This window comes from Anneissia japonica, unplaced genomic scaffold (genome assembly GCF_011630105.1).
Source record: "Anneissia japonica isolate Jap-2015-1 unplaced genomic scaffold, ASM1163010v1 scaffold288091_len1417266_cov198, whole genome shotgun sequence".
NCBI lineage: Eukaryota > Metazoa > Echinodermata > Crinoidea > Comatulida > Comatulidae > Anneissia > Anneissia japonica.
In genome coordinates, this window is record NW_022684833.1 from 978876 (window position 1) to 1041947 (window position 63072).

At 34.6% G+C, this 63072-nt stretch overlaps 1 protein-coding gene across 2 annotated transcripts; it reads left to right on the forward strand.

Moving 5' to 3' along the window:
• Positions 1-5084: 5084 nt before the first annotated feature.
• Positions 5085-60396, forward strand: LOC117107836 (hemicentin-1-like). Of its 2 annotated transcripts, XM_033249628.1 has the most exons (65): positions 5085-5314; positions 5796-5918; positions 7147-7318; positions 8409-8621; positions 8994-9251; positions 11243-11387; positions 13873-13994; positions 14319-14594; positions 15379-15648; positions 15972-16241; positions 16491-16673; positions 17161-17256; positions 18277-18555; positions 19002-19274; positions 19559-19834; positions 20098-20370; positions 20618-20908; positions 21355-21630; positions 21734-22012; positions 22364-22636; positions 22924-23202; positions 23467-23739; positions 23866-24141; positions 24280-24573; positions 24936-25211; positions 25391-25663; positions 27553-27825; positions 28664-28948; positions 29332-29607; positions 30318-30596; positions 31502-31777; positions 32065-32352; positions 32827-33126; positions 33276-33557; positions 34739-34886; positions 35178-35302; positions 35640-35918; positions 36289-36555; positions 36870-37057; positions 37345-37426; positions 37796-37927; positions 38483-38614; positions 38733-38923; positions 39575-39656; positions 40187-40483; positions 42357-42542; positions 43120-43290; positions 43661-43825; positions 44192-44362; positions 45021-45188; positions 45501-45671; positions 46034-46177; positions 46532-46669; positions 46857-47210; positions 47745-47804; positions 49759-49881; positions 50035-50169; positions 51200-51322; positions 53040-53162; positions 53992-54114; positions 54512-54778; positions 55324-55452; positions 56369-56483; positions 57495-57681; positions 58284-60396. In XM_033249628.1, the coding sequence occupies exons 1-65, from the start codon at positions 5177-5179 to the stop codon at positions 58467-58469; spliced, it is 13578 nt and encodes a 4525-aa protein (XP_033105519.1). In that variant the 5' UTR covers positions 5085-5176; the 3' UTR covers positions 58470-60396. The 2 variants fall into 2 exon arrangements, with proteins under 2 accessions (XP_033105519.1, XP_033105528.1); XM_033249637.1 differs by lacking the exon at positions 42357-42542.
• Positions 60397-63072: the final 2676 nt, after the last annotated feature.

Below are 63072 nucleotides of genomic sequence, written 5' to 3' on the forward strand. Positions count from 1 at the left end.
TCATTTGTAAAACAAATTAATTCTATGTTTCATTTCAATTCTGACAAACTAAAACTGAATTGAAACTGAATTGAATTAAAAGTTCCATCTGTGTTTTGAATTTTGAGTGTTTGGTAATTGGCACAGATCTGACAGGTGAGAGACCTGTTGCCATGGATATATCCCTGCAGTGTTGTGATTGGATGTGACACTTTACAGTTTATTTGGATCTGGCTCTTAAATGTCATTGCTTTTCAGGCAGTTCAGTGGACAGTACTGCTTTCTATATTGACATCAGCCAATGATAATAGAATTTGATCACTGTACAAGTCACTTCTGCTTAATTCCAATTTATCCATTAATGTATTCTCGGCTGTTTATATGCAACTTTTTATCACTTGTTAATAGTTTAAGCTCATCTGTTCAATCTAATACAGTAGAGCAGGATGTTCAAGAAAGAAATGTTTGATTCACACACAGGGTCCCTATATTAGTGCGAGTCTCCCGGAAAAAACACAAACAAATTTAGAATATATGCCTGTTTTCTCTACTCTATTTTATCAATTGTCTCCCGGAAGTCAGTGCCAGTAGGTATCACCACACACAGCGCATTGAAATTAGATTGTGTTAATATACGGGAAGATTATTTAACCAGATTTCTCAGAAGGGGCTTCTTCGAACTTGAGGTATCCCTGCAAGTCAAAGGCCTAGTGGGAAAGACGGGGTGCCGCAACTTAGCTACAGCCATAATATCAGCGCTGGTTCAAACAGCACGGTCGCATATGGTTTTGGTGGTGGGACAAGTCTTCTTAGATAATGACTATAAACCATAGGTCCAGTGTACGTGATTGGCTCAATTTTAATTTTTTTTAATTTTAAAAACTCAGTACATCTTTCGAGACGAGTAGGGGGTTACCCCGATGTACTTGTCCATACAGCTGCTGTTACCCTGTGGCTATGGACTATTAATTCCTTGTAAGATGTACCTTCATAAACGAAACACAAAAACTTTACAAAGGATGCAAATAAAACAGACATTCCAACCGAAATCACTGTCATATCTTATGTGGTACAATTAAAAGTGAATTAAATTTTTGAAATTATTTAATGGGTTTTTCTCTTAAAGAGATGAAATCGATGTTACAGTATATAAACTTATGTCATATACTACACAAGAGTAAATCAACCCAGCACAAATAATAAACTAAGAAAGTATAGAGTACTACAGTGTTACGTCACCATACCACAGGATACTATTCCGTCAACTGGACGCTATTTTCTTCACTGACAAACCATTGATCCCAATTCCTAGCGTAATTATTAAAATGTTGTATCTTACTTTTTCTTTGTAAATCTTAATTGATGATTAAATGTATGTTCGATAACTAATATAATGCAAGCTTTTGTGTTTTTTTAGTACATTTTGATGGTAAAATATTAGATTTTAAAATGCCTATTCCAGAAAGCCTATGAAGTCATTCAGGCATAATGAACGGTAACCAACGTCCGTTGACAACAGAGATCGCCACCTGACGTCGTGACGACACGACTGTGGTACTCTATAGTAACAAGAATTAATGTCAAAAAAGAAAAGGGAAATTATAGAATGGTTAGTAATCGCTCCCAAGGTAATCATTAAACAAAGAGGTAAAAAAATGTAAGAATGTAAAGCACTGACATAATGTATTCAGTTGTTAGACTGTAGGTCCTATCCGGATTTAATAATTCTGTCTGGCTTTAAGTGTTGTTACTCATTCCCTAATGATTAGGCCTATATTTAGATCTTTTGTGATATCTTGATAATTTTAGCTTTTATAGATCAGGGCTCACAAACCTAGACAGTTAAGGAAGGATGAGATACATCTTAGTATTACAAAAATTCCAGAGGCTAGAGCGGTTTTGAGTCGGTAGCCATGGACTTTGTGAACTTGTCTCGATTGACCACGAACTGTCACATATGGTGGTTAACAACATTCATCCCCTCCACCTTATGATGGTCAAATGCACAATGAGGTGGAGTGATAACTCTAAGATGTACCTTCAAGGGCAAAGCCATTCTTAGGGGGGTCTGATAATTTCGGACTGTGGCCTGTTGAGGTTAGAGGGAAGCCTGGCAAGTTCCCAATTTTGGAAGCATTTTATGCTGTTGTGAGCTGTTTAAAACATAAGTCCTATCAATAGACAAACATTTTCCAGTCTGACAAGTCTGGTTGTCATGGATGATGCTTATGTAGTCTGATCAGGAACTTCAGCAGTTTTTCCCTTCAGCTGGTTGCAGACACAGACCTTCATTCCTAATTTGTCATTTTTGGATTATAATACAAAATTTAATCATAAAATTGCTTTTTCCTGGTCTGCATTTTTTCTCCAAGTGAAATTAAATCATTTTAAAATTATTTCGACATTAGCGAGCTATATTAATTTCCATTTTATTTTTGATGTTTAATAAAGTTTTACATTGATTTTGACCTTGGCATAAATACACTGGCATTGAGTCCTCCCATGCCAGCTTTCCTTGATTTTCAAAGTAAAATAAATGCCTGCCCATCCTCGTACCTCCTTTAGATGAATTGGTTTGGACTGCACCATGGCCCTGAAATGTATCTTGACATTTGATCATTGACTACGCACTAAAGGAAACAACTGGTCTTTATGTTCCTATCGTCCACTTCCATTTACTGGACGGCAAGCGGTATGATGGCAGTCTATGTGCTTTGGTCACAGCTACTAATAAAGCTTTTAATAATGTGTCATGTCCTCTTTCACTTCATGTTTTAATACAAATTTACACCATGTGCTGTTCTGTTGGAAGTGATTCAATCGAAATGGACAAAGCTTACTTATTTTTCAGTTGTACCATATATCTATGTTTTTTTTAAATATATACTTTGTGTTCCAATGTATCTGAAAATCTGGAAACATGCCCAAAATTTCACGAAATATGGTTATGCATCCTTGGTCATAAGTTCCCTTTCCGTTCTAATTTTTTTTCCCTGTATGTGCTCAGCCATGTTGTAGGACATTTCAATAATCATTCACAGTAATTACAAGGGGAAAAAAATCCCAGAAATATTCTGAAGTCATATTAATTTAAATATTTCATTTTTAACAATAAATCATATTTTACAAACTTTTACGCCAATTGATGGGGCTTCTTCACCAACTCATTGAGGTCCCATCGATTGAGGGGAAAGTTCAATTAAATTATATTTATTATTTATATAGTCATAAAAGTGCTACCAACACACATATTTTCATATTAATACAACTATTCAATAATTTTATTTTATTTGTTTGTGCTTTTAAGTTCATCTGGGGACAAAGTCTGTTGAAACCAGCACTGGGTCACAGACAGGATTACTGTACTTTCAGAAGTGAAAGTTGGAAACTATAAAGTTTACAACTTTTATAAGAAAAACAATTAAGCCTAGCACTACTTGTGTTGTGTTTTTTGCATATTATATAGACAATTAAATATGAAAATGACAGAAATATCAACAACAGAAAATGTAGACAGCCCTAGTTTTGTATAGTATTATGTAATTAATAATTCCATATTTCAGTGGTCCTACTTTCGTGTGCCATTCCGCAATTATTAATTTCATGGATCACATTTACACGCTATCTACAAGGGGGCAACGAGTAATTCACATGTGTGTCATTTCCCCTGCCTCTGTATTAATCATCGTTAGGGTTGTAGATGATATCCTCATGCGATATTTATCGGCTGTCCCATCTGGAAAGCGCAGATATCTCTTGACTACCCTAGTAGTCATCCTGACCATTTTAGCAACAGGATACTGTTAGGTACTTGCAAGTTCATGTGTCGAGCCTACAATAGCATGCTGAAGGAGCATAGAACGTCACAAGAGTGCAGACACATAAAGTATTGTGACAATTCACATGCTGTCACATCAATGGTGAAAGATATACTGTCTGTGGTGCAGTGACGTATCTAAAACAGATTAGCACCCACTGTCTCATCCCCCCACACCCCTCCCCCGAAAAAATTGAAATAATCAAATAATAATAAAGATAATGATAAAGATAATGAAAGTATAATGATAATGATAGTGAATATTAACACAATAAATAAAATAGAATATGTAATAGGTAGTTTACTTTCTTGCGTAGCATTCAAATAATATCAAAGCTCTTTTTCAATATGCATCTTTAACACATTTTGAGTAGCTGCAATATGTTAGCTCATTCAACCATAAAAAAATTTTAAGATGTTGATTATTTTCTAAAGACCCAAGCTGACCGTAGAATATCTGCCATGTCTGCAATGTATGATCAGTCTGACTTTGATGCAAAATATAGGAGCTGTATCTTTCTAACAGATAGATACAATAGACTCCGAGAAAAACACATGATTTCTTTGATCAGATATTCTGATCATTATAGGCCTACTATCCAAATAAAATCTGATCAAATATTTGTTTCATCTGATAGTGATGCCCTAGCATTACCCTTTCAACTTTTTATAGCCTTGCATGTCGATTATCTACAGATGTTTTTGAATGTCATCCTGGGCACAAGAAATGATGATACTGTACCAGGGCTGTTTGTACTGGATTTTTTTACCAAAATAAATCTAAGCTTTGTTGTATTCTTTATTTTTATAGTTGAGCGCCTCATGATTGTCAGGCAATTATTACTCTCATTAAGGAAATTTAATAAAATATTATCCAAACAGGTCTTATGATACTATCCACACCCCACCTATCCTCTTTGTGCCATGAGGCACATAAGGCCATAACATAATCTCTCCATTTATCCCAGTCTTTTGCTGTTTCCTTTGCTGCTTTCCCAGATCTCCACCCCATTGCTGTCCTCTGCTGCTCCAATGTTTTCCTCCATGTTGTCTTTGGTCTTCCTCTTTTCCTTTTTCCTTTAGGTTATTATGATACTATTGTTGGAGAACAAATCTATGTTAGTAGGTTTATTCAAGTAAATAGACTTCACAAATATTCTTGTAATTTATAGGATCTGGGTAATATATATCACAATTTCACAATTTTTTTTTTGTATAATCATTTCTTTCCATACCCAAGAAAAATCAGATTAAAAATAAATGATAAACATTTATGCTTATTCCACAGAGATTGGCCCAGTGTCCATCACTAATGATCCAAAGGTGTTCCAAGAAAACTTACACAACTTGTATGTACAGGGAGGAGCTGATTGTCCTGAGATGAGCGTTGGTGCGATTCTTACAGCCCTCAATATCAGTTTACCTGGATCGTTTATCTATGTGTTTACAGATGCTAGGGCAAAAGATTATTATCTCACAGATCAGGTTTTGCGTCTCATTCAAGAGAAGGAGAGTCAGGTGAGATTTATACTGTACCCATTATTTACCACTCATTCAAGAACATAGGATACACTATTCATAAGCTGATTTTCATTGTGAATGTAGACTTTAGTGGTGGCTTTACCGGCTTGGGTCAGGTGTGAAACAGCTTGGAGGTGCGAAAATTGAGAATAGTAAACTTAATGGTCATATTTAGTATTTTAACCCACTTAGTGGAACTAATTTGCCATCCCTCTGCCCCAAGCCTATACCCATACTATAAAAATTTACAGATGGAGAGTCCAAGAAGTCCAACAGGGGTCAGAAGCAGGGGGTTGCCTAGGGCTTCAGTCAGGATTCAAGAATAATCCTCATTTTCAATAAGCTCTTCCCCGAAAATCTAGGTTTTAATGAGCACATGAAGTGCTGTACATAATATATCTTATAAGATGCAATATTAAAATATATTTTGTAGATTTTGTGTTCTAATAGTACTAATTTTACTACACTTTTTTTTCAGGTTGTATTTGTACTTACTGGTGACTGTGGAAACACAACTCATGAGGGCTTCAAATCTTATGAAAAGATTGCAGCAACAAGTTCCGGCCAACTTTTTAAATTGAACAAATCTGATGTAGATGAGGTGTGTATCCAGGTGTTTTATTATTAGCATAATACTTGTATACTTGCATAAGGCAGATCAGTGTGTATACTGGTGGCTATGTTTATATCCAAATTTCATGAATAACATACAGTAGAACAGATTAACTAATAGTACCTGTGTGTATCCTCCGTGTTTTATATCTGTCAAATAATTTGTAAGCCTACCAGTGATTAGTTTTCCCATGGAGGAAGGAAATTTAGATTTCTAATTTCTAAATTTCCTTCCTCCATGGTTTTCCATACATGCTAGTCATAATGTTATTTTGGTGATTATTTAACGTCTGTGTTGCACGCTTTTGAGATTAGTAAGTAGCTTATTCAGACTACTTGATTGTTTGTAACAGATTACAAACTTTTAAGCAAGAACCTTTATTAAGACAGAGGGGTATACAAATTTTACATTGTGTAATAATGGAAGAAAACATTTCAGTTAGAATCAAGATAGAACTAGAAAGGTTTGACAAGAATGAAATTAATTATTTTTCCTGTTCTAATTATGTTCAACCTCTACTGCAGGACAAGTTTTTGCAAATTAGTCGGTGCCAAGGACTTTAAAAATTCCTTAATAGTTAAAGTTAGTAGAAAGGATGTCTTGGTATTAAGTTTCTTAATTAATTTGCAATTTTAATTTCAAAGTGTTATTCATTAATTACTATAAGGTTGAAATTTATTCATTTAGTATGTTGATAATTGACAGCTATTTAAGAAAAAAACTTTGATACCCTTACATATATATAGTTTATACAATCGACAGCTAGCTCTCCCCGGTATGCTCATTCCATGTGAATATTTTTATTGTTATTTTTCATTTTTTAGAAGTCTCCTAAACATCACCTAACTCTGTGTGATTTTTTTTGGGTTGTCCTTTCTAAGTATTTTTTAATAACTTAAGTTAGAAAAGTAGATATTAAGAATATGAATAATTCTAATTTTATGTGATAGAAATTCAGTTATATGATGTGTGTTAAGATTTTGATGCATTTTAATTTATGTGAGAACTTCTTTACGACTAATATGTTTTATTTTTATATTATGTGTAATACTTTTTGCATACAAGGCAAATTAAGTTTGTTTGCCATTGGTTGTATATAATAACCATATATCATATCTTATCTTATCTTTAGTACAATAGATTTCAAAATAATATTATATATTTCACCATAATTGGCTGAAGTTTGATTAAAAGAATACCTTATTTAAATTTGTAGGTGCTAACCTTTGTCAAAGTGACGTTACAAGCGAGAAAGGTGAACTTGCTTTCAGCTGATTTTGAAACTGAAGGGGTCAAATATATTAGGATTCCGATTGACACTGAATTACAACAGATCACGGTTTCAGTGAGCGGTGTGAACCCACGTATTACTATCAGAGATCCATCAGGTAATGTGGGTACAGGGGTTCCAAGTCTTCCATGAGTCAATATCCCAGAAATTTGCATTGTCTCCCGCACTCTCATGAGCAAGTGAGAACCTCCTGGAAAGTAACCCATCTCACACAAATGACTTTACTAGTGTATTTTCAGTTGCTTACCTGATATTGGCTGGCCATGAGTATCACCACGCACAGCAAAAAGTACAGTTAGATGTGTTAAGAAACCAAATCTCACAGAAGTGACTTCTCCCAAATTGGGACTCCTGTAGGAACATTGTTTAATGTCATGTATCAGATTAATTCTGGGGCATTCTTATACTTAAATGTTTCCACTGAATATAAGTGTGCAATAAATTAGGCCTCAAGTGTGGACTTGATTATGCCAAGGCCTCTCTGCATTTGTACCCTGGTCATTGGACCAAATACCTATGGAATACATACACAACTCCCTGGAGAGTTCCAGATATTGAAGCTTGTTGAAGTATATTTAAGCACTTAAACCTATTACACAATAGTACAGCAGTTCTCAAACTTTTTGGCTGATGACCTAATCAAACGTCGCGACCCACTTCCTAGGACATTGAAAATGGGTCATAATGGGTTGTTAGCTGGTATATCAAAATTGAAATATGGTAATTAGAATGCCTTCACTTTACTCCAGCAAATTTAAGCATGATGAAAAATTCAATCTCGCAACCCTCTAATTTATTTATCAAACACAATTTTGGGTTATGGCCCATAGTTTGAGAACCGCCGATATTACCTATTTCCTAGCTAATGATATTATGTTATAAAAGCATATTTAAAACATATGGTATAAGAACATTATAATAACATTACAGTTTGGTGTAGAAAACTTTTTTTGTAGAACCGTAAATACGTATTTACTGTAGAACATAATTTTACAACTAAATAACATTTAAATGTTGCCACAACCGTTGTGTCAATGTTATATTCTGGCATAAATAACCACAACATTTGTAAACGTTATAAAAACGTTTTGTGTTTGCTGAATTGAATTGAATTGAAATTGAATTGAATTGAATACTATACATTTTTATTAAATCTAACATCTAAACTATCATATTTTTTTAAACAGGAAAACTTACTGATGGAAAAGAACTTCTGCGTCTAGAAAATGGTTATGTCGTATCGCTAGAGAATCCACGGCATGGTATTTGGCAGCTTATAATAGGAGCAGACTCACAGTATGAACTTAGGGTGACAGGGCTGAGCTCTCTGGATTTTGGTTATGGATTTTCAAAAGAGCCTGCTTATAGCATTGACGGCACACAACGCAGACCTATCAGAGGTAAGTATCAAGAAGGCCTTTCTTTATTTAAAATATATGAAGAGTCACTTGCAAGGAACTGGTGAATTCCAGATTTAAAATAACTTACTTCATATGAAATCATAAAGGACATCTGTCCATCATTGATTGGAAAATGTCTCTAGTTGACTTACTGTTACTTGAGAATTTTGCTTTGAGGAGTTGAAACAAAAAGTAATTAAAAGAAAACTGAAATTGCTTGCAGTTTGTACTTAGAGGCTAAATCAAGATAGTTGCATTTAAAACATATGTTATTAATCTAAAATGAAAAATAGTATAATATAATTAAGATATGTTTCTTATTAAATCTCCCACTTTTGGCACATGTTTTATTCATATTTCCCCCCTTCACAGGAATTCCCAACTATCTCTTGATTGAGTCCAAGAAGCTCTTCCCACCTGGTGTGATCACAAAGATGGAGTTCCTATCACTTAGTGGAGAAGTGATATCCGAATATCCTCTTGAGTACAATCCCGACAACCCACTGTTCTACAATGTGTCATCGGTAACAACACCGGATGAGTACTTTTACATCAGAGTGTCTGGTGTTGACAGGCGGAATTTTGATTTCCAACGTACAACAAAGACAGCAATTAGCCTGTTAATACCAGGTAAACATCAATGATCACCCTCTGGGGCCGTTTACACTCCATTCAATTTTGTTTAGAATTGTTGAACTCTTGTTTTAGAATTGTTTCAGACAGGTCATTGCCATAGTAAAATAATCTGTTGAAGGGCCTTCGCGTTATATGTTTTTCTGTCAGTCAAACAATAACAAAAATCACATATATATTGTTATTATTTTGTGTACTCTTAGAAATCTATCCAGTGCATTACAATTTGTTTTGCCATTTGTTTTTAAAGTATTTATTTAACAACCACAGATATAATACAATTTGTAAATAAAAAGGAAAAATCATCAGCCACATAGGTTTTAATTTAACGGCTGATAGCTGCAAGATAAAAATGCTTCAAAAATTTAGGGCCCCTCCACGCACCTTCTTAGCATTGATAGGTAATTGTAGTTACCACATAATGGTAAAACTTGCATAATCATAAAATAAAATAAGTTATTTGTTTGTATCTCAACTCAGACACAAAACAAAAATAAAATACTGTAATACAATATTTAAATTTTAGACATTTTTTGAATAAATTTTCTTATCAAAAAGACAAAGGACGTTCAAAAGACTATCGTTCAAGATTTACTTGATTTGATTGATCTGAAGCTTTCTTGTGTATGCCAAGGAAGTTTGCCGTGCACGCAAAGCTTGCGGGCAAAACTAAATCTTGAAGGTTTCCTAGAAGCACTGTACACTGGTGCTTATTTCCTTAATAGGCCTATTATGTTGTTGTACAGTACAGCTACTGAACTTAGTTGAAATTTATCTATAATTGTGTCTTCCTTGTAGACATGCTGACTGTTGTAACAAAAACCACTCTTGTACATTGTTGATTGCTATAAGCGGTCTTTAGACGGTCTTAACGCTTAACCGGTTTTAACTGTGGCGTCACTACTGGGCTATGATTATAGACCATTGCTTTACCCGGTCCAACCGGTTAGTCATCTTAAATTGTATAGCCCACTTGGAGGAGGCTTAAAACGGTCTTAAATCATTTTCATCAGGGCCTAGTTCGTCAAAGACTAAAATTCGAACAATGAATATCCGCAAGCTTCTCAGCGTCTGTAAAAACTGGTCTATGTTTATTTGTGTTCATTTGAATAAATATGCATGTTTTGAGCAAGCGTAACAGCGTCCTCAATTTCATGTTACCAGAGAGTGCTTGTTAGTGTTTCAATACTCAAACCGGTCTAAGTGAAGACTGTTTTATAGCAATGGTCTTAGCAGAGTGACTTTAGTGAGACTGTCTAAGTGATAAAGCTGGATTTATTCGAAGAGTTAAGACTATCAGTTTAGACGGTTTTATAGCAATCCGCCCCAGGAGAATCAGTTTAAGACTCAAAAAATAATTATTAGATTGTCAATCTCAGAATCAGAGAATCTGTTTTTGCTTTCATTAACTTGTCAAGCCACTCAACATCATTCTTTATATTTATGTACTGTATCTTGTTGTAGATGTAAAGTTTGTTTTTTAATTCAATCCAGTAATTGTAAAGAAAACAGATACGTGTTTATAGATGACAAGTTAAATTGATCAGGTAATGCAGGTGGATAAAGAAGAAATACTTGGACTTAATGTGTAAAATAAAGGGATATGATGTTAAAACAGAAAAGAGCAGAGAATTTCTAAAAAGCAATCAGAAATAACTAATTTTTAAACATGTAAAATAAAAACTCTCAACTTGAAAATAGAAATTAGTGTATTTAAGAATTTTTTATCCCTAATGTTACCCCAGAAATGATAAAAAGTATTATAATCATTATTAGAGGTGTTTTGATCATTTTGATTATTGTTATAATTAAAATAAACCTTTTTTAAATATCTTTAATTTCTATGCATAGATATCTAGATAATAATTCTCATGGTCCTCCAAGTGAGCAAGTTAATTTTAAAATTATTTTTTTGTGAATTTCAGTAAATCTAATTCCGTCATTTATTATGTGAGTTTCTGATATTTCATTTTTTTTTCTATTGATAGATCCCCCAGTAGTGTACATGTCACCACATTCTCCCGGTTACTATGACACCGATTCCTACTTGAAATGTTTTGTCACAAGTCTGGTACCCATCGAAGTCTATTTCAAAAGAAATGGCGCCCCCATCGGAGAGGTTATGTTCTTCAAGTAAGTTACCTTTAATATACATATTGCTTTCATTGTTTATCAATATAAATATATATGTTTCAGTACTTAGTGGTGTAAAGTATTTTCTTTTCTTAAATATTTAATTGAAAAACCTACTTAAATTTTAAAAAAATAAGCAATTCAAATATTGAATTTTATTTTTCAATTGATCTAGCTTATTTTTTTTTTCTTTAGTTTGGTCTATTTATTCTATATTGCATTTTTGCTAAACAAATGCATTGCTTTTTAATGCCTAATGCCCAAGCCTCATATCTGTTTACTATGTAGAATACATTCTCATTATTTAATGTTAAGCTTTGTTTGCTTATCTTTACCATTTTACTGACACTTTAACAAGCCCACTCTGAACTTTAGTAACACATCTTTAAGGACTGCTGGCTGCCTACCAATAAAAATAAACGAAATAGTGAAATGTCTACAAGTTTAAGGGGTGAAATTAGTTTGTTTAGAATGTCATGCTGCTGTAAAAATATTGTATCAACATGAATCCCTTTAAAGTACCAAATTTGAGACTGTGTGCATGACATGTGGTATGACTTATTGGTTGTTATGAAAATCGCAAATTCTCCCTTAAGGGCAGAAAATTTGTTAATACCTGAAAACTAACGTGTAGGAATCTCTGAATTCAAGATTCACGATTGAATTTTAATTGGTCAATTTAAGTAAAGTTGTTTAATTGTTCGAGTGAACAAGTCACATAATGATAGACAAAAAAAGATAATAATAGTAATAATAAAATAATAGTTGGATTTGTAGAGCGCATCATGCGAAAAAGCCTCTATGCGCTTGGTGATTGAGCTCTTTGAGATAAACCAGATATACCTTGCATAGTTTGTTAATATCTGAAAAATAATGTTCACAATTAACTTTAATTGATCATTTTTGAAATTTGTTAAAATTAGATAAAGTTGTTTAAATTGTAGTAAAAATGTTAATCACATTTAATTTTAGTTTATATCTTTAGTATATGTAGGTTACAATTTTTACAAAAAGTTATAGCAAAGGGTATCATTGGTTTAGCAATTGGAAGGCAAAAGTATCTTAACTACCAAGCTACATCTCCATTGCCACTTAACAAAGGTAGACTTAAGTCCTAGTTTAGCAAACAGTTTTAATTCGTATAAACAAAGTTACATTTGTACCAGTCGGATTACTCATGATATTGGTACCTAGATAGCGAATGGAATAAGGTCAGCAGACGACGCAGGTTTTGTTGTGCTTTCTGCTATTATTACACCGGCAGCCATGGCTTGTGTCTCAAGTCCAGTAGTCAATCCACCAGGGAGCACAGATACATGCATCTCCTCAGGGAATTAGTTGAGTATGCCGGTCAGCTCCAGCGACCTCCGAGCGTCTCTGACGTGTTTTCCAAGTTAATCTATCACATCCTAGAGTGTGCGATTTCAATTTAGTTACTCACCAGTCTTTAGGGCCTTGGGGATAGCTGTTGAGGAATTTGTGTCAGAAAATTAAAGTATTTATATACAATGTTTGAAAGTTGAAACAATATATCTTTATTATTATTTTTTTATTGTTCTTTTAATTAATTGCTTATGTATAGATTTCAGATTTTTACACTTTCCAACCTAAGTAGAACAAGGTTCTGTCAATATGATTTTAGAGGCATGAAACCTCTTTCATTAGATATATGTAAAACATGACACTGGCGATTTAAATACATTTATGTACATTAAAAAATAAAGCCGTAAGGGAGGATGTGTTAATTACCTCCACTAAGGAGATTTATGTATTCACTGCTGTTTTCTGTTGTTTTTTTTTTGTTTGCTGTCGTTTTTCTGTTTGCTAGCAGGATTAAGCATGGACTAATGAATGGACAATATATATAATTTAGTGGAATGGTACATACCATCTTTGCCTAAGGAAGAAGTGATTAGATTTTTTGGGTGAAAATGTCAAAGGTCAAGGTCACGGAAATTCAGATAATCAAATTAATAAGGATTATGAAGAAACTAATGAATGGATCATAAAGAAAAAGTTGGTTAAATGGTGGTGTGGAAAGTTCAAGGTCACAGAAATCAATTTTTAATATTTTTTATAATTTGGTATTCAGAGAGTTTAAGTTTATGAACTCTACTGAGTGACCTCTCTTATTTCATATGAATAATTATAACATTAGTATTGTAAAATATTTTATGCATTATATAATATCATAATCTGTAGTTTTTAAGCATAGACCTTAAATGTACATGTAATCAATATACAAATTTTCTTAGTTTGTGTAAACTGCATTATTTTATTGCTATTATTTTGTTGTTTTATTTTTTTTTTTCGTATCTTTTTGAATTTGTCTTTGGTTAGTGTATTTCTTGTTTCAGAGTCTAGTGTGTAACACTTAAAGTGCTTTGATCTTAATGAAATAGCTCTATATAAATGTTACATTATTATTATTACTATATTAAAATATTAATTTTAAAAACATTATTTTTGATGTAATTATTTCTAGTGGAGACGCTGAAGTGCAACATTTGATTGAGCGGGCAACTAATGCCGATGAGGGCTACTACGAATGCTGGGCTACCAATGCTGAGGGAATTGGAAGTGATACCACATACCTTGATGTAACAGGTTAGCATTTATTTAAACTTAAAACTGTAAGTCATATTAAAAGATTGTCTTTGGGTGACCAAACCTAGAAAAGGTATAAATAACCCTGAAAAGTCTTGAAAAACTGCATTATGTTTATTGAAATGCTGTTAATTATAAAGAGATATTTATAAAGACATCATAACTTAATTAAGAAAAAATATATTATTTTTAATGAAATTGAATAAAAAAATATTAAATTTTATTGAAGGTGCACAAACTGAATGTAAATAAATCATTATTACATCAATATTAAATTATTGTAATATAATTGATTTGAAAAATATGTATTTGTTTATATAATAGAACCTCCTCCCACAATCCAAAAGCCGGAGAATGTAACCACCTTACCAGGAGCAAATGCAGTGTTAAGATGCCAAGCTTACAGCACAGTTAAATACAACATTACTTGGACCAAGCCTAGATCTTACGTCCCTCTGCGAGAGAATGAGTTTGTTCGTCAGCTTGCTAACGGATCACTCCTCGTTATGAATGTACGTGATTCTGATGGCGGCAAGTACCGGTGTACTGCAGCAAATGAGGGAGGATCTGTCTATGAAGAACTGTTCTTACTTGTTCAAGGTTGGAACTTTTTAATTTTTAATTAATGTTAATATTATAGTATACAAATAATAAATGTTTATGAGTGTAGTGGGCTAGAATATTTCATGAGGTGAAAGATTGGATGTACTATTCAATGAGGCGCAGCCAAGCTGGATAGAACATCCAATCTTTTACCTCATTAAATGTTCTACCCCATTGTACGAATGGGAAACATTATTTGTTTTATACACCACCTCTGTATCTCTCTCCATTATATCAATAAATATTTTTGTCCTGTAGGCCCTCGGGTGTAGGCCTAGTCTGGTGCCGGGCCTAGCCTAGGCTGCTGTATCTAACAATTAGCAAAATCTTCATCATATCTTCTTTACTTACAGGGTTTTTGTGAGTTACTGTTACTTTATTGCCTTTGTTTTTTGTTGATTCGGCATCCTATTCATTCAGTAATTTCTCGAAACCTTCTTCGCTCAAAAACACAAATGACCCAGTATCAAGTGGTCCTGCCATTTTATTGGCAGAGTGAGGGCTACTAAATGATCAACTCTTTGTTGATGCACGGATTGTAACTATGCTAGGCTATTTTTCTCTCGCTCACGTCGCGTTGCATTTGAGATTTTTGTCGTCTTGGAGATGAAAAAGTATTATTCAACGATCGTTGACTAGTACTCAAATAACCATGGAATAGTCATTTTAAATCAATCTCATGTGACCTGTTTTCAACCGATCAAATTAATAGAATATATCCAGAAAGCTTATATCAATATACAAAAAACTTCAATGCTGTCCAACTGTTTCACGTCCACAGAGGTTCCAGTGATCACGATCCTTGCCTCCAATATCACCTACACAGCAGGGATGAACTTGACACTTAACTGCTTCGCTTCTGGTTACCCTACGCCATCCATCAGCTGGAGCAAGGACAATAAAGAGCTTCCTCAGATGGCAGGCCTTTCAATTGGCTTCGATAATGAGCTAATTATCCACAATGCGGGCCCAGATTCGGCCGGTACCTACTCGTGTGATGCTATCAACCCAGCCGGGCATGATACTCAAAGCATTGTAGTTGAGTTTACAGGTAACAACTATAGCATATCATTGTGTAATATCATCATCAGTAGTGTTTAGCAAATGAATACAAATGACAAACAAAAAATGAAAGTTGTAAAATCTGCGAAAATGAAAGACAAGGGCCTATTATAAATCTTCTATAAATCCTTATACCTGTATGTCTGTCTTCCAAAATCACTCAGAGATTAGAAGGCACTCATTCAAACCACCAGCCTACAGTTCCACTAATGCTCAGCTCTCCTTCCCCATTTTATGAAATGTATTTTTCACCCAATGTGTTTATAAAATGAATTGTTAAAAATACTGAATGAATCTGTTTTAACTTTCCAGCTGTTCCAGAGATCACGCTAGTTAGTGAACAAATCTTAGTAGCCCAGGAAGAGACGGTAATTCTAACTTGCCCTGCCAGTGGTATCCCACCACCATCGATCATCTGGATGAAAGATAATGAAATCATAGATGAATACTCCTACTATCTGGTTTTGCCGGATGGAAGCCTGGAAGTGCCAAGTGCACAGGAGCTTGACGAGGGCTTGTTCCGATGTATCGCTAGTAACATCGCTGGCACTGCTACTGCATCAATGTTTCTGGAAATTGGATGTGAGTTATTCTTTTAACTTTTTATCCACTGATCCTTATGTTAAAAAATGCATACACTGTTCAGAAAAATGTGAGGTATTGTCTCCCAATGAGCTGCCCAATGCCTGGGGTGGCACTGAACGTTGGCTGCTGCTGTTCCCAATCAGCAAAGCCCAAATTTCTTGGTTAATAAACTAAAAAGTATGACGCACTTAATTTGTACAGTATATATGTAGAGTTTAAGTTTATCAATTATTCTTTGTTTTTCAGCAATCCCAAAAATCTTGCAACCACCTGACAACGTTGCTATTGACATCGGTCTGAATGCCTCTTTCCCATGCCTGGCCTTTGGTTTCCCAAGACCTGTCATCTCATGGAGAAGGATTGACGGCAAGGACTTGAGCATCAACCCAAGAGTGACAGTCACCAGTGGTGGTTCTCTTCATATCAGAGGTAAAAAAAACAGCTGTTTTGTGTTAGTGCATTTTTCAAGTTAGATCAGTAGTAGTGTTGCCTACATTTTCTGCTCCCCATGTGTAAGTCCACTTTCCAAACTTGGCTCAGTTTTATGTTCAAGAGGTTGTTTTATCTTCGAGGAACTGCAGTACTAAATCTAGAAAAAAAAACACAAAATTGCATGATGAAGTGACTAGACAATTTGTGAATTGTTGCGGAAAATGATACAAAACATAAATATTAAAATATTAATGAATTTTAAAAAGTCTTATCCTCTAGGAACCACAATACTATATTTAGAAAAAAAAACAACATAAAATTGCATGAGGAAGTGAATAGGCAATTTGTGATGATACAAAACATAAATATAACATTTCATTAAACAGTGCACTAAGATTTTGAAAGTGTTTGATAGCATTTTCTGTATGCTTCCAAGAAATGTAATTTTCATTTTTTTTAATGCTTTGTGTTTTATTGTTGACAGACTTGACTGTAGATGATGCTGGAACATATGTTTGTATTGCTAAGAACAAGTTTGGACGAGAAGAAGAAACAGCTCAACTACGTATCACTGGTCTTGGTGAGGTTTTTAATTGACATTAAGAATTTAAATAACATTAAAGTTATTTAATTAATATTAAGGTATTTGATCAAAAATAAGGTAGAAAAATAAAATTAGGTTATAAACTTGAGCATAAAAATTAATATTATTAGTATTGTTACCTCCGCCAACGAAGCCCATAATCACAAACTTTTCAAATTTGGTCACAATGTTCCATGACCAAAGATCTCATTGCGTCTGCCAACGAAGTTGGCAGGTGGTTATGTTTTTTCCCCTGTTTATTCATTTACATATCTGTCAGCATATTTGTTATGAACAGCCTACAGTTTTTATCAGAAATTCGTCAAACTTGGCTACAATGTTCCTTTGCCAGAGATATAGTGCTGATTAAATTTTGAAGGGTCAGGGTCAAAGGTCAAGGTCACAATCAACAACAGAAATATTTTTTTTATTTATTTGTCTACAGCCCATAGTTTTAATCACAATCACTTGTCAAACTTGGTCACAGTGTTCCATGACCAAAGATCTCAAAGTATTTGGATGTTGAAGGGTAAGGGTTAAAAATGAAGGTCACAATCAACAAAACAAGGTCAAGGAAACACTATTACTGTTTACTGGAATACTGTTTGCCGTATAGACGTGTGTGTGCTTATACGGGCTTGCCAGTAAAGTGTAAACAAACATATGACCATTACTTTCGAACTGATATATGTGAAAAAAGTTTGGTGTAGTGTTTAGAAGTGTGTTTTCCGCACATACTGGCCCAGTAATCTACCTGTATTTTTTTTTTCATTATTTTTTTTTATGTGGACAATATGTGGGGGAAATTTATACTGAGCAGAATTGATGTGGGCGGAGGTATGCACTCTCCGAGTGCCCTCTAGTTATTGCTATTTTTGTTTTAAATTTTGTTTTTGTCTATGTTATTGTTATTATTAAAATTTTGATCTTTAATCTTAATCTTGATAGCAAGCCCAATCGTGAGCCTGATCGTGAAGCGTATACATTCAAATTATTGTTAAATTTATTTATTTGTAGTACGACCATACATATTCAGCAGCCCCGCTCCAGAAGAAATAGCTATCATCGGAATGAGAATCACTTTGAACTGCAGAATGGAAGGCAATCCTCCGCCCCAGGTGTACTGGTACAAGAATGACAACCCAGTTAATCCGACCTCCAACCCTAACTATCGACTTGAAACTGATGGATCTCTAACAATCAGCAACATTCAGGAAGGTGATGCTGGTGTGTTCAAATGTGAAGGAATTAACGTTGCTGGGCAAACACAAGTGGAAAGCAACCTGATAGTCCAAGGTGAGATGTGATTTGAAATTCCGTTCTTAAAATTATCCAAGATTTGGGGGATTTATCAAATTGTCAAAAGTCTGCAACAGAAATTGTAGGATTACTGTATGTACTTTTTGAAATATAGTTGATATATAAATATACACCTGAATAAACCATCTGTTGACATATTAATTTAACTAAAGCAAACCTCGAAAATAATGGACCTTTCCAGAGTATCAATAAAAGTCAGAACATGGTATTTAATAGCCAGGAATGTGCACTTGTTTCACAAACATACAAATTTATATATTTTTATGTTCGCAACAATATCCAAGGGCGGGGCTTAAGAAGGGTCCATGAACCATTAATGTAGGTGATGGTAACTGTAATGTTAATTCTGTTGAGAAGGAACCATAAATTTTCTTTGTATTAATTTTCTTAATGTATCTATAACCTTCAACTATTGCTTTCAGTACCACCTAGGATCCCACCAAATCCGCAAGTTGACTATGTTATTAACGTCAGACAGAATGTTACTCTGAGATGTCCAACCGAAGGTTACCCACCGCCGATGATCACATGGTCAAAAGGTGGACAGGAAATCACAACAAACAATCTGTATTACTACCAACTTGGCAACAATCTCATTATAACATCAGCATCCGCCGATGATGCAGGCACATATACCTGTGACGCTAGAAACCCAGCTGGTACTGATTCTTTGGAAATTTCACTTTTCGTCAACAGTAAGTTTGTGATTATTTGTTGGCAAATGCCAAAGTGTTCTAGTCTCATGGGTTATCTATATCCTAATTGATGGTAATTGGTTAATTTTATGTGGAAATTATCATGGGTGCTGTGCTAATAATTATTTTTGTCATCTTATATATATACAATAATAACTACAGTACCTAAATATATGCCTCACCTCCCTAGGGAGTCTTGGTTGTGCGGAATATTATCTGTGTACAGGATTGTCTTACCCACATCCTGGAGGAATAAGGTTAATCAAGTATTTTTTTAATTACAGGTCCACCAAAGTTCAAACCAAACCAGAAGGAAGGTGTTGTCAATGTTGTTATTAACCAGACGCTGTGGCTGCCATGTGCTGTGGACAGTGTCCCCTCTGCCATCTTCACATGGTACAAAAATGGATTCCGCATCACACCTACCACCGCCAACCAACTAAACAACAATGAGACGCTATGGATTGGTGAAGTTCAGCTGACGGACAACGCTGACTACATCTGTGTTGCTTCTAATATCGCTGGAAATATTTCAAAAACATTTAATGTCCATGTTTGGGGTATGTCCCAGTTACAAAGAATGTCTTTCTAAAAATCTGTGTGCTGCATCCCATTAAAAATAATTATAGTGTTACAAAATTGTCCCTGATTGTCTGCTTGTTTAGTTTTTAAGGTTCCTGAACAAATCAAAAACTCAACATAATCAAAAATTAATTCCGTGGAAGTAAAACATTTGAAGCCCAAACCTCTACATTCCATCACATTAATCTCTTTTTAAATCAAAAAACCCCCAAAAACTAATTGGATTGAATTCTCATTTCAGTTCCTCCAACCATTGTTCCTGATGAAAGAGTGTGGACTGTACATGAAGGAGATGCTGTTGTTCTACCCTGCATTGTCCAAGGTATCCCTACTCCAGAGGTAGAGTGGCAGAAGGATGGCCGTGCCATAAAGAGGCGCTCTCAAAGACATACCAAGCTGGATACAGGATCACTGGAGATCATCAGTGCCATCAAGACTGACACAGGAACCTACATCTGCAGTGTCAGAAACGATGCTGGTGCCATCCAGAGGACAATCTTCTTGGATGTCTATGGTGAGTCTGATGCCATGACACTAAAGGAAATAAGGATTTTGATAATGACAATGATGTCAAACTGGCTTCTAACACCAACAGAACCAGTAAATTGTCAATAAGAAAGACATTAACAAAACTGTTGTTGAATTAGTATTTTTGAAAAAGAATTTCTATACAATGAACCTTAGTATTTTCTATCTTAATTTTGTCATTGGAAAAACAACCATTCACCTCTGTCATTCCAATTTTGAATTCTTTATTACAGTACAACCGGTGATCATCGATCAAACCCAGATTTACGATGTTAACGCGGATGGCTCCATTACTCTCTCCTGCTCGTCAAGTGGTATTCCAAGCCCGCAGATCACATGGATGAAGGACGGACAGGAGATTGTAGAAGCTGCACGTGGGGACACCGAGATGCGTTTTGAAGTTGACCAATCAGCAGGTACCCTTACAATAAATAGCGCTGTTGAATCCGACACGGGTGTGTATGTTTGTACTGTTAGCAATCCAGCTGGCATTACTTCAAAGGAGATCACTCTTCTCGTTAACAGTAAGTAGGCATACATAAAGTTATTTATGATTTTTTTTTATATTTATTCATTCTGAAGTAATTATAAGTAAAAAACATTCAAGGATAAAAACACAGAAAAGTACAAAAAGCAACTTATTTCCACTGTGGTCCCTAGAATTTCCACTGTGGTCCCTAATATGATAAGATGTTACATGCTCATGTATGCATAAGCATAAATTAGAAAGACAAAATTACAAATGTTTGCCAGGATAATCCATTAGTTATTCATTAAATATTACTTAAGTTATTAAGACACCTTTCATTTTTACTTAATATAATTCGCATTCTGTGATATTGTCCATGGAGTAAGATATACTGTACTTCAATTTTTTCACAATTTCCACTTATTGCAATTTAAACATATAAATGACATACTGGCAATATTAAATTTTATGAAAGGAATCACATTTATATTTTGTTTTTAGTTCCTCCTGAGATCCCTGAATGGGACCGTGATAATCATGTAGATGTTGTCATCGGCAACCCCATTGAGCTGCCGTGTGAGGTTGAATCTATCCCTCCACCGTATTACACCTGGTATAAGGATGATAATCTTCTGAATCCAAACAAGGAAGTGATAATAAATAGCAATGGTAACCTAGGTATTCTCCGGACTACCGTGCTTGATAGTGGAATTTACACATGTATCGCATCCAATGTTGCAGGAAACATTTCCAAGATTTTCCGTGTTGAAATTCAAGGTATGTTGATTTTACATTCCTAATTGCTGATCTATTCAAAATAGAGGACAACTCTTTATAAATACATTAAAATTGATGTAAATTTATTTATATTTTCATTTAGTACCTCCAACCATCCTTCCTGGATTGAACAGCCTAACATTGGTATCCGGCGAAACTGCGTACCTAAAATGCGAAGTAGATGGTATCCCTTACCCACAGGTTATGTGGCACAAAGATGGCCAAGTGTTGAACATTCAGCAAGATCCACGCATGGTGTACGTGAGTGCAAGTGGCATGTTGAGCATTGATAACGTGCAGGATTCTGACACGGGTGAATATGAGTGTTACGCATCAAATCCTGCAGGTCAAACCAGCCGTAGAATCTCCATGTTTGTTCAAGGTAGGGAGTGCATCTAAAGTCCTGTCCACACTATCAATTTTATTTTATTTTGTTCAAGATGACATCACATCATTACCATATATAGGCACATTATGACTAAATATGGTCATACAAACAGTTTTTTGTCAAATAAAATTTGGTAATCTTGACAGAGCTTAATAATAAATTACTTTTACATTTCCGTTTAGGCCATTTTAAATGACCAATTGATTGATTTTACAGTATTCTGTACATCAGCTTGTCTAATGTTTTAAGTATTTAAATTTAAAATAATAGTAAACTTCTTAATAGGATATATTGAAAAATTTTGTTAAATTAATGTTAATGTTTTTTTAATTACCTTTGCCACAGTTCCTCCATTGATTCTGGATGAGCGCACCAACTACGAGGTTGTAGTACGAAACCCAATCACGCTTCACTGCCCAGCATCAGGAGTACCTGAACCTGAGGTCACATGGTACAAAGATAGTTTGTTGATCTTGAAAGACGATATGCGTTACTTCCAAATGCCTTCGGGATCACTGCAAATTTCATCCACTGTCCGGGAAGACACGGGCGAGTTCAAGTGCTCGTGGACTAATGCTGCTGGTTCAGATGATAAAGTTACATACCTCACTGTTCATGGTAGATATCTTGGAAAATATTTTTTCATTTTTAATAAGGAATTTAAGCAGCAAGAAGGGACGATAGAATGATATCTAAGCATGTGACATGGTGGTGGTGTCAGCCTTTGTCCTTGTTAAGATCAGAGTTGGTAGCAGCAATGTAGATAGATTCTTTAATATTACTTTGTCACTATCTAGAATCTCCCTCCCAGTGTATATTCAATGTCATTTTTTGTATGGACTACTTTAGCAGTTTGCAAGCATAAGTGTCATTAAACATGCATCTTTTTTTCAATTTTAAAACAGTTCCCCCACGTATTATTGATGCTGATCAACTGAACGACTACAGCGTCATTGTAAACAACTTAGTCACACTAGAATGCCCCGTTGACAGCTCCCCACCACCGGTATTCATCTGGAAATTGAATGGCCTAGAAATTGACATGTCAGATCCCTATTATGAACATTTTGAAGATGGTTCCCTCATTATACGCTCAACAAAACTTGTTGATACTGGCGAATACCAGTGCATTGCTATGAACATTGTGGGCAATACATCACGCACAATGCAGTTAAATGTACAAGGTTAGTATTTTTATTGAATTAACCGCCTGCCAAAGTTCACTGGAAAAATAAATAAATAAAATGAAACGAAACAACTGGCATGTTTTTGTTACAGGGACTGAAGTCTCCAATAAGAAAATTGAGTATAACAGAATCACAATAGATTTACTATTATACCATTACTATTATTGTTTTTGCTATTGCGATTGGTTTATCATTAAACCTTGATTTTAGATATAAAATTTAATACAATCTGACTTCCTATTTTTATTTTTGCATTTACAGTTCCCCCTGAGATTGAAGATGGCCCAACTGAGATCAAGATTATGCTTGGAGAGGTTGCAGACCTGCCATGTGTGGTTTCTGGTGTGCCATCACCAGATGTCATCTGGCAGAAGGATGGCAGAGTTCTTGATATTGCAAATAACAACATGGAAAAACAGCAGTCTGGTTCTCTGATAATCTTCAATGCTGTCCAGTTCGACTCCGGTTCTTACACTTGTGTAGTTACAAATGAAGCTGGATCAGAAACTAGGCTTATAAAAGTTAAAGTACTTAGTAAGTTTCAACAACTAGCAATTTATTTTGTTGCAATACTGATGACAGAAAATAATAATAATAGTTTGATTTATTAGCACATTTTATATGGACCTATCATGTAATTGAAAATCTTTTTATGTTTAGGCAAACCATACATCAGGAAAGATATGCCGCCTGTTGTCACACCAACAATGGGAACTTCCATCAAGATTCCATGCTCTGCCATTGGCCTTCCATATCCAGACATTCGTTGGTACAAAGGCAATTTAGAGATCCAGAAATACCAGAGAGGCTACACAATTATGAATGATGGAACTCTAAGCATTGCCAGCTTGCAGCCATATGATAGTGGTAACTTTACCTGTATTGCCCGGAATGAGGCGGGAACGGATAGTGTCAGCATGATGATTGATACTCAAGGTAAGAGAATAATGCCATATCTGGCAAATTTGTAGTGTTGATGTCTACTATGAATCTGACCAATCGGTGATCTCGTATTTATCGTAAGTACTTTTATTTATATTGTACTCAAATTAATAATTTTCCTTTAAATTTTAGTACAACCAAGAATTTCTGGCGAGAACACAGTGAGGAACCCAACCAAGGAAGCTGCGATGCTCGGTAAGCCTATCAACATGTATTGTAACGTGACTGATGGCCACCCAGAAGCTTTCATTCAGTGGTATCGCGACGGAAATCCAATCTACCTCTGGGAGAGTGGGCTGCATGTCTCGGAAGATGGTATGCTCTTGCAAATCTCCTCCTTCCAAGAGACAGATGTCGGTATCTATGAATGCATAGCAAAAAACTCCATCGGTAACAGCACTCGTTTCTACGATGTCTCCATTTATGGTAAGTTGTGCTGCAAGCGTATATGCTGTACAGTGGTTATTTTAACACTTTTGCAGAGATGAGATTTAGTATAATATGTTATTATATTAATTATTGTTGAGTAAACAATTGTAATTACTATATCTTCTTGCCAAGTTTTTCATTTATCATCCTAATGTCACCAATATGCAAATGATGGTCCCCGGTGCAATATTTCTTTTGCTCAAGGAAAAATAAATCACTTTTGTTAAAAGAAATGAGTAAAAACATACAGAAAGGATGTTTTTGTTGTTACCTACCGTATGCTGCACACTTAAGATAGACAGTGTTAATTTTTATTGAGGACGTATATTATACCGCATACTGTATGGTAATTATTTCAGTCCCGCCATCAATTTCACAAGACGATTTCACCGTGAAGACATTGAATGCTGGTGTTCCGCTGCAGCTGCATTGCGAGGCATATGGAACACCTCCACCTCGTTACATTTGGAAGTTCAATGGTATTCCATTGTCGAGTAACAACAGACGATATATCGTAAACCAAGACGGTTCCTTGCGTATACAGCGCACTAAAGTCTACGACTCCGGTATCTACACCTGCATGGCACAAAACATCGCTGGCAATGATTCAATCAGTGTTGAAGTACGAGTGTTTGGTACGTTATTTATTCTTCAAATATATTATAGCAACATATTTTGGTTTGTTTTTTTTTATCTTTAAATTTGTTCTTTCTGAAATATATATATTCTTTCAAATGTTATTGATTGTAAATAATATTATAAATAATAAGCATACACCTTTATAAGATATTAACTTTTTTATAACATTTTACAGTAAAGCCAAGCATCAGCAAAGGCCCTCAGGTCAGAAGTGTTGTGATTGGGGATGGGGTCATCCTACCATGTGAAGCAGCTGGTGTCCCACGACCTGTGGTGACGTGGCAGAAGAACGGTGCTCCACTGATTATCAACAACCAAACCATGAAGCAAGTGGAATCAGGAACACTACACTTCCTGACAACAACGAGAGAAGATCCAGGAACTTACAGATGCATTGCGGAAAATGAAGCTGGAGTCGTTACCAGAAAGATTTTCCTGGATGTTCTCAGTAAATGTGTTTTCTGTATTTATTCGTACTTAAAGTCAGGCTCCAGAGGAAAAAAAATATTTGATATGTTGTAGAACTGATTTTTCTAAGACAGAAAAAAGCAGTTTGATCAAAAACTGAGCAACGGTGAATGAGACACAGATTTTTGAATATTTGAAAACTTGGGGGAAAAGGTGTAAAAATGGGCGGTTACACCCCTTTTTTCCCCAGTTTTTAATATTAAAAAATCTGTATCCTGTTCACCATTCCCCAGTTTTTCGTCAAACATCAGTTCTACAACATATCAAAAATTGTTTTTCCTTCGGAGTCTGACTTTAAAGATATTGTGGGCCATCAGCACATATTAACATTGTAAATGCTCTGAAACTTTTGGTGTGAATATATAATAATCATAATTGCTGCGAAGCAGCCAATTCATATTCTTGACAGCAATTTGACCTCTGAAAGTCATTGTTTGTCAAAAAACAAGGGCCTAAGACGACTGAAAAGCAGAGTTTCCTTCTTTCGTTCTGCCGGGTAAAATCAATTACTTTAGGCGACGTTTGTAGACTAACCAACACTGTACCAACGTCCGCATGTCGCACTAGCCTTATCCTACTCTAGGCCTAGACTGGCTAGGATGGTATAATAGGCCTAGCCTTGAAGGGACGAAGGTCCCAATGAAAAACAACTCCGCTCTTTGATAGCTAACATTGTCTATTTAACATCACAATAATTCATTATTAGACCTATAGTTGTTTTTTTAATTGTACTCCACAAATCTCAGTCTCGTATCTATTGTCGTGACGTCATGGCTCGCTGGCTCACACTTGCGATGTCTCGCACTTGTGATCAAATAAGACGCTGGCTCGCACTTTGGCAACACTCTTTGGCAGTCAACTCGCCCCTAGAAAACCCGCCCTTGGAAACTTGCCCCATAAAAAAAAAGTGTACACTTCCTAGACCATGCAGTCTTCAAAATAAAAATTGTAACCTTTGGTAATCAACTACATTTTCCACATACATAGAAATTTTTGAAACTTATTAAAAAAAACCTAAACCATAATTCACTATAGACACTTTTTGACAAAAATGAAAAATTACAACTTTGTTACCCAATGAGAAGTGTTCTAATATAGACAATGGGTCGTGTCTCATATTATTTGTTATATTTTTATTATTCATTATTCTCCCTTGACTTGCATAAATAATTTTGTTCGAAGAACATTTATATGCAGTTGTACTTCGCAGCACTTCACTTGCAATTTGCAATTTCTAGTTATATTGTTATAAATATTGTTAATGTTATTAGTATTATTTTTTATTTTGTTATTATAGTAATACTGTAATATTAATTTTATTCTCTGAGACATATTTAATATTTTATTTACAGTGCCTTTGCATTTATTGGTGAGAAGGCACTATATAAAATCCATTATTATTTTCGTGAATCGCAATCATATTTAGTCTTTAGTTTTGAGTGGTGATTAGCAATTGCACAGATATATCCAATATTACAGTATTGTATATTAATATTCAGACATTTTTGCAAAGCTAGTAACCTCAGCCCTCACAGAGGTGTGGGGCTGGATTTATCAAACAAGAAATCAGCTTAAATTTGTCTTAGGTCCATTTATTTGCTTAAGTCAAATTTATCAATATTACTTATCGTCAAAATTGTTTAAAATTATAAAGCACATTGTACAATAAGGCGATTTTTAAGCCAGATTTTGCTAAGATGATTTGATAAATCAGTTTAAGATATTTGCTTAGGACATCTTTTTGACTTAAGAATCTTGTATCTTAAGATGTTTTAAGAATAAGCACCTCTAAATGCCTGAGAATGACACTTAGAGTTTCTTACTCTCCCTTGAGGCTATATATGGTAATTAATTTTATTTACTTTCCAGTTCCTCCATCACCAACCTCCAATGCACCAGACAATGTTGCTGCAACCATTACAAATGATGTCACAATACCTTGTGTGGTGAGTGGATCTCCAAGGCCACAGGTCACATGGTGGAAGAACAACCGGCAGTTGCAGATCGATGGACTCAAATACATCCAGACTGAGAACGGACTGAGAATTCGCAAAGTAGATACGGCGGATGCCGGTGTATACACCTGTTACGCGGTTAATGATGCTGGAGTGTTACCGGTCGATGTTGAGATGACAGTTCAAGGTAAAGTGGCACCAATGAGAATATTATTTCTTATGATTACATTCATTGTAGAAGTGGTTTGTGCATTTTTCTTGTATTCTTGAGCTAGGCACTTTATCTGCATTGTTTTCTAGACTTAGGAGGTAAATGGGTACCTTGTGGGGTAGCCTGCTGATTACAGCAGCAACACTTGTGGACCAATATTCTGGTACAAAAGCACTTCATATCTGAAAAGAAAGTTGCTATATAATTAAACAACTATAAGAAAAAATATATATATGAAAAATACCATTATGACTGCTCATGGACTAGATAAATTGTGGTATATCTGTCTGTCTGAAGCCATGCACACTGCGTCAGCTGTTGGTCTAACCATTATTAGCCGACAAATCCATCTTTCTGAAATCGCTTGATGACATGACCTCATCTGCTGATTGTGGTGGCAGTCTTAGTAGATCATTATTAAATACGATCCGTTGCTCATACACCCAGGTGTGTTGTGTTCTCTATAAAATAGTGCTGTCGACGAATATCAGTACAGTGCGTGCCAAAATTCACATAATAATTTCAGTATCCTTTGTAGATTAATTTTTTCTCTCTAAGTCCAAGAAATTAGTAAGATATAAGTGAGATCTTTTCAGGCTTTTTATACCCTGTATACATACATATAATTTACATTATGCAAAAGATCAATTATATTTATTTCATGTTTATAATTAATATCAAACTTTATACAAATTTGTTGCATATTTATATGTTGCTGCATATTCTTGTTTTTAGCAACATTATATTAAATTTTAAACATTAAACATAAATATAATGAATAACTATTATTACTATTTCCTAACATCAATTTTAGTGCCACCAAAGATTACTGGATCCACTGTTGAGAGGAACCAGCCAGTTGTAAAGAGCAACAGAATCTACCTTGAATGCCAGGTCACTGACGCTTACCCCCCTGCTGTTATCAGTTGGTACAAGAATAACCAGCTACTTACTGGTGATGAACCAAACATTCAAGTCATCGGAAATGGCCGTGCTCTTCAGATCTTCTCTTCCACAGAAGATGACACGGGCAACTATTTCTGCATGGCAACAAATGTTGCAGGAAATGCAACAAAACACTGGAATATTGAAATCCAGGGTATGAGAACACTTCCAATATTGGTCACTTTTTATGAATTTATAATGTAATTAGCATATTTAAGAGTACACTTCCACTATTGGTCACTATTTATGAATATTTATAATATTAGATAGCATATTTACGACTACACTTCAGAAATAGTATTAACTGTGGTGTGAGAGCTACTATTTGTATTATGAGGATCAAACCATAAAATTATGAGAAAACCCTGTGTGGCTTTGATCTGCTACATGATAACATTTACATGGCCATTTGGTGTCTTTTATAGACCAATGCACTAAGTCTGAGCCTGTACTATTCTCTTGGACCCTTCTGCTACAAATGATTTTAAATCTATATCAAAATTAGTTACCAAGTGATATTTTTTGTTTTGTTTTTAGTTCCTCCAACTATAACAGACAATCAAAGAGTAGATTTGACAGTTGTGATTGAGAGTGGCATTGTCTTACCGTGCGAAATTCAGGGGTACCCGCAGCCTTATGTCAAATGGTACAAAGATGGCAAAGAGATATTTGGCAACAACATCAACCACAATGTCCAGGAGAGTGGCTCATTCGAAATCAAACAGGCAACAGATAAGGATTCTGGGACTTATGTCTGTGTTGCTTATAACACAGCTGGTAATGCTACAAAAACTATCCACCTTATCACACACGGTAATTGTAAAATTTTATTTGTGTTGTAAAATATGAAAACACTCAAAATTTTAATTCAAAAATTCAAATGCTCATTTAAAATGATAATGTTAAAATAAGTTAAGTTTATAAATACAGATTCAAACAATTCAGGTTTTGTTAGTTTATACTTTAACTACTAAAAACCTCTGGGTTTGTTTCGTGCACACACCATTGGTGTATCCAGTAATAACATAGAACTTTGGTTTATATGGTCTAACTCACTGCTTAAAGGGACCTACTGTAAGTGGACCTTAACCTAAGGATTAGCTGCTAAAAAAGATTGAGGGTAAATATGTCTTTAAAATAATGAGTTAAACATTAAACATGTCACTAATTAATTAATTAAGTTATTTATTTTATTCATCATTAGTACAATAGCAGCCCAATAGCTGAATTGGAGTACCGGATAACAAATTCAGTCATATTAAAAAACATCAGTGAAAAATTTAAATAATGTTTTTTGAAACATACTAAACTACCTCTAGAAACTAATGAACTTAATCAATCAATCAATCAAATCAATCAATCAGTAGGTAGATCAATATATTTATATGTGCATATTTAATTATGTATTTTAATTATATTTTTATCTATTTATATAAATTTTATGTGTAAAGAACAGAAGTTATCAAATGCAGTTTGTATAGCAATATTTTCACTTTTATTAATTTTATTTACTCCATTATTAGTTCCACCTCGATTTGGTGATATCCCAGTAGAGGAGGCTATTGTTGTATCTCCTGGAGACCCTGTGCTTTTACCATGCGAAGCTGTAGGCAACCCACGTCCAACATTTCAGTGGAGAAAAGAAGGCACAGTCCTCCCTGACCAGAGTGCTGCCTATATCATCTTGTCATCTGGATCAATGTATGTTAATAGTACCCGTGAATCGGATAAAGGAACATATACATGCTTCGTCTCAAACATTGCAGGAACGATTCAGAAGGACATACATTTGTTTGTACAAGGTAAAATACAACTCTGATATTTTGTAGATCCTTAAAAGAATTGCCAATATAATATCTTCCTTTCATTCATTTATACAAAGGGTAAAAATCAAATCAGATAAACATTTTAAAATAAGAAACTAACATAACAAATAAAATTTTCAATCAAATTTCTTTATTGATACAAATGCCATCAAGGGCCAATATTTGTACAACAAAAATACATCACAAAAAACAAGCGACAAATTAAAAATATTGTCTACAAAGTATATTAGTAACTATGCAATAAGGGGTAGGAATGTCACTGCGCTAAGTTCCTAATAACCCGCATACCCCACCTAACCAAACTATGCATCCTGGGGTAGGGATGTAAATCCACTAAGGTCCTAATGACCCACATACCCCAACCTTATCATGCTATGCATCTCAGAGTAGGGATTAAGTCCTAAAGACCCACCTACCTCACCTGACCATGTAATAGTACCTTGCGTTGGGCTGCATTCACACCCGATCCGAACCAAAATTCCTAGAACGTTTTTGATGTGCGTCTAGTACGGGCTTCTATTCTTTACCACTGATTCAATTTTTTTTTTCCGTTTCGTGAACCATACGAACCAAATTCGGATTTGATGTGAATCTACCTTTATGCATTCCAACTTACTTTCCTCCATTGTTGCACCGCCGCTCAGATGGGCATGCATGCAGTACCTTATCCTGTAGTTATGTATGCTAACCTCAAAGGCTATAAATAATCAACAGCCTTTTGTACCTGTTGCAAGTCTTTTTAAGGAGGCATTTTTTAACATCAAATTGATTCTAAAATCTGTAGTTTTGCCCTTCTACATGATGTATCGAGAGTGATAGATTCTATATTTTAACATTAATAAGCACATGGTAAAATAATAGTAAATTTTTTTTAATTACAGAAAGACCGAATATAGATATATCTGGAGAACTTAATGTTGAATACTCACCACCAGAAGGGAAGGACATGAATTTACGCTGTCCAGCAACCGGTACCCCAGTTCCTGACTTCTACTGGTTCAAAGATGGACAGCCAGTTTCTGGCCCTCGATTCAACATCAAGCGTGACGGCACACTTCAAATTAAAGATGTAGTAAGGACAGACTCTGGTAGTTACCAGTGTTTGGCCACCAATGTTGCAGGAAACACCACTTTGATGCTGGATCTTACTGTTAGAGGTACAATATTTTATCCAGTATTTATTGTTTATTTACCTATAATAAAATTGTTTACACAAAAAATATATTTATTATGAAGTGTTTAAAATGTACAAAATGTAAAAGTGTGAAATGAGAAATAAAAAGAAGATCGTTGTGCTATGTAGATGTGAGAAAAAATAAATCATTGTGTTGCGTTGATCTCCTCATTTAGGCTTAATTGTCAATTTTTCTGCCTTGTTAGAAGATCCTTGTCAAAGTTAAATAATCTATTCAAATTTACGACCGATTCTTTTTAATGTTGTCAGTACCACCACGCATCTTGAACAAAACATTTACGCCAATCGACCTTGTGGTTTACCTCCACAATCCACTAAGTTTGATCTGTGAGGTTGTCGATGCCGTTCCATATGCCACAATCATTTGGAAGAAGAATGGAGAGACCATTGTAGATAAGACTCCAGACATCCAAATTTTGGACAACGGTCAGACATTGCACTTTCCAAGTGTAGTGTCCGAGCATGGAGGGCGATACACCTGTATAGCAGAAAACGGCGTTGGTGAAGATACAAAATTCTGGGGTCTAACAGTTCACAGTAAGTTTCAATTTTGATGAATATCCAGTCATTATACTTGAAAGCAAAATATGTTACTTTCAAGTAAAATAATTGTAAGCAATTAATTCATTTTTGAAAAGTAATTTTATTTTTTTGTCACCACTTATTTTAATTAATATTAATGTGGTGTCATTAATCCACATTACGACACCACAATTCCATGGAAGTGAAACTGATTATAAATTTACTTATTCAAACTTTGTAAAAGTGATGTAGTAGATGTAACACCAAAACTACAATAATTAGCAAAAAAAGATATGGTATATTGCAGAAACTGAACAGAAATAAATTGTACCAAAATGACATTTAAGTTGGAAAGTAAAAAAAATGAAACTGTTAAACTCAAAAGAAGTAAAGAGGCAATTGTTAGGCAAGAAGTACAAAAAGCCAAAAATACAATAAATGTATTATGACAATGAGAAATATTTCAAAATTAATTTATTTCACTTGTAGTACCACCAACAATTATTGGTGGCGGTGATGTTGTGTTCCCGATGAGACCTCAGCCGATAACTGTTGACCAGGATAAGCAAGTTATGTTACCGTGCAATGTCTCTGGCAATCCGAGACCGAAAATCACATGGTACAAGGACGGCAATTTAGTGACACCTAACGAGCGTGGCGTTACAGTGTCGTGGGACGGACAGATGCTGACCATTAGCCGTGCTGATGTCATTCACACTGGTCACTTCATGTGCGTGGCTTCCAGTGTAGCAGGCAACACAAGTATTGAATACGAGTTAACTGTTAATGGTAGGTAACGCAAGTTGCATTAAATAAACAACAGTGGAACAGAAGTAAACTTTATCTGAATCTGTATTGATATGTAAAAGCAGTTACTGAACAATTTTTTTTAATATGTTGATGAAACTTAATATACTTTTATACTTATTTAAAATTAGTACCACCAATCATATTTGGATCTGAGTTCCCAGTTAATGAAAGCGTCACCATAAATGGAGCCATTACCCTAGACTGTACCACTACAGCCACACCGGAACCAACCATTGAGTGGTACAATGGTGAGATACCTTTGGCAGGTAGTGAGTTAGGTGTACGATTTGACCAAAAGAAGCACCAATTGACCATTGAGAATGCACAGCTGGTGCATGATGGAGTCTATCGATGTGTTGCAACTAATGTGGCAGGCCAACAGGAAAAGTACTTCAACCTGCAAGTCCAAGGTTTGTGTCTTGTTGCAATTAATTTTAATTAAATAATATATATGTAATCTTCTATATTTTAGTAATTTTTTTTTATTCTGGTTTATAAATTCATACATAAAATTATATCAGACAGGCTGAAATATACTCCAAATAAAAACCCTAATTTGCAATCAAAATTTAAAACGAATTAATTGAAATAGCAATTTTAAAAGCTATTCTGCCATCTGAATTTAATATAAACATTAATATATTTAAAGAAAATTATATGTAGCATACTTTTAACTACATAACTCCTGAAATTAATTACCAGGCAACTTAATGGTCTATGTATAGAAACATTATTATTTGGGCATCTGGTAATTGTTGAGGAGTTTTACAAATGCTGTTTCATTTTATTGTATACAACAACAGTCTATTTCATGAATACTTACCTGGATAAACCAACTAATTGCCATTGTTCCCAAAACAGAACACCCATTTGGAAAAAAAAATAGAACAGTCAGACCCAGGGCGCCACTTACAAACCGTCTCCTTAACAATCGTCCCCATTCCCTATTCCACGTTCATTGAGGGAGCTCCTCAGCCTCTGAATCATGAATCTCGAATGAGTCGTCCATAGGTGCCGCAAACTTAGTTGGGGACCAGTGCTCGCAAGTATCCGCTTTACTGCAAGAGTGACACAAAGGGCACTCCGAGTGTCTATTGAGTTTTACACTCGGTTTGGGGCCCCACACGCCGAGCACAATGACTTGTGAGCGGGTATAACTAAAGAAGAGACTACAATTCAAGCTAAACGTCTAAAAGTTCTTGAAAAGAAATCCAAAATTCCAAGGTAAAATAACAATCCAAGAATTCTTCTTGCAAAAGATAACAAAGAACACAATCTGAGACATGTGGTCTTAGCAATATAGGCTACTACGTTACAAAGGAGCTACTTCAACGAACAACGTAGAATAGGGAATGAGGACGATTGTTAGGGAGACAGTTCGTACGTGGCGCCCTGGGTCGGACTGTTCTATTTTTTTTTCCGAAGGGGTGTTCCGTTTTGGGAACAATTGCAATTAGTCGGCTTATCCAGGTAAGTATCTCACTCATAGACTACCAACATCACAATTGATTTGTGTAATTTAATGTAAAGAAATACATTTGAAACACATTTGCAATATAGGGAGTTAAATATATCAAATTACCTGTTTCAGTACCATCCACCATCACTGATATAAGTGAGGGGCAGGTTAGTGTCGAGTTTGGCTCAGAGGTAACGCTAACCTGTGACAATTATGGCATACCGACACCGACTGTGACATGGTTCAAAGGAGATAACTTCATTCCAGTAGACAGTGCAAGGTATGTCAAGTGTGTAAATATCTAGGTCAGATAATCTACAACTTATTTTCAGTGGAGACTCCGGTGGTATGTTTTAATTATATTTTTCTAAAGTAATTTAGATATGCTGTGTATTGTGTTTGATTTTAATTGAGAGGGTCTCTTAAATATCATCCTTACTGGAATGGTTACCCTCTAAACTTTTGGTTAGAATAAGCAATAAGTAAAAGAAATACATTAAGTGAGAAAGTGTGATTAGGCATTTAGTATCATTAGCATTTTAAATGACTGTTTTTGTTGATTTTGTTTTAGGTTTGTCCAGACAAATAATGGTCTGTTCATTGCTGAGACTACTACCACCGACACTGACCTCTATAGATGTATAGCCTCAAATCCCGCTGGAGAGTCTGAGCGCAGAGTTTACCTCCAGGTCTTAGGTAAGCTCTCAGTGTCACTGACTAGCACTTAAAACTCTTAAAATTATCTCAGGGTATAATTCAGACATGGTGTGTCCACTGATGTAGATGCCTCTGACACTCCTAAGCCCCAGATCACATCACAGAAGAACTACCACATCATTGATGGTGAAAGATAATTATTATAGTAATGAGAGATAATTAACAGTGAACAAAGTGCATCTGCAAAAACATGTCTAAAATGCTCAAAAATGGTATTGAATACAAATGAAGTGAGGAATTTGATACGATGTGAGAAGTAGAATTCTCTGTCTTAATCACTGTGTTAATCTAAATAGAACTTCTCTTTGTGCTTTAGTTGTACCAACAATCACCCGTGGTTTGGACACTATCAAGACAGTGGTTGGCAGGAGGGTACGTTTGCCATGTGATGCCTCTGGCACTCCTAAACCCCAGATTACATGGCAGAAGAACTACCACATCATTGATAGAAATGATAATGATGATGGATACAAGATCCTTTCTAATGGCATGCTTTACATTCAAGAAGCCACAATTGAAGATGCCGGAATCTATCGATGTATAGCTTCCAACCAGGCTGGCACAACTGCAATGAAGATAGAACTTCAAGTACAAGGTACAGTGTATTTTGTACCTTTTTAAATTTTGATTAAGACACCTATATCAGAAAAATCTTTAATTTGCAAAATAAAAAAACAACTGTGTGTTTGAAAGATTGTATCATATTAAATATAACCAGTTTTAGTATCATCTAGATGCCTGCTATACATTAATGTCAAATTAGAGGTCTGTCCCAGAATCTGATTTGTATTTGACATGACAAGGTGCACACACTTGAAGTAACTGGTCATTGTACAGTATGAATAAAACATAGGTTGCATAGGAACTACAGTCGCCACATGGGCGAAAATAACTTTGTTATTGTCATTTTTATGTATTTTGTAATTAAATTTGTTTTTTAAATGTTTGTTTCATTTTCTTATCAGTTGCTCCAACTATCAATATCCCTGAGAAGTTTTACTCAGCTGTTGAAGAGGAAGCCATTATTCTAGAATGCAGTGCTACAGGAATTCCAAAACCAGAAATTCAGTGGCTGCACAATGGCATCGAGATCTCTGACAGACGCTATGTCAAACGCCTTACTGGATCTCTCCAAATACCTTATGTACGAGCTGAAGATACTGGTCGATATACTTGTCTTGCTAAGAACGATGTCTCTAGCGTGTCTGGCAGTATCCAACTTCAAGTATTAGGTATGTACTTTATTATTTATTATTTTTACTTATTTAATTAATATCTCTACATACAATATTTTTACTATAGAAGAGCAGTCTAGTGCTGAGTTAATCTGATGGTAACCACTGCTTGTGTACTAAAGAATGTTTCTCCAAAAATTGCGAACAAGATGATTTTAACCAAAAGGCCAGAGTAGAGCCATTGCTTGGGGGTGGGGGTGATTTTTATGGCTTAGGAAGGTAGAAATTGTGCTTGTACACAACAAATTTTATTAGGAACTGTAATCATAACTTCCATGCATATCAATACATACATTTTTGTTGTTGTTTAGTTCCACCAACGATCACTAAAGATCAGGGAACATACGACATCGGCCTGTACAGCCGTGCTGCCTTGCCATGTGTGGTCGATGGCGCACCTAAGCCTGATATTACATGGACCAAAGATGGGCAACCGATTGAGGAGAGTAGCCGTTATTTTATCCTAGAATCTGGCACCCTTGTGTTTGAGAGAGTAGAGGTAATCTTTAGAGTTCTTTAAATTTTCATTTTGCTCTTGCTTTTGCAGGGGATTTATATATTTCTGTATTGCAGTATTATATTTATTATTGTTTATTATTAAATGTTAATAAGGATGGTCATTGGTAGTCACTCTTCTCAGCTCTTATAAAATTGGTCTCACAAGATATATTTTAACATAATGTTTTCGAAGCATCATTTTTTATTTTAATTGACTGTAGTTATAAATTTATACAATAGTGACAGTGACGGATACTATTTTTTCTAAACTGTTTTTTTTTTCTGTAGAGAACCGATGCTGGTCAGTATGTATGTACTGCAATTAACGTTGCTGGACGAATGTCTCTCAGTGTTGAGCTTGTTGTCAAAGGTAAGTGTTTACATTGTCTAATAAAACCAGGGGCAGATTTAGTGGGCGCGGCCTGGCACCAGCCCCCCCCCCCCCCCACTTCCTTTTTTGGAAAACATAAAAAAAGACAGAAAGAAAGAAAATAAAAAATTTATTGCCCAAAGCACCTCAGAGGTTATTTTTGGGCGTCTACAACACCAAAATTTCCTGGAACCTGGTGGTGTTATCTCTTTTGGATCCCCTTTCGGACATTTCTGGATCTGCCCCTTTAAAACTACGCATTTATGTAATGACATCCTAAAGTTTTTTATGAACTCTGTGATATTTTCATATCAACACTGTAATGAAACTACAAAGACAAGAAATTTTACCTTTTTTGTTATTGAACAGTTCGTCCTGACTTTGTTGTCTTCCCTAACGACTTGGAGCTTGCTGTTTACGAAGAATTAGAATTAAACTGTAAAGCTATTGGTACGCCTACACCTGAGATCACATGGAAAGTGAACAATACCATTATTCCAGGTAAGACCACAGTAAGGTAAAGTAGAAACCTGCTCTTTTGGCCCACAGGCCAGAGTGTTCCTCTCTTTTTCAACGGCATTTGTTCCAGACTGTACAATGCTGTGGGGGTTGGCCACTATTCCCACACAACAATCTAGATTACCTTCCCAGTTGTTACCTAAAGAGATAAAGTGTATAATATAACCGCCTTAGCCATGGGTGCATTGGTGGGACGTGCCAAGAATGTCGGACTAGGGACCCCATTGAACAAATCCAAATTTAAATTCAAAATATTTTTATTGCAATCAAATTAAACAGAGATTGAAGTATATAAAACAGTAAAAATTTTAAAAAAGACAACAGAAAACAAAAGATTAGACAAGAGGCAACTGTCCCCGCATCTTCTCATAATATAAGCAGAGGGAGCAGTTTTAGAAGATGCATAAGCCAACCTAAAAGTGCTAACAACCCAACACTTATACGTGTTAGCAGACCATATTACACCTCTGTATAGCATCCATGTGAAAGATACCAATATAACATTTGTTGATAATTTGTTGTTTTTTTCTCTTGCAGGAACCGTGAGCATCAATGGCAGCAGTACTTACAGGATTGTCAACGTGATGAAAGAAGATGCTGGAAAATACACCTGCGTAGCAGAAAACTCAGCCGGTAGCAGAATTGCTGATGCTGTTGTCCGCATAAGAGGTACAGCTATGAACAATTGATGTAATATAATTATAAATCATTTTACCTCATGATTGCTATTAATTAATTGATAATTTTATCTATGTGTCTGCACCAAATAATCATTTTATCTTCATAGTGCCTCCAAGGATCATGAAGCAACCACCACGTTCCTGGACTGCCGTGCCAATGTCCGTCACAATGTTTGATTGCGATGTGATTGGCTTCCCAGAACCAAGAGTCATGTGGTTTAAGGATGGCGAGCCTGTTTCACTTGACAACCGTATCGTGAGAGCAGACAATAACTCTCTGGTGATCCACGATACTAACGTAAGGTTTTTTTTTGGTCTGCTGCCAACAATATGTTATATTTTTTAATTCTACTGGACTCAATGGCCATATTGAAATCATACCTTTCCATTTCTACTTTTGATTTCTCATCAATGATATTAAGCTAGGAACTGCTTAGATACACACTTACATGACAGTAATCCTACTCGGCTTCCATGACAATCTTGTCCTGCCACAGGTGGCTAGGTTCTTAGAGACAATGCCTCACCCAACCAGGATGGTGCCAGGATTTTTCCAACAGGTGGTCCGATATCTCCAATGGGCGGCGCGATTTCCCCTACAAAAATTTAAGTGGCGTGGTCGGCGTTGCTCAAAATCTCCCGGAAGCGGCCCAGGGAGCGAATCCCTGGAAACAATGACAATTTAAGGGTTTCAACAGTAATGCTCCTTGACGTAGGACCCTACCCCTAAAGCTGCACCCACCCCCCAAAAATTTGCTGGCACTACCCATGTAAAATGTAAAAATGTACAAGAGTTTGCTGCTCAGTAGCTTTCAACTATAATTATAACTCAAATATGCACTGGTCTTCGCAGTAAAACTAGAACAAAGCTGAACTTAAAAATCTGACAGATAAATTTTGACATTATTATCTGCTTTGTTTCATTTCAAAACAATACTCTTTTTTGCAGGAAGTTGATTCTGGAGTATACCGATGTGTTGGTATCAATGAAGCCGGAGAAGCCTCAGTCATTTCAGAGCTCCGTGTATCATGTAATTACTTTATTTTTATTTTTAACCTGTCTCTTATACACATCTAGATGTGTATAAGAGACAGGTATCTGTGTGTGTATTTATATTAGTATATTTATTCAAATACAAAATTTACAGAATAAAAAAAACCATAGCAGTCAAAGCGGGTTTGAGGATTAAATTTACAATTAAAAATTTACAAACTCATTATTTAAAATTACAATTCTATATTATCTATTATGCTTTAATTAATAATTCTAAGTTGCATATTTAAATTATTTGTTTTTAATTGATGACCTATAGTTTAGATCATTGTAATTGTTTGATTCATATTTTGGGAAGAAAATTATTTTCTGTAATATGTAATGACCTAGAGTGACTTTTGAACTACAAAACACTTTAAAAAAAAGGTAGTTTTATTTTTTCACTATTAATAAATCAGTTCAAATAATTGTATAACATTTCCTTTCTTTATTTTTACCTTTTTTTATTGTAAGTAATGAAAAATATTTATATCATTATATGTAAATGGCTTCATGTTATTTAACTAGATCCACCGCAGTTTTTGATTGAACCAGTCGCAGCCAGTGCCAGCCTGGGTGAGCTGATCCGACTGGATTGTACCGCCCAAGGTATTCCTATACCTGTGATGACATGGCATGCAGAGCTAATCGGACGACCTGGCAGTTACATCATCAACGCTGATCGTCAGTCTCAACAATTCAACATCCTCTCCAACAACTCTCTTGTGATTGTGTCTGCGCAATTAGAAGACAGTGGCATTTACACATGCAAAGCATCCAATGAATTTGACAGCATACTCTCTAGTGCTCAGGTTACCATTAGAGGTAGGTTACCGCCACAGAAAGTGGTTGAGGTGATGGTTGTGGTGCCGATGATACATTAATTGAGTGCATTTAGTTGGAGAGCCAATAATAATAAAGTTACTTGGAAACGGTTGATAATTTAGAGCTACCAAGAAAAGATTTTCCGTTTGGTTTAGTGTCCAATATTGTCCTTAAATTGCCTTGCGTATGTTGTATTTGTCCATTTCGTGAATACTTACCTGAATGAAACAATGCAGGCCACTATCCTTTTGGGAACTTACCTCGAAAATAATAACACACATCATAAAATATGTCATGTAAGCACTAGGCTCTGGCCTAATGGCTATAATGATGAAGAAACAAAGACATGCATGGCCAGCATACATTGGCAGCTAAACAAAACAACACAATGCACTCAATGGTAAGTGAATACTCACAGTGAAAGGAAAATTGAGGCCTGTTACATAACATTGTTGTATTATATATGCCTGGGTCGGACAATTCTATTATTTTCTAGGTAAGTTCCCTAAAGGAAATAGGAATATTCATTGAAAATGTTCATCCATTTAAGTATCTCACTCATAGACAAACAACATCACTTCTGATTTGTGTGATATGATCCTTCTGTATTCTATTTATTTCTTCCATATTCTGTCAGTAGTTATGCAATCTTGTAGCCTTCTGCATTTTGCTAGTGCATGAAGTAAAAAGAAAACTAATTTAGAATTTGAAAATACACTTTATTTAGAGAATCTTTTAAAATTTGAGAAAAATATTTTTATGAACAATTAATATTTCCACTGTCATGCTATTCACAACCTGCGCCAAAAATTGTCGGGTTTTGTTTAATGAAATTTTTGAAGTACATAATCAATCATCAAAGCAACAATTTTATGATTGTCCATCACGTTTGTCTAGTTGTAATGCCGACAGGGGGGAAATAATTTTACTGGTCATTCCAAGTTAGATAAAAGTAACATTAATGCATGTTTAGTGATGTTGTAACACAAAGCGTTGAATGTTCTTTACATGTTATTGTGCATACATTAATTTAAAGGTCTTTGAATTTAATATAAATGAAATTGAGTGTTTTGAATTGTAGACAATTTGTACCATGAACAATTTTTTGAAGAGCATTTATAGATATATTGCTCTAAGTAAAGGCTATTTCTAAGGACGATGAATCATTTCACTGCATGAGACAACTTCATGGCATCGTTCATCTAACTGTGTGGAACAAGTTGTTCAATTAGTGGTACAATTTCTCTATAAAATGAGTCACTTCTGGTACAAATTGTCCAACATGTTGTGTCAGTATTTCAATTGAAAATGTTTGTAGATGATAGTGACCATATTTATTTTTTCTTGAAATGTGATTTTATTTTTGATTGCATTGTTGATTTATTAATCATTTATGTTTTTAATGTACATTATAATTTTGTATTTATTTATTATATTATTTATTAATTTGTTTATTGTTTATTGTATTATGTTTCTTTGGTGATTTTTGTCAATGCATGATAATTGGTAAATTGATGTATTTGGTAAAGATATACCATCAGTGTTGAGCCAGTCAATTTTTGAAAATAAAATTCAATATCTAATTTGCTTACTTTGTATTTAAGTAAGTTATTTGCTTTCTAATTGAAAATTGCAACACAACATTTTTGTTCTTGATAATTAAGTTGACTGGCATACAATTATAAGCAGTATTTTTGTAGTAAAAAAAAACTAAAATGCTTCAATCTGTTTTCTAGATTTAAGCACAGATGGTTTATCTTTTAATTTTAAGCATTTGTAATGTATTTGCATCATGTTCAATCTAGAACCTTTATTGTCTTCACTTCATCCGTGTTTCTCTGTCTGCTCACTGTTCTAACCATTACGTTTCTAGTCGACGGAAATTGGTCTCCTTGGCAACAATGGGGGTCGTGTAGTAAAACTTGTAGACACCAGGGTGAAACAGGCATGCAGAAACGTATGCGACTTTGTAACAATCCAATGCCTGCAAATGACGGGCGATTTTGCACCGGGCCCGATGCTCAATACCGGGACTGTAATGCAGATATTAATTGTCCGAGTAAGTTAAACATGATATACTCGCTGGAGAAACAATATTTGGTGGAGGGTAAAGGTTAGATAATAAGTATGTGTGTTGATATGTACTGTATTTCTACACTGTGTATTTTATTGTGTATATGATGTGTAATTTTTCTCAGCCATGTGTCTCTGAAGGTGTGTGAGTGTGGTTGAGGGTGTGTAGGGATGTGTCAGTGTGTGTATAGATCGGTGTAATAATGGTGAATCTAGATTTAGGACTACTATTCTGTACACTTTTGTTTTATCTTCTGTTCCTTGTTTCTCCTTTTCACTTTTATCTTTGATGCTTGATCCTATCTTCATAGCTTTTCTCTTAGCCTCTACAGTATTCCATGATTTAGTTAAAACAACATAATCATCATCATCATTAGCACCATCACAATCATAATTTTCATTATCATCCATCATAATTTATCATCATCATCCACCTTCACCATTATTATCATCATCCATTATCAAAACATACAGTATAATATTTGCCAGGAATTATTCACAAAATACTTTGAAAATTGACAAATATCTATATTAATTGTTGAATGTGTCATGCTTCTCCTTAGTTGATGGAGGCTTTGGCCCATGGACACCGTGGGAACCATGCTCAAAGACTTGCGGGCGTGGAATTCGCACCAGGGAGCGCAAATGTAACAACCCAGCACCACAATATGGTGGCAGAGAATGTCAAGGGCGTACCACTGAGCAAGTGCTGTGCATCATGGGAGAGTGTCGTAGTATGTTTTAATAAAGTTCTTAACTATGTTTTTGCTGTAAGGTCTAAGACCTATATATCTGTTTATATAGTTGGCATTTTTTTGTTTGATTCCCTCATCTAATTTTATTGATTCATTTATTTAGCAAATATTTGCATTAAAATATATAAACACTGGTTACTAGTAGGTCATGATTGAATTGAATTAAATTGAATTGCCTATATTTAATAGGACAGATTTTTAGAGCTGGGCTCTTTGGCATTGTTAAAATATCGAAAATAGTTGAACATCACATTGTAAGATTTAAAAATTTTTCTTGAAATTTATTGTTCATAAGTGCATTTAAAAAAAAGTTATTGTTTTTAAAATTAAGTACATTTTGTAATCACAGTTGATGGTCATTGGTTAGAGTGGGATGAATGGTCTGAGTGTTCCGCTACCTGTGGTGAAGGTACCATGCAAAGACAGCGCCGTTGCTTACCCCCAATTAACGGTGGTGAACCATGTGAAGGACGGCCATTCGAGGTTGACACGTGCTCCCTCGGACCATGTATATGTAAGTGCAGCAATAAAGATATGTTACTGTAAGAAGGAACCAAGTCGCGCATTTTTATTGATGTGACAATAAAGTATATCTATGTATATGTCTAAAGATAGTGATAAGACCTATTGTGCAATTCACAGACGGAACAAATGCTAATCAAACACATAGGCCTACTCAGCTTCCTGACGAAGTAATTCATTTTGTCGCAGTGCATTTTTTGAAACCTACAGTACAAAGCACCCCCTTGTAGTTCTTGATAAAAAGCGGGTGGATAATCAGTGGAAGATCAAGGCGATGAGAACCCCATGTAATCGGAATGGAATTTGATAATTGTCAAAAAGTTTTGCAGTATATTGTTAAATTTTTTTTCTCAACTAGACAATGGCGGTTGGTCAGATTGGAGCGATTGGTCCATTTGTACAGTTTCGTGTGGTGGCGGTGAGCAGTTCCGAGACCGTTCATGTACAGACCCAACTCCATCACCTAACGGATTGTTTTGTGAGGGTGTTACAAATCAATTCAAAACATGCAACCCAGAACAATGTATACGTAAGTTGGCTATGTATTTTTGTTATATTTTTCTTTCTTAATTGCCATACACAACTATCTTCTCATCCATGTTAGTATTCCTGCTTGTCTTCAAGTCTTTTTAAGAATAAAATAAACATTCTTATTACATGACAAGTCCTTAATTACAATAAATAATTAAAGGATGGAATATGTCCTAGAAAAAGCATGATACCTCATGGAATTTCATATGTTTACCTTATATTTTTCTGTCAGTTTGTTTCACAAATTGATTCCAAGGTTTAATAAATAAATAAATTCATTGTTTTTTCATACAAATAATTGTGCATAATAATGCTTTCATTAGCCTTATTTATTTAATTGATATATTAATATATAACATCTGTATAATATATTATTTATTGTTTGTGTAAGTATAAAATATGATATGAAATGCATGTTAATAATGAAATAAAATTGTAAAATGTTTGTGTTTAAGGTTTCAAAAAATATTTGAAATAGAATAGTTATTGTGCTGCCATAAATCTTTTGAAGGTAGACAAACTTAAATGCTATCTGCACGATATTAAATATATCATTACAAATTTTGGTTATTTCTAACAATGTTGTCAATATTGTTATTGTAAGATATTTATCTAACACACTTTCAAATTTACAAAAATCGTGTTTTAAAACTCAGAGCATGGTAATTGGGGAGAATGGGGAGACTGGGAGCAGTGTGACCGTCCTTGCGGTGTAGGACGAAGAATCCGACGCAGAGAATGTAACAATCCACCCCCGAGCCCTGAGGGTCGAATGTGTTTTGGCAACAGTATCAACACCAAAGCATGTACACTCAGAGAAAGTTGTAAGTCTCAATTCATATTTTTTCAGTTTACGACTTTTGCAATCACTCCAATTCTAACCACTTTTTAATATCATCAACATCATTATCATTTGTATCATTTTTCTAGAGTCGTCATCATCTTTATTATTCATATTATTTTTATTATCATTCTTCTTATTGGCATCATCATTATTAACATAATTATTATCAATATCAGCCTTCTCCACCTCATCATCATTTACATTTGGTGTAAGCAGATGTGTTTTGTGTGTGGCAGGCTTTAGAATTTTGTTAATAATCATAAAATTAAAGATTAAATATTGTATTCTAAAGGTGATGGCAGCTGGAGCGAGTTTGGACCATGGTCCGGTTGTCCCGCAACTTGTGGAGAAGTATTTAGGATCCGTGAAAGAACATGTGATAACCCAAGGCCAATTCTCAGTGGTGCCCCTTGCTTTGGATCAGCAGTAGAACAGAAACGCTGCCCTCTGCCTCCTTGTTTTGGTGAGCAAACCCCTCTTCTATTCTTAATTCATGCTAATATAACTATAGATGGAATGACGTGTTCGAAGCACGGATTCTGCAGACTAATGGTACCTTGTACCATTTATTGTTGAGATCATTGCAAATTCTGTGTTTTATTCTTTTTTAATAAAATGTACCATCAATATTTATGTTGCAATATTATTTATTAATACATTCTTCATTAGATTTTTACAGTCAATAATTATGTTTGTTTTGCCTTGAGCAGATTCTTATTCTTGAAGTATAAACATTTTAAATCATATTAGAGCATTTTAGTAAACTATCAGTTTATCATTCTTTTTACACTATGCAATTTTTTTTTTTATCATTTTGTATTTTAGTAAAGCCTACGGAAACGGCTGGCACTGTCACAGGTTCAATAAATAATGTAGTAATTAGAAGTGGGTTACTTTATGGTAACTTCACCTCTTCCGATACTGATACCACAGTTCATGCAGATATATACGATATTCCACAAGAGCTTGGTAAGTACAGTACAATGGTTATTGATGGCTAAGTTGTTAATTTGTGTTAATGAGGATGATGTGATATAATTCTTCTGGGAGATTGGCAGACCAGAGTGTAACAGCTAGACTGCTAAAATCTTAATACTATTTATGATGGAAAAAAAAGTCAACTGTCAATTTTACTATTATTTCATTGAAATTTATATAGATATTAAAATTTAACTGGATGATAAATCATACACATATTTATAATTGCTAAAAGAATTGTTTTATTTTTTCATGCCTTAAAAAAATAAATATATTTTTTCATGCCTTAAAAAAATAAATATATTTTCTCAAATAAATACAAATATATTTTATTATCTTATAAAGGCAATTCTATGCGTATACTCTTGTCAATGATCAGCCCTGTGTTCTGGACCGTTGCCAGGGAGATAAATGGTGCTGTCAACGGTTTGATGTTAACAAATGGAATCTTCCGCCAGCAGTCAAGAGTCGAGTTTAACACTGGTGAGGATATGTTCATATTAATACGCCATGAACCTACTCTTTCTTTGAGGAGGAGTGTGCGATATAATAGTTTTTATATTATTATTTAGTTTTTCAGATTTATTGGATTTTTGTTGTTTAAAAAAAATGTGCTGTATAAAAGCTCCAGTTTTTTTCAGTATTTATACCATTATGTTTTCTATCATAGGTCAAACCTTGCACATAAATGTCAGTGCATTGGGTATAGATGAACAGAATTCTCTCATCTTTGATGTGAGGATTGATGGCCACATGCCAGATTTACGAACAGCATCCTCCATCCAATTGATCCCATATGAAGAAAAGTATCATCAACTTGGTGAAGGAAAGCTGTACGCCAAATCAACACGCAGTCTTTTCGTGGACGGCAGGGCTATGCCCTATTACTGGAACCACACAATTTATTATGTTGGTAATAATATGCCCTCCCTAATACAGACACTGAATGCAAATGGACTTTCGACACGTTACTCAACAGCAGAGGGTAGGCTCGGTCTTTTCATCCGCGCCAGTATTGAGCCAGGTAGGTTAAAACGTCTTAACAACCAAACAGATTATCTGTGAGGTAACTCATACCCCTTTCCATACGAATGTGAGTGGGAATCAGTACCCTTGCATGTGACAGAGAATCTGTACTTCTTTCCATACCAATGTGAGACAGAATCAGTACCTTTCTCCATACAAATGTGAGGTAATCAGTACCCTTTTCCATACGAATGTAAGAGGGAATCAGTACTCCATCCATATAAATGTATACTAAAGTTATGAGTAACATTATAATGGCTTTTCTGTACTGAAGATATACAATACTGTCACATTCTTTGTGCTAATTACTCAATTTAACATTTAGCAACATTACGCTGATATTGGAATGGCAATGAGAGAAGCAGCTGCTGTTAAGGCTGCTTTGGGAATTAAAATCGGATTAAAGCAACTGCCCTTCCACATTCATGCATATCATTTGGAAATTTGTTGCTAAATAAGGTACAGTAGTTTAAACATTAACAATTTAGAAAATTATATGGTTGATTGATAATATACCTTTTGCCCATTGCAGTTTTCACCAGCACATGTCCAGTAGGCTTCACCTATGACAACACTGGTCCATATTGTGTAGGTAAGTACACTTAAACGGTCTAAAATTATCAGAGGCGAAAGCGAAGCGATTCTTGTCGGTTTTTGTGTGCATACAACATAAGGCCTTATTACACAGTTATGGGAGGGTGCCGGCTGCCATCTGAACATGTGTATCTACCACTGATCTCTACTATAATGGCTGGATTGCTCATTGGCCATTCACTGCACAGCAAAAACTGAAGACTCGGACACCATAGAGATGTACTAGTACTAGTCTTTTTTTCATTTGTTTAAAATATTGCTGCGAAGCAGCCAATTCATATTCTTGACAGCAATTTGACATCTGAAAGGTCATTGTTTGTCAAAAAAAAAAAAATGCCTAAGACAACTGAAAAGCCGAGTTTCCTTCTTTCGTTCCTGTCTCTTATACACATCTAGATGTGTATAAGAGACAGGTTGTAATGTATTGCTACTACTATACAAACAAGAAAAGAGCCCAGAACAATATTATGTTATAAGAATGTTATAATAACATTACAGTTTGGTGTTAAAAACATTATTTTGTAGAACCATGAGTACATACTTATAACCTAATCACATAACGTCAACATTTGACTTGCTTGTGTGAACATTATTTTTTTACACTACCTAACAACAACGTTTGCGACCGTTATAAGAACATTTTGTATTTGCTGGGAGTGTAATACTGATTTCTCTTTTCAATAAACAACTTTTAAAAATTGAAAAAAATGGAGCCAGCTATAAAAAAATGGAAGCAAACAGGAATGAAAAACAATTTTTTTTCTTATACTTGGCCTTGTATGTAGGAGCAGGAATAGCAAAATGTTTAAACAAGATATAAGTACAAATCAATATGTTTTGAAAGATTTTCCACATACATAGAAATTTTTTAAACTTTATTAAAAAAAACCTAAACCATAATTCACTACTATAGACACTTTTTGACAAAAATGAAAAATTACGACTTTGTTACCAATGAGAAGTGTTCTAATATAGACAATGGGTCGTGTCTCATATTATTTGTTATATTTTTATTATTCATTATTTTCACTTGACTCACATAAATAATTTTGTTTGAAGAACATTTTTATGCAGTTGTACTTCGCAGCACTTCACTTGCAATTTGCAATTTCTAGTTTAAATAACGATTCTTACCATACTTATTCATACAAAATTTGAAGTCTGTTTTTGTAAATACTTGCCTGAATAAACTGACTAATTGCCATTTTCCTTTAAGACACCTACAACACAAATAGAATCATCAGATTGTCCCAGCATGTGACTGCACCCACACCCAAGCGTCCTCTTTCCTTTGTAGTCGGTTAGCGAGCAGCAATTGCACCTACGTGATGGATAAAGTAACTTGGATTATAGCTTTTCATAGCGAAGTTATTCACAATTTTGGAATACAATTTGCTTGGATTTGTTGTAAAGTTTTAAGCTTAATAAAAAGAAGTCGCTTGAGTATTTCGTTTATTTTTGTTTTGCGATCATACCAGTTGCCTACTCAAAGTGAAGCTTGCTCGCCAGGTGAAGGGGGCCAAAGCTTGCCCATGCTACTGTAACTTGTAAGCCTAGTGATAAATCGCCATGTGAAATTGGCGCCAGCCAGCAGAGCAGCTACCTTTCTTAAAATTTAAAACTTTAATTTTATAAAATGTTTTTCACATTCCTTAACCACTCAACGCACTTGTTTGTGACATTGTATTTGTGACGTTTTTGGGCTCCCCAACATGGCGTCACTAGCTTTACTAAAACCAGCCAATAAGCAATCCAGCCATTATACTTCTATTGAGCACACATTTTCAGCAGATACACTTGTAAGTTGCTTTATTATTATTATATTTGTTATTATTGTTGTTATTGCTGCTGTTGTTATATTTATTAATATTACTGTAAATTTAATTATATAAATGTAATTTCATGTTGAAGGGGCTTGATACTTATTGTTGTTATTATCTATTAAATTTCAGACACCAATGAATGCCAGTCATATTTGCGAGTGTGTGTCGATATTTGTGTTAACACTTTGGGAAGCCACTACTGTTCCTGTCACCCAGGCTTTCAACTTAGCGCCAATAGAAGATCATGCAGTGGTAAGTTTGTTGATATAAACCTCTGACCAGACTATCAAATTTTATTTGACTAAAAACATGTGATATGCCTAAATATGGTCATGATGACATCACATCATGATGTTTTTTCCTATATAATCCCCCAGGTAATCTGTTTTTTTTTTTGTCTTTAAGATATTAACGAATGTGCTATAAATAACGGTGGTTGTGCAAATGGAACACAATGCCACAATACATTTGGAAGTTATAGATGCCTTGTTCAATGTGGACGGGGTTTAAGAATATCCGAAGATGGAACAACATGCGTAGGTATGTTCATAACTTCAAATGGGAGTAATTAAGATAGAAGTATATAATATTAGATTAGTTAGAACATAGTTTGATATAACTGGATGAAAACTGAAATTGAAGAATAAGATTGATTGACTTTAATAATATTATATTAGATAAAGTTTACCTAAATGTCCTAATACCAATGATGACTGTAGAGTGTTACATTTTTATGCCACTTTACCTTTTTATACACTGCTTCATTACCAACTAACACAAAGCTCATATAGAGTTGCACATGAACAAAGGGGTGTATAGTGTAATGAGGTGGTGAGAATTCCGCAATGTGCAGTACTCAATAATCATATTGCAATTAGTTGTTATTGGAGTATGTGCCTTGATTCTTTATGTTATGCATACAGGAAGTTCAACATTTTGTGCTTTTAATATATTTGTTATATTATATTAAGTTACTGCTACTGATACTAATACTGCTACAGCTATTACTACTTCTATTAGTACAACCAGTGGTGGTGCCAGCGGATGCAGGCAGTATTTGTCCTGCTGCTGCTGTTGCTGCTGCTACTGATATTGCAGGTGCTGCTACTACGACAATTGTTTACTTGTAGCACTACATTTGGCTATGGAATTCACTACTTAGTGGAATTCACTACTTTATATCAAACCATGTTGTATTTGTATAATACCTACTGTTTTTTTTTTCTTTGCTGGTGCTACTACAGTGCTACTAAGTTCTATGATACAAAAAATATTACTACTGATTCTGCTGCTACAGTTAGTAATAGTGATACTTTTCTGTTGTTGTTGTACTAGAGTAGACTAACAAATTACTGGTATACTAAAGTGATAACCAACAATTTTTGCTACTACTACTACTACTGCGGCTGTTGCTACTACTTATACTCCTGCTGCTGCTACTGCTAGTACAGTCTAAATAGTAAAATGGTAGTTTACAAGTACTACAGTAGATAGGTCTAGTATTACTTATGCTACCGCTACTAGTATTAATCATAGATTGCATCTCATATCTTTATTTAAAAAAATGTAGATGTGGACGAATGCGTGGAGTACAGACGAGGGCGGTGTCATCATGAATGTCATAACACCTACGGCAGCTACGAATGTACCTGTCGCACCGGCTTTGAGTTACAAAACTCCCGACAGTGCAGAGGTGATCACTATATTCACAACAATACAATCATTTTTTCTATTATCACCATCACGATTCATATTTAGATTTATTGTTACTTTCACCATTATCACTTTCTAGTTAGTTCACATTTCATCTTTATAATTGTTGCTATAAGTCAGTCATGATGTCATCACTTTCATTTACATGTAAGGCTCCTTTGGCCTCTATTTTCTATAGGGTCCTTAGAACTTGACTATAATTGCATATTATTATATATATCATTGTCATTATATAAACAAACTTAATTTTCTTCTTTTCTGGGTGACCTTTTCAGGGCTCCCAAGTCTCCTGGATTTCCCTGGATTCTCCAGGAATTTTGGTTCGTCTTCCGGTATCCTGGAAATTCCACTTTTTCTCCCGGAATTTGAATTTCTCTTGTATTTCTCCAGGATTTTAATGGATTTTCACAATTAGGGCTTATGCTAAGTTAAATTTTCCCATTCTTATGCATTAAATCTGGAAGACATAAGATTTATTGAATATTCTAAGCAGCAATATGGTATTAACAGTGGCCAAGCCTGTTGAACTAGGCGATAAATTTGTACACACGTGTCCTTGTACATGTGTTTCAGCTAGTACACGCGTTTTAGCTAGTACACGCGTTGCAAACATCCTGCACGACAAAATCACCAGGAATTTGACTTTGACAACTTGGGACCCCTGCCTGTTTTTAGTTTTCTAATACAGGGTCTAGTTTATGCTTCATGAATCAAGCCTCATTATGAGACTATTGAACTTTAGTCATGTAAAAATATCCTACTGTCACAGGAATTGAACCCAGGACCCTAGGATTGGAATGCAACCATCTTAACCACCAAAGCTGTTCAACCCAATATACATCACGGTTGTCATTGTTATGGTGGTTTTTCGTTGGGGGGGGGGGGTGACAATGCAGAAAGGATAACTAAACAAGTACAGTAATAGGGTGAACAAGAAGACCGGGTAACCCCTGCTATTCTTGGTGAATGTTCTTCATTCACATAAAAATACACATGAGCCTGTTGTATACATTAGTTGCCTGATGAAAACCAGTGTTTTAGTGTGGTATTGCCATTATCATTGCCAACACCATTGCCATTTGTTAATGTTTATTGTTTTGTTATGACATCACCATTATCATAAAAAATCATTATCATGGAAATTACTGTTATCATGTCTGTCATACTCATTGTTATTGTAGTCATCATTATCATCATCTTTATTATTACAGATCACTATCATTATTCTCAGTTATTACACTTATTAGCACGTGGAGTGTTAGAAAATGTATTCCGAAAATATTTTATTAATGCATGAAATTCATTTAGATTACATTTAGTAAAATAAAATAATAATAATTATTCTTATTATGATTAATTAATATAATAGTATTGTTATTTTTATATTAATATAAATATTTTTATTGTTATTATTACTTTTCTTATGATATACAGAGAGAGAGAGTAGGCATCAATGTGATTGCGAGCACGTATGTTCCCAGTAAATTAAATAATAGAGACATTGATAAAATCAATACGTCAACCGTTTCATTTGATTTTATCAATGTCTCTATTATATATATATCACTGTTATTACTGTTATTTTTATTATTACGTATTACTTATGATATTAGTACATTACATTATCAATATCATTATCATTATTATTATTGATATTATTCTAACATGGAATATAAAAGATAAAATTTGATCTATAGATATTGATGAGTGCAGGCGATCAGATGTATGCAGTAGTACTGAGAATTGTAGAAATAACTACGGAAGCTTCACATGTTTTTGCAAACCAGGCTACCAACGGAATGAGAGACGCGTCTGTGAAGGTATACACAACTCAAAACTGTCTTTTACATAATTGCAAGCGATCTGACTGCATGCAGTGAAATGTTTAAAAAAAAATTGCCACAAGATAGGGGGCGCCCTATAACAATTTGCTCAAAACTCGTCTTTTAAGGACACGTCCCTTTGTGGCAGTAATTTTTGAAATAGGATTGCGTTCCAATGAAACCACGAGAGTCTAACCTCTTGCAGTTATATACACTTTGGTAATACATAATTAAATTCGTTGAAGTTTGTTTCGTTAATGCAAAAATGTATTGAAACAATTAGCAAGCATAATAATCTTGTTTATGCTGAACGTTTGGTAATGTTCCTGCTTCTTGCTCTGAAGACATCCTCGACCGTTGGATTTTAATTTGTCGTCTTCCTAAGTTATATAATTCTATCTGTTGCAATCCTTCCTTAGATATATGTTTTGATAGTCTTAACTGCTTCCATCAAAAAATTACTACTATTTTTACTTCTATTACCAAGTGAATTTCTAATATTTTTAATTATTTTTCACCTATATTTGAATTTAATGTTATATTACTTATATAAATTTTTTATGTATCAATTTTCATGTATCAATCCTGTTATGGGCGACACTGGTCGCTGTTGGATGATGTTGAAATAAATTTTAAAAAATAAAATAATTACAGGCTGCTCAGCTACTCAAGTAATAATCATAATATTAATAGGTGGATTTACAGTATGTAGTGCAAATAAGGGCCCTTATGCGTTTAAAAAAGGTACGAAGACAATGAAAAAATGGAAATAAACCTTAACTAAATTTTACATTACATTATCATTATACTGTTATGTAATTTACAGATATCGATGAGTGTAGAATTGGTACTTATCGATGCAGCCAGAATTCAGTATGTAGTAACACCAATGGAAGCTATCTCTGCAACTGTCGACCAGGATATCGACAGCGTGATGGATTCTGTGTTGGTAAGTGTTATGAGATATGAGTATCTGCTGATTTATTTTAAAAATATTAGCCAAATCAATGGCCTTTGACTACACCTGTGTCTAGTCGTATCTTTAATGCTGTGAGTTGTTTGGGGTTTTTTTTTTTTTTTTAGTTTGTGGATTATGTAGATTATGTTTCTAGGAAGATGTAAAGTGTGGCATTCCGAAGCCTGTGTTTCTTCTAATTTCTTTCATTGATGCACGTTGAGCGCTGGTTTGCATGTCTGCTGTGTACGTGCTGTGAATTGATTTGGTTGTTTGTGTGATCCTTTGATAGTGGGCACACAAATCATATGTTTTTAAAGCAACTGAAGTAGATTCTTGTAAGTTCCCTATTATATGTTACAGTAATACAGTTATCTTGTATTTTTTACAGATATAAACGAGTGTCTACAATCAAATGTTTGCCAGTATCAGTGTAAGAACACAGATGGAGATTATGAATGCATATGTCGTCCTGGCATGATTAGCCTTGCAGACAGAAAGTCTTGCATACAGTACATACAGCCTACAGACAGACTGTCTTTTGGAGGGCAGACTTTAACCATCACCTGTCCTCCAGATAGAATGATGAACAGAATTCTAGGAAAGTGCGTATGTAAGGAAGGTTACAGAGAGGAGGTTTATTCAGGAATATGTATTGGTAACGTATGACGCCTTTATATTTAAAACGCTTTGTTTTGATGTTTATATTTGTAATTAGGCCTTTATATTGATGTTATAAATCTAGGTAGTAGTGCTGTGATAAAGCCAGGAAAAAGTATGTAATCTCTACACGAATAATATTTATGTATCGAGTTACATATATTGATAGAAACAGGATAGTTCATAGTACTAAACCTAGGCCTAGGCAGTAGGTATATTTAATAGACTTATACTTAGGCATACAAATTTGCCATAAAAAACTTATTTTATTATTATTTCTATTGTTTTGCTTTATAGCAACGTGCTTTTGCCGATTAAACTTAAATAAAAGGATTTACTTTTTTCAAGTGATGCACATTCTCGCATTTAGTTTATACTCTGCTCCGCTCCCTTGCGTATAGATTATGCAATGGTTGTGATAATGATGACGACGGTGATGGTTGTTGTGATTGTGATGATGGTGGTGTTTGTTATGGCAATGGTTTTCGATTATAATAGTTACATGTTATGAAAATATTATTATATTATATTTTGTTATTGTAGATGTGGATGAGTGCATAACAGATGGCCACAGATGTGCAACAGATGACTTGTGTATCAACACAGTGGGCTCTTACAAGTGTTACTGTCCATCTGGCTACAGCCTAAATAGTGATGGGTTATCTTGTGATGGTAATCATAACTTTTTATTACTTTGGTGTTCCAGTTGCAGTACTGTTAAGTTACAGTTTATTTAATTTACATCTGTAACTTTTAAATGTTACAGTACAATTTAAATTTACAGTTTATGCTATGAAAACCTACAGTAATGTACAATAAACAAAATTTGTTGCAATGAAATGTAAGTATTTTGTAATGCAACCCTTTTATTTTCTGTGAGCAAATGCATTAAATACCTGAAGTGTGTTTCAATTAATGTATAAAGTATTATAATTTAATATTTTGGTTTATAATGGTAACAACCTAAAGTATTAAGAGAACATACACCTTATTTATTCGAATAAACGCCCTGCTTTGAATAAACGCCTCTCACCTCGAATAAATGCCCCCTCTAGAGCTTCATGTGGAATAAACGCCTCCCTTGAATAAATCCTTGAATAAGCTGTCAACAAATCCAATGGAATTACATTTTTTGTAACCTGGTTGGGATCAGTCAGTCTATGATAATGCAATAACATATTTTGGCAATAATTATGTTTTGAAATCCCACATTTACAGTGAAATTAAGAGGCGTTTGTTCGAGTATATACGTATATATTTTACACCAAAAAAATTAAATGCCTCCCTCGAATAAACACTTCAATATATGCCCCCTCAAAAACCCTTTTCAACAATAAATTCCCCAAGGAATTTATTTGAATACGGTAGTTTAACACTCATATAGCCATCCCCTGTACATCTTTGTTTTTTTTCAAGTGTTGAGTTGTAGGCTACACACATTACAAGCATCCTTGGATTTATGTGGAATATAAGTTGTATGGAAGTTAAACCACTGAACCCTTGCCCCTACAAACTGCAAATGTTTGTTGTTGTTATTAAATATATATATATTGAGTATAACATATATTACATTCAATTGTTTTCTTAGATATAAATGAATGTGAAAACTATAACTGTGGTATTGACAAGACTTGTTTCAATATGCTGGGTTCATTCAGATGCATAGACACACCTTGTCCAGCAGGCTATGTCAGAACAACAAGGTAATTTTTTATTTCTGTAAAGGTAGGAGAGCAGTGGGGGGAACAGGTCAAGCCCCAAAACATGCTGGAATGTCAATTTTTTTTAAATCTATTTCATTGCACTAAACTAACCTTTATATATCTATACATCATGCTACGCTGTTATTTTTCCCATTTTCAATGTTAAAACAACAATTTTTAATGATTTGGTGATGGTTTCTGCTTGAGAAATGCCCGAAATCATAAACTTTGAAGGCTGATTTCTCAAATATTGTTCTTTAAACAGTTGTATGTTTAAACGCTTGTAACTTCTTAAGGAAATGTCGGATTTAAATGATTCTTTTATCAGTTTATAGCTCTCATTTTGCTGTTGAACACTGTGTTAATAACTAAAAATCAATTTTTGCGACAAGTGACAGGTTTGGCTTGTCTTTGCCACATATACTATTATAAATAACCCCAGGTGTGGATTGCTATAAAACTGTCATACTGGCAGTCTTAACTCCTCGAATAAAGCTGGCTTTATCTCTTAGACAATCTTACTACAATCACTCTGCTAGGACTATTGCTATAAAATGGTCTTCGCTAGGACTGCTTTGAGATTGAAATGCAAACAAAAATTCCTTGGTAACATAAAATTGAGGTCGTCTTTATGATTGCTCAAAAAATGATTTTTATCGAAATGAATGTAAATGAACGTAGACCGGTTTTTACAGACGTTGAGAAGCTTGAGGAATATTTGTCATTTGATTCTTAGTCTTTGAGGATCTAGACATATTTCTAGTACCTGTAGTAACGCCAGGATGAAAATGATGTAAGACCATTTTAAGCCTCCACCATGTAGGCTTTAAAATTGAAGACTGCTACCTGGTTAGACCATGGTGTAGCAATGGTCTATAATCATAGACCAGTAGTGACATCACAATTAAAGCCAGCTAAGCGCTAAGACCGTCTAAAGACCGCTTATAGCAATCCGCCACAGGACTAATTTCCAAAACCAAATATCCACTCCCAAAATTGTTGTTTCCACAGTGGTTGCATTTGCCAGACTGGATGTCAAGGACGCCGAAACGAGTATGTTTATAGGACAATTGCTCTGAAACGAGGGATCAAAGCCAGACAAGATCTACTTCGTTTGTATACAGTATACGAAGCTGATGGACAAAAGAGGATTCACACTAACTCAGTTTATACAATAATCAATGATCCTAATGAAGAGGTAATATTATGTAAAGTAATTAGTACAAATGTATTTTAAGTATTTCAAACGACATAATGATAATGGTAACAATAACGATGGTAATAATAAGATTTAACTTGATGTAATGGAGAAATATTGATTTGATATGGTCCTTGTCTGTAATAATGATAAGGATAAGGACAATAAAATCTTGTGTTGGCCATGTTTTGGTTTTTACCAAATATTGTTTATGCCTAAAAAGTAGAAAATACATAAAAATACAACAAAGACCATTTTTAAATCTATATTGAAGAGCAAAATGATCGCATAACAGCCTTTTTAGCTCATTAGCACAATAATTTTTTTTATTTGGCCTAATGATAATATGATTAAACTTTATAACTGAACTGTAGAATAAATATATGATCTTTGTGTGTAAATTTTGTTGAAATATAAGAGGAATATACCTGAACATTTTAAACATTTGATCATAATCTGTTTGCCATTTCCTTTTGAATATTGTGATTTTTAAAAATTAAATAAATTTATTTATATGCAATAGTGAAAAAGTTTTGCAAAACAACATCTAATGAAACTTTTTTTTCAAGAATATAAAACAAATTCATTATCATGCATTTCAGCCTGTTCCGTTTAACATCCGACGTGATCCATCCGGAGGCGGAATGCTCTTCACGCTACGCGAGTTCAACAAAATGGAGGAATACCGGGTCAAGGTTCAAGCAATTGGTTATTCATCAAACCATCGTTACATCGATTACAAGACTACGTTTGTTATCTATATTTCAATATCAGCATATACGTTTTAACTCATGAAAATCAAGGTTGACACATTGCTTTCCCAAATAGTGTGATTCGATTCTTTATGCTATTTGGTTGGCCTTCGAGTATCAGTGAAACTTTATGAGGAAACAACAAAAAATATGTATGTCTCACACTGCCAACCAAGTACTGTATCCATGGGCAGCTAACTGGCATTCCAAAAATTTTGATAAATGGCTTACATTTTCTAGGAATGTACTTTTAGTTGTGAACACATCTGTGCAGTGATGTTTTCTCAGAGTTAACTGTCAATGTTTTAAATTTCTGTGTAGACAATTTAAAGATAATGCTTTAGGTAGAGAATGTAAACAATTTTTAAACAGAAATGATATTTTTCTATGTAAATTCAGCGATCATTTGTCAGATGATAAGAATCAACAAAACTGCAGCTCCTGTTTTTGCAGTGCAATCCTAATTATCATGTGTAAAATTTTTATATGGAAAGTAGCATTTGCAGCAGAAAAATTTAAATAACTTTTTGTAAAAAAAGCTGAAAAGGCATTTTTTTTAAATCGTGTGTTTTTGATAAATAAGAAATTAGATGCCTGATTGAGCAGAGAATATTGTTTAACTTAATTGACTGTTTCTGTAATTGATACAAAATTAAACAGTAAAGTAAATTCATTTTAATAGCCCAATAGATAGTCCAAAATATGTTATTGATTTTGCCCTAATTCAAAAAGCTTTTTTACTATTTAGGGAGGGAATATTTCTATAAGTCTATTTCATGAATATTTACCCAATGAAATTAACAATTGCCAACATTTGACAATTGTTGGTTTATACAGGTATCTCAATCCTAGACCAACAAAGTAATTGCTAATTTGTATAATTTTCTGAGGAACTAGGAAGTTCGAAGTAATGTGTATAAAAGAACAGAAGAAGTGTGTTAGTCAATTTCAAATTAAAAAAAAAAAGGATTAAACTGATGTCATTCAGGCATAGATTATGGTCTAACTTTGAAATTGTTGTACAAAAAAAAACAATATTTTAATTCATTTCTTTTTTATATGTAATCAGTTTAGTATTAAAAAAAACGACTGTTGTTTTGAGTGTGATGTAAATTGTTGAAATATACATGTAGGTAACTATGCAGTGGCCCAGAATATTATCCAAAAGCACACTCAGGTTTGAAATCTCATTATCAATATAACCCTATCATTCAGGTTTCAGTTTATTCATGAAAATCAGAATGTTGCCATAAAATTGCTACACTGTTTACTGTGTTTTACTGCAATCGTTTATTGCGTACCTGTATCTGATGCATCAATTCAACCGACCAAATTAGCAATGTTGAAAGCTGTTGGCAGTAGCTTGTAGTGATTTTATGGAAACCATGCTCAGCTAACAAAATTCTATAGTAATGGTCAGGGCCAGATTAACGTAGGGGCTTTTGGGACGCCAGCCCCAGGCCCACATGCCCCAATATGGAAAAATGGGCCCCGAACCCCAGGAAAAATCACTGAAAATCTGGTTTTATGTTTTAGCCAGAGTATTGTAGGCTCACTTGTAATTACAGCCCCAGGCCCCACAGCCCTTTAATCTGGCCCTGATCGTGAAAACAAACATAATCGTGGTCATTGGCAACTTTATTTCATATAATGTATTCGTAGGTGAAAATGGACATTTTATTATATCAAGGATTTTTAACTGTACAGTTGTCTTTGATTATATTTAATGTATTTGGAAATATTCCTGGTGTATTTTTTAACAGTATATTGAACATTAAATATTTAATGTAAATTAAATTTTATTTGCTATGAAGGACATGAGATTTTACTACATACTCTAAGATGCTCAGATGTTTCTGAGATGCCTTTCTATGAATTGTAACAATATACTGCCACCGTCACGATGTAGTGGTCCTCGATTTAAACATGAAACAAAATAAATAATGTACAGTTAACAAAACAATTGCATTAAAGTTGTGTGTTTTGGAATGATTAAATGTACTAAATTGGCACCATTCAGAAGTTACAATGCATCGTCACCCGATGATGGATTGGGCATCCCTGGGGTTTTGTATGTGTTCGTGCACACGGCCGTATTATCCAACCAGGCTCTTCCGATAGAATGCAGCTGTGTCTAGATGAACCGATATACTGTATGCCAGTTTCCCTATTGTAACTTACCACGAAAATAATGGAATTGTCCGATACAAACGGGGCATATACAAACACGATTTAAGCGTTATTTATTGGACCTGCCTCATATTTTGTATTATTATTATTATTATTATTATTATTATTATTATTATTATTGATTATTATTATTATTATTGATTATTATTATCAAATTCAAGGACAGGGGAAAAATCACACAAGCATTGCACAAAATTCAATTACCATTAAAATTACATCAAAATTGGGAAAGGGAAAGAAATAGGCGACATGTAAAAAGAAATAAAACTTAATAAAATTAATGTCTTTTAAAATGGACCAATAACTCTGGATTTAATGTTTGTTGTCATGCATTATTACTATTAATTATAGTTAATATTAATGTAATTATTAATAACAATTACAGCAAAAACTAATCAATAACTAATTTCTGTCTTCTGGCTGAGGTTCGTACACTTTGCCAACAGTTCCGATCGATTAACAAGAAACGGCAGTACCAACACGGCGCTAGTCTTCATCTAAATGTAATTGCATGGAAAGAGATATATATTTTTATATACATTATCTCCACTCGATCATTGTCAAATATTTGTATAGGCCTACTTTTTAAATTCATTTTAATATACACATTAAATACACATTATATTTTGCTATCATGCAATGCATGTTCGTTGTTTAAAAAAAAAAATGCATTACGCAAATTACAACTATCGTGTCTGTTATGATCCTGCGCCAAAATCATTAATACTGTAATTATTTTTAAATGTATTGCTGTATTTGTAACAAGAAATTGTAATGAAGTGCGTTTCGTAAACACAAGCGTGAAACATCAACTAGCGTTGTGCGACATTTAAAATTCTAGGTGTCCAGTGCCAGAAGTTGTCCCCTACTACTGCGCATGCGCTTAAACCATAATTGTCGCATCACCACTTGGCTGGCCTATTCCTCCACTGACAAGTTTAAAATGATAAGTATATATAAAACTTACGCTACTCCAAGTACAGACCAGCACTTATGATTCAAATGGCTTGTTTGTCCTTAATTGGAGTATACTGGGACATACAATCGTAGGTAGAGTATATAGGCCTACCGAATGGTCGTCATTGTAGACCGTTATTGGTTAGCATTACAAGATCCATACATGCACGATTTTATCACCGTTTACACGTAGTTGTACTCTAGTCAGAAGAACCGGGGAGTACAGTAACAGAAGAGGAATATGAAAAGAAATACAAACTCGACATTTGAGTTCCTTTCATTTTTTAACGTGTCTGACGTCACAATTTTGATATACTGTAGCACTAATATCGCATATGACTAGACTGCCAGTGATCTATTTTTTTCCTTTGTTCGGTTGCTGTTTCTGGGTTTTTCCCATGCCTTAAAATGACATTTTACACAAGTAGCCCTATCTTTCGAAATACAGCAAGCTGAAAATAATGCACAGAACAGGTAGGCCTAGTGTCTCATACCCCTGGCAGACGCAACATACTTTTATTCTTTTTTATATTCTTCTTCTATGCTGCCAGTTTGTATCATTGTCAGATTCCTCTTCTGTTCTCTTCAATTTATATAAGCCCAGGGGTCCCAAGTTGGAAGAAGTTACTTCCGGGAGATTTGCAGTGGCAGATCCAATAATTTGAAATGGTGGTGGGGAGGGAGAGACTTTCACAGATGGGCGGTCTATACTACCTCAGCCCCACCATAGTTGGGGCTGAGTTAAGAAAATTAATACATTTTTTATAATGGTGGGTGAGAGGGGGGGGGGCGGCTGCCCCTTAGGATCACTGTCAGCCATATGCTTCTACTCGCATGCAGTCTATTTGTATTTTACCGACGACCCTGGTTATCAGACCTTCCATGGGACCTAATTGTCTGTAAATCAGTAAAAAACAAACAAAAAAACTTTTTCCCCGATTTGTATCTGGTTAGAAGTTCATACCGTAATTATTTGATGTTCTTAAATAAGCTATTTAAAATTTGATTTCAATTTTTTAGGTTTTTCCCTTGTTGACAGACGTCATAAAATTCCAAACAAATAAATTAAGTGTAACCTACCATCATAGTGAATTTTAAAAGTGTTCGATCTCGGGTATTTGCTAGAGTGTACGTGTAGTGTGACTTCGGTGTGTACCTTCGGTGCATTGTACGTGTAGATTTGTACAAGCAAGTGAGAGTGGAATGAGAGCAATATGCATTACTGTCAAAATGATTATAATCGTGGACACGCAAAACTTATGTTTTTTTCATTTTCTGATTTAGGGATTACGATTGAATTCTTCTTTTCCTTTGTAGGCCTATATGGTATTTTGTTTGTATAGCTAGTATTTGGATTCAAGGTAAAAAATAATATTTTAATATTAAGTCGTATTTAAACAAGATTTTAGAAAACACTGAGGCGGAGTCATGGTATTATTTGTTTTTTAAAACTGGAGTGAACACGTTAACGCTTTTTGCCGCATGAATTTGC

Bases quoted from the DNA above. Each gene is read 5' to 3' on its own strand.
- LOC117107836 (XM_033249628.1), top strand. From the start codon at position 5,177: ATGAGCGTTGGTGCGATTCTTACAGCCCTCAATATCAGTTTACCTGGA. The intron at 22,013-22,363 runs GTAGGGAGTGCA...CCTTTGCCACAG, and splicing joins AATCTCCATGTTTGTTCAAG to TTCCTCCATTGATTCTGGAT. The intron at 50,170-51,199 runs GTATGTTCATAA...AAAAAAATGTAG, and splicing joins AGATGGAACAACATGCGTAG to ATGTGGACGAATGCGTGGAG.